The following is a 72,089-nucleotide window of genomic DNA, read 5'->3' on the forward strand; positions in this document are numbered from 1 at the left end:
ACGTGCATTGTGTATCTTAAGTGTACTCGCAAAAGAGAAGCGTTGAATAACAATGCCTCCAAAGGAAACAGCAACGGAATGTTTTCTGATTGCTGTCGAGACAAATCCGCGTTGCAGCGTGGCTCGTCGGATAATCGCAGCTCCATTAATCAGCTTTTGTGAAGTTTCGTATTGTAGTTGTTGGCTCCGTCTTTCTCTCTCGCTGTCTCTCGTTTGTTACCATCGCTGAGCGTTGTGCCAACGACGAAGTCAATATTTGGCAAATAGTCGAGGCAGTACACGTGCCCATTTCCGTTGTTGCTGCATCATTATTTCTGTTTCTGTTTTAACTTCAATTAGTAATAGGATATGAGCATAACCAAAGTTTCAATATATTAAATTGACGAAACAACGTCTTTCAAGATGTTATGTATATTCGATCAGAAAGAAAGAAAGAGGGAGAGATAGAGAAAAACAAACAATCTCATAATTCTCTTTTAAGATCGAACTCCGGACTCTCCATGTTGGCTCGTTTTCCGCAAGTTTTGTTAGTGGTAGAAAACGACGATGTAGTACGTCGACGTGTGTATATATATATATATATATAGGTATATGTATAAAGTACTATCGCTGAGTCACCGAATAAGTACCTTTAATGCAAATTCACGAGTTTGGATTCTTGCCCGTCGTTAACTTCGACCATAGCCAAGCATCGGCGTAGGTTGTAAATTATACTTATAATTATGAATTAACGGGTTGAGTGTTATTGCAAATTTCTTTGAAACATCTATAAAATCATTTTACTGATACTTACGATTATGTAACTGATCATAATATAAGATCTTAAAGTAATTATAAATAACTGATATATTTAAAATATTTTTTTCATACGATCTTGTGTCTTAAATGTTATCATTAAATTTGCATATATGCGTTTATAAGAATTGGTCGTGGTATTTATCTTCAATAATCATTAATACATATTGCATACAATACGATTTAATTTTGTGTCATTTAAAATGGTGAAGCTACTAGACTGATTGAGGTACAATTAATTAGAAAATGCAAACGCAATAACCAATAGACTGATCATGCATTTTTGTTTTCACAATTTGTTATCGATTCAATTTCGTCATATAATTCTCTTTTTCATGTGAATATAACATAGAGCACAAAACTAAAAAATCAGCAACGAAAACCGTTACATTGATATTTTACAGTAACTGGGTAGTGGTTTCATGTATTTCAATTGTTATAAATGTATATTACTTTATATGTATTTATTCTCTCTTTTTTTTTTTTTCAACAAAATCGTTGTTTACGTTTTATTTATTTATATTAACAGAATAATAAAATACGACCGTGCAACGAAAATTCTATTGTAAACATTTTTCTGTACTATGTTTTCTTTTTCCAAAGATAATTTTGTGGAGATCATTATGTGACGTTAAGTCGTTTAAATTGTCCTACATGTACATATAATGTAGCTCGTAGAAATACATAGTGTATAGCACGTTGTAACAGGATCGCGCATCTCTATTTATACACGCACGCCAGGTGAACGGTAATAGCGCCATTATAGACATACCTTTGTTAATTATGGTCCTGCTTATTAAGCTGACCTCGGTGATATTGATGGGCGAGTTTGTCGCATGCTTCGGTGAGACAAGTGCAACATGAGAGAAGGAGAGAGAGAGAGAAAGAGGGAGAAATGTAACTTCCATATCTCTGCGTTATCTCGATGCGAAAGCCATATACATATATATATATATATATATATATTCGTAATACCTCAATGAAAACGCATTTGCTTCTTAATGATCAAGAGAGAGGGAGAGAGAGAGAGAAAAAGAGTAAATATATTTAAAGAAATCTAAATTCGGATTAAAAGAATATCTTTTTATTGCTTTTAATTAATAATTTCTTAAAATTAATAATAAACTTAATTATGTCTCAATCCGTTCACAACTAAGCAATTTTTAAGACTGAATAAAAAAGGAAAGAAAAGAATAGAGGTTGTCTCTCTCTCTCTCTCTCTCTCTCTCTCTCTCTCTCTCTCTCATAAATGAATAGTAAAAGTATATAATTCTTTTAAAATCAAAAAGATCGATGATTCGTGTCCAGCCGTATATTATATGAATAGCATATTAAAAAAATTTGAAATACGATTCCAAAATTATTCCTTTGAAATATCCATTTACCCGAATAGTTAAAGCATTATTATCGGGAAAAGAGAATTTTGCATTTCAAATCGAACTCAAAAGTTTTCAAGTATTATTCAAAGGAAGAATGAAGAAGATAGATAGATAGATAGATAGATAGATAGATAGATAGATAGAGATAAAGATAGAGAAAGAGAAAGAGAAAGAGAAAAAGGAATAGAGTCAGCTTATATACATGACTCAGCGTGTATTCACTGCAATGATCGCTTTTAGATCTATCATTCAGCAGCAGACTCTCTTTGTATTACACACCGTCGCATGTCAATAATAGGGAAGTTGTAGGATATCTTTCATCTGTGTGCTTTCGTTTCCGTGAACAAAGAGAGATCGAACTTTAAAGCACAGGAACCAAAAGCGAGAAGCTCCGGGAAGTTCGACGTGAGAAGAAAGAAAAAGGAAAAAAGAAAAAGAAAGATAAAGAAAGAAAAAAAAAGAAAAAGAAAAGGAAAAAAAGAAAAGGAATAAGATATGATCCAGTATCGTAATAAGGACACCGCCAATTTCTTGACAGACTAATCGTCGAACTTATCACTTACAAAGTATAAAATACATCTGATAAATAATGTCAATCATCAATAGCTTTTATATAATATTATCTTTTCAAAAATTACCATGATATTCTTACATGATAATTTATAATAATAAAATTTAATAATATTTTTAAATATATATAATGGATATTAAATCATTCAAAACAAAAATATTTTCCTTTTTACGAATACGAATTATGCGATTTATTTTTAAACATTCTTTCGTATGATCGGGCTAATATATTTTACAAGAGTAAGTTAAATGGAATAATCTGTGGAAGAAAGAAAGAGAGAGAGAGAGTGAGAGAGAGAGAGAGAGAGAGAGAGAAAGAGGAGAAGAGAGAAATGAAAGGATAGGGATGGTTTATAGAGATAAAAGTGGAAGGGTAGCAAGAAGATCGATACAAATTCCGGTTGATCGAGTATTTTACGTTGCTGTTGCGACAGGCAACACGGATGCATCGATGCTGAGTCCATTGCTACTGGGTCTGGCAGCTACGGCGACCCTTTTGGCCCTGGCCGTAGCTGGTATCCTGGCGGCGCTCTACCGGAAGCATTCGAACGGCCGTGCCGGAAGTCCAAAGCACGCTCCGATCGTGTGCGAGCCACCTAATGCAGGTGCAACCACCCCAGTGCACCCTCAGACCAAGCAGGCGGTCGATGACATCGATCCGGACATCATACCGAACGAATACGGTGAGGGAACGACCTAACTTTTTTTCACCTTTGCCTTTCGATCACTTTCCCTTCGATACTTATTATACAAACTTCAAAAAAAAAAAAAAAAAAAAAAAAAAAAGAGAGAACTAATATTTGAAATTTAACCGATAAAGTATCGCCGAATTACAAGTACAATTATAAAGGCTAATAATACTTATCGAAGATTAACTTACAAACTAAATTATCTCAAGTAGCCAAACTAGAAGTTAACCTCCTTTACACTCTGGTATTATGTTCTTATTTCTAATTTTACATAATTACTTGATTCATAAAAGAATCATAAAAGTTTTCGCACAGTACAGTCAAACGCATTTAAAAAATTTCACGCATGTAGAACTTCGAACGGAATTGATTATTTTTACTTTTATCAAATGTTACTGCGAGCGAATAATTTTCATGATCGCGAAATATAAACATATTTTTATTAAATTTTTATTTAATCTTTCGAAAAATTATTTAATAAAACAATTTCGTTCCTTTCAATCAGTATTTCTTTCAATCAGTATTTCATCATTCGTTGAATATCATCATAACTCTAATAACAAGACATTCGAATATTTCTATAGGAATAGGTACGTATTTTAAAAAAGTTTCAAGGGTCCCTTGAATGGTAAAAAAAATACATGATCCATAGAAGTGGCTGATAGTACACGTGTTAAATATTAAATTGATTTTAAGTACAGTACTGCTTGGCTTAAAGTCGAAGAGCTTTACCTTGGAATACCGTTACTTTATCAGCGAGTAAGACCTTTCAGCTTTACCAAAGAACTGCGTAGGAATTCTTTTAAATCTTTTATCGTAGCACACTTAATTCCTGAACACTCTCGAATATTAAAGCAGTTAAAAGAATAAGAAAAGATATATATACATATATTTTAAACAAAGCGAAGAATCTTCAATTTTACGTTCTTGATAAAGACAATGATTCATAACTCGTTGAAACAAGCCTGTTCATTAATCTCCTATTCTTTATAATCAAGAATTAAAATATAAATTGGTCATTTTCTATCTTACCAAAGAAAGACCATCTAATTTCTTATGGTCTCTCTCTCTCTCTCTCTCTCTCTCTCTCTCTCTCTCTCTTTCTCTCTCTCTCTTTTTCTCTCTTATTTTCATGATTAGCTTACTCTTGTATCTGTTAAAATCCGTGATAATGGAAACGATATATATATATATATATATATATATATATATATATATATATATATATATATATATATATATATATATATATATATATATATATATATATAAAGAAAAAGAAAAGCTAAAAGAGATAAGAAAGAGAAGCTTAATCTTTTCGTCTTGATTTAATCGATCTAATTGACTTAGCATGGCTTAACATGGCTTCCTAAAATCTGTTCGTAGAAAGAAGACCTTTAACGTATACACCCGTCTACAAGACACCACCTCAACGAAGAAAAAAGGATCGAGTCACGGATGAAGCAATTTCGCCTGAGAAAAGACCAATCGTTCAGCACAGTTTGGATCTACCATCGGATCCTGTACTCGCCGATTGCCTTTCAACACCTGCCATTAACTATCCGCAAAATCATGTCACCCATCAGACAATTTATGGCCATCAGCCAACCATGGCGGACTTCAAGCAAATGGCGATGGACGCCTATAATCAACGTAATAACCAAAATGTGAGTGATAATCCTCTTTTTTGATCTTTTTCATATAGCTTTTTTCTTATCTTTTTTGTTTTTCATAATATGACGCCTTGATTAATAACTTTTGCTATTTGATCATGCATGGCTAATATCAACCCGATTACTCATCCGATTTCTTTGATTATAAGAAAAAAATCCTTTTTTCTTTTTTGTAATATATTATATCTAACTTACAATTAGTCTATATATATATATATATATACTTTTAGAAATTTAAATATTAATATAAAGATATGTTTATTAATTATATGGATATACTTATATACTATACGTGCGATTATAGTAAGATTATATGAACTTCCAAAATAAAATAAACGAAGGTATGAGTAAATTTTTCGGCAAGATAATATTGAAACACTTTAAAAGGTTAGAATTTAGGGTTAAAATTTATGGATAGTGTAATTTTCAATCTATTTTCTTCGTTCTTTTAACTGCTCGAGTAGCGTACGATAGTACTTTAAGTGTCCTTGACTAAACGAATGAGCTTCTTTTAAAGATTTGGAGTTTCAGTGGAAGACGATGAAGGTAAAACGAGAAGGAAGGGATAGAGGTAAAAGTCTGGGAATAAGAGTGGTGAGGGGTTGCGAGAGGGTGAGTTCACTCGCTTTAATATGCGGCAGTCTTCCACTTTAACTTTTCCGGTTTAGCGGAGCCTTGGGTTATCTGTGCCTTCGTAAGTTTAATTGCCTTGAAGTTTTCTCGATAATTCGAGGAGGCCAGTCCCGATGCGCGTAACTCTTCTGAAAGCCGACTTTTGTATCTACCCCGAAGGTGATTGCCTTCGGTGATTTCAAATAATTTTAATATCGAAATAGTATCTTCGACCGATTGGAATTATTCCGAAAGATATCTCACTTTAATCGTACGTATTATATCTATAACATATGATTGTGTTTAATATCTGATCGTTTAATTCAATGTTAATTATAATTTTATATATACGCTTTGTTTAGACTATCTCCTTAAAGTCTTTCGCTTTATATATTACTTTTTAATTTGACTTTAGTTCTATCTTCTTTTTTTTTTTTTTCTTCTATCTTTCTTCTTTATTTTAATTCGCTCATTTTGATTTTCATTATCGACAAATTATATATCGATTTTAGTGAAGTTCATTAAAATCTTTCTTTATAAAAAGCTTGTAGATCGATGCATGTATCGTATTCTTCTTAGTCCGCAAGCACGATGTGGTAAAAAAGACGATTCGTTGATTACGAAAGCTCGCTTCTTTCTCGTTCCGCGTCATTTCACGAGGCAAGCCTTTGTTAAGACGAGATAGGAAAGACGACGATGACGATGACGACGACGAAGACGACAACGACGAAGGAAAAATATCATTCGCGTTGCTTTCAGGTGTATTACAGCCTTCAAAGGGCGAGCAAATGTTTATCGTCGATGCCGCAGAGGCCGGTCTCTTCGTCAATTTCTGCTCAGGGGAAATTTCATCAGCCAGAAGTGGTGACGCGCTCAAATCGAATACAAGAGAGCTGTATATAATAAGAGAGTGCCCATTCTCTCTTACATTCTCATTTTTCTTTTTTTTTTTTTTTCTTTTTCCCAGTTTACTTTTTCTCTTCTCATGGTAATGCCACGTGTACGGAGTATCATAGAAATGTTTGGACAATTTTTTTTTTTTTTTTTTTTTTTTTTTTTTTTTTTTTTTTTTTTTTTTAATTAATTAACTCTTTCTAAATCGATTTAATGCATTCTGAATTTTTAATCGTTCATCATGAATTTAATAAAATTAATTTAACATTATCACATTCTGATTGTATGACCATTGAATTTTAATATCTACATTAGTTCTTTATAATTTAGAGAAGATTTAACTTTCGATTTAGAACAAGTGATTCAATTTTAAAAAGTGCCAAATATTTATGTGATCCACCGTATACAATTAATATGTAAGTTAGACGAAGGGTAAAAGAAAGAGAAAGAGATAGACGGATAAACACGTAAAAAGATAAGAAGAAGAGAAAGAGAAAGAGGGGGAGAGAGAGAGAGAGGGAGAGAGAGAGGGAGAGAAAGAGAGAGAAAGAGAAAGAGAAGAAGAAGAAGAAACCAAGGACAAAAAAATCCTCTTGACATTTCGTAATTTACGTTGATCATCATTTTCAACGAGTTCATGGGATTTTCATTAAAACGTTGATTGTACAAAACTTCGTTCGAAGAATAGAATATGATATTATTCAAAATCGTCATGGCGGGAACGCAGACTTCGAGATTCGGATAAAAGTGAAATTTTTTGGCGATTCATTTTCTCTGTGTTCTCAAAGACGTACAATATTCTTCGGCTATAACATTTTCGTTATTTCATGTTTCATCGATAACAATATTGTAGATCGAGTAAAAAAAAAGAAGAAAAACAATAAATACAAGTTTCGATTGAGAAGTATGTATATATAAATATATATATACACACACATACACATACATACACATAAAACGTACATATATATATATATTATATAAGTATATTATATAAATATATATATATATATTATATATACATAAATATATTTTGAGGATATTTCTTACAAGAACACGAACTATGAAAGACTGCTAACGCGACACAAAAGTAAGAAAAGGAGAATAAACAAATATAAATATTCGTTAATAAAATAAATACATTCATCCCATTTATTAATCATTCTAATCAAGCAAGATACACTTTATCGAGGCGCTGAAGGATATAATATAAAAGCACGAGAAAAAAAAAGAAAAAAGAGAGAGAAAATAACGAAAAGAGCATAGTCGTTGGCGACGATCAGAGACTTAACATGTTTTCGTTCCCGTTCATCGACGCTGCCACGTGCGCGCGTTCGTGCTGACGCGTACGTTTTACTGTTTATATGAGATTAGTTTTTGTACAAAGGAATCTATTGTAAATAGGCGCCGAGCCTGGGACACCTGTAGAGAGTAGTCAAAATAATGTCCGAATTTCATTCGATAAACATAATTGAAAAAAAAAAAAAAAAAAAACAGAAAGAAAATAAAGAAAAAGAATTAAATAAATAAATGAATAAACGAATGAATGAGTAAATAAATAATTAATTAATTAATTAATTCAACAAACGAGCCGTGAAACGTCCGATCGTATAACATTATTGAACAAAATTCAATGACGTAAGAAAATAAAGAGAAATACGTTTCATCTGTTTTATAGAAAAAGAGAGGAAAAAAAAAAAGAAAAAAAAAAAAAGAAAAAGAAAAAGAACATAAACGATCTTGTTGTAGTATCCTAAAATTGTTCGATTCCTTTCCCTCCCACGCCCTTTTCCATCACTACATTACCCCCTAACACCCTCAAACGCTGCCTCTCATCTTCCCTCTCCCTTTCTCTCTCTTTCTCTCTCTCTCTCTCTCTCTCTCTCTCTCTCTCTATTAAGGTATAAAGGAACTCAACGAAACGAGTCGGTGAAATTTCTCGTGCGCGTGACTCGAATTTCCTCTTATTGTTAGAACGTGCACTTCCACCGTCCATTTACCTCCTCTTCCAGTAGAGGGTTCCACATCCACCCTCTCTATACCGTCCCCGAAAGAGAGATTTCATTGTTCCCTGTTTGTACTACGTCGCCATCCGTCCTCGTATAGATATTAGTAGTCTGGATATTTCTACGAACGAAACGAAACGCTAGCTTTTCTTTTTTCTTTTTTGTTTTTTGTTCTTTTTTCTGTTTTTTCTTTTTTTTTTTGTTCTTTTCTTTTCTTTTTCTTTCTTCTTAAGATAAATAAAACACGATGACGGATTTTATATCTCAGCATCGAGAGAGCACTTTTTTTTTTCCTCGAGTTAAAAAAGCATTGCGTATTGAAGTAAGAATAATCACTGGATTGCTTTCGAAGAGGATCTCAAAAAAGGTAAGTGAACAATGATATTGTATCTCTTTTATTATTATTATTATTATTATTATTATTATTATTATTATTATTATTATTATTATTATTATTATATATTAATAATGATTGTATTTGAATAAGGCTAAGGATATGTATATGATTTTTATCGAAGAATAATTTCTTTTTGTTGATTAATTAATTCCAAAAGTAATAATAATTAGATCGTTAATTGGTGAAAGAAAGTAAATAGATAGTAATGAAAGTGATTTTTTAAATGAATTTTTAAAAGTAAATTTAATTTATTGTACCTTTTGTATCAGGATTAATTAAATAAAATGTTTTAATATAAATATATTTCGAATTGAATAGATTTATTTCAAAATATTAGTTAATGTAGAAATATTATTAATAATTTTTAAATAGAAGTGAAATGTTTGTCGATTTTAAATATATCTAGTTTTCTTAGAATTCAATATAATTCAAATTTATGAATTATATGAAGAAAGATTATTTTTAAATTATATAATTTTATATATTTATATTCTTGTTATATTATGATGAATTTGAAAACGATTGATCTCTCTCTCTCTCTCTCTCTCTCTCTCTCTCTCAACGTGATTTGTTGTTTGAAATCGTAGGATCGAAATTCTCTTGACAAAGACATTTGTTTCTGAGAATCTGAAACAGATCATTGCATGCCTATTAGAATCCTATGTAATTATAGAACGTACTAGCATAGAGAATGAGATAGACAGAGAATCCTGTTGGATGAAATGCAGTAATTCGAGCATTTCCTGGAAATCCCTGGACGTTAGAGCGTTTTGCATATATGTAGAGAGGGAGAGAGAGAGAGAGAGAGAGAGAGCCTGGTCTCTGGGTAATGGGATAGCACAAGGTAGGACAGATCGGCTCAAGCTATTATTCTAAGCACCATTCGTGCCTCCAAGGCTGTTAAGGCGACCTACTCTCCTCTTATTCTCCTCCTCCTCTTCCTCCTCCTCCTCTTCCTTCCTTTCGATTTCGCCAAAGCAATGTATACCTTTGTGAACTATCAATAGGCTATATTTAATTACGTACAAACAATAATATGGAATGCATAATAATTCTATGAATCTATACCTAACCCTTTTATCTACAGCGTATAATTAATATACACCGTTGTTATATTGATTACAAAAAAATTACAATTTCTGTTTCTTTATTCGTATGATATTTATCAATTAGATACGTAATATTTTTTTTTTTTCAACTTTCCGACGATATTTTTACAAAGGATGTAGGTATTACTTTCGTAATGTTCGTGAAAAATTATTATTACAGTTTATAATTTACAGGTAATATTTTGACACGTAATAAATACTAAACTGTATGATATGTTATAATAAGAATTTCTGTGTTACAATTAAATTACGTTTCATTACGTCAAAATGATGCTTTTTAGGTATTTACGTTTGTCAACATCAAAGCAATTAAAAATAATCGAATTGAATTACTTCCGTCTTTATCGTTATCTTTTCTTTTTTTTGATAAGAAGATATCGTTTGAATGGAAATTAAGCGTATCCATGACGTATACTTAATACGAGCATATCTAATATATATCAGGAGTTCGTAAAAGATACTTGTAATTTTCATATTTATCAAAGAAGATCCTAAAAAGCATAAATATTTCGACTTTCAAAGTTATATGAAGGTGTCATTAAGAAAGGATTTTTCATTAATATGCATCGGTATAGTCAAAGTGAATCGTGAGAGTAACTGAGAGAATTCGCTTTCAAAGGTATTAGATTTTTCTTTTATGCATTCTAACGCATAATTCAACGAATTTCAATTAGCCTCGTACGCTTTGTTCAGAATCTCTAATCGAATGGACTAATAATTTGAACGATCCGTTGGCTTCACTGCGATTGTTCGTCGCGAACGATTATTCCTTGTGAACGAACGCACGAGTAAGACGCATAGCTTTTCCGATAACGACCACTTTAATTCCTACCATAACCATTATTCCCTCTGTAACCGCAAGGACCGATCGAACCACGTTCTCGATCAGACCTTAGCCTCGTGGAAAATCATTTTCCATGGACGAATCCGCAAAAGGTAATTTCGCGAAACGTGTCGTTTTGCAGGTTACTTGACCTCGTTCCTACTTTCGAAAAGTCCATCGTATTGAGGTCGAATAAACAACCAAAATCGTTTAAGCGAATCGGTGTGAACATTACTCGTCGAAACTAAATCGACTTGATAAGAGAAACAGTCTCACCGTCTCGTAGAATACGAGACGATGCTAATTAAAAGTATTCGGGAGGATTCTTTCTTCCTCCAACTAAGCTCGAACGTGACGTTAAGAAAGTAAGACAGGGATTGGTTTTATTTTCTATCGAATCTGATAGATATTCTCTGTCTTTCTTCTATCTTGCGAATATACAAAACTAATCGATTTTCTTTTCGAGAAAAGACATAATATCAAATATATTGTTCTTTCGAAAAAAAAAAAGAAAAGAAATATAAATATTATTTAGTACTTTATTAATAATTTTTGATTCGTAATCTTTCTATATTTCATAAAGGCTATTACAAGATCGCGACGATATATTTGTTCGATTCTACTGTATGGCGCCAAGATCTACGAACTAGATGCGCCTACTAAAATTGCGTAAAAAATGTTTCATGGTATACATCGATAGGTGTAGGTCGTTCTAATAATTGACGAGTTCATACTAGAAACTGAGGAACACGGCGTAAAAGCTGTTCTTAGTTGCTGAACCACTCATTATACGTGGAGAAGTATATATTATTCAGAACCTCGTACTGTGTGTGATCGATACAGTGAGGTAAAACGATTACGAACGTTAAATTATCTAGCCGTTCTTTCGTTCGTTCATCCGTTCGTTCTATATAAACCACGTTCTATAGTTTCATACTGAAAACGCGGTGCATAGAAAATAGCGACTTGTGTGATACCGTAGGAACGTAATTGCAGATCGCGCTTTTATTCCTCCACCTTGAACATAATCGCTTTGCTATTTTCGTAATCGTTCGCAAGCGTATAATATATATTTTATGATTGTAAATTTTTTTAAACAGTACTCCCGACGACTCGATATATTAAATCGTCCTAACGCTTTATGGTTTGTAGCATTTCAACTATAATTTCTTTTTTTCTTTTGCTTTTTTTTTTTTTTTTTTTTTTTTAACATTCGGAGAGAACGAGACCAGTAACAGAAAAGATAGAAAAAAGCATCTTCGATACGAATAAAAAAAGTACGAGTAAAATGCTTGTATATTACGTTACCAATATCGAATGTAATCAAATTCTCTGGTGCCATGATTTTGATCCATCGAACAATTTCCCGAGCTATTTCGAACGTTCTTAAAAGAGAAATAAAATTCTAATACCGAAATATCTTCCTTCTTCTTTTTCTTTTTCTTCTTATTATTATTTTTAATAGTTAAAACAAATTCCTTCTGATGGATTAATAGTAATAGTACCAAAAAAATAAATTTTATTTAAGAGACACAACTTTTGGAAACGAAAAATATATAGATAATCGTGAATCGATTTACAAAAGATGATGATGCACTCGAATAATCTATATAATTGAAATATGAGTGTTTGAAATGCATATTATCTATTAGTGACAAGTATAACGAATAATTAACAATTAATTGAAAATATTACGGTATTCTTACGGTATTCCGTGGCAATTAAGTAAAATCATGACTTAAGAGAGAATACAATTCGTTATTTTAAAGCTTTTTCCTCTAATTCAAAATTTTTTAATTTTTCTTTTAATTTTCTTTTTTTTTAGTTTTGTTTTTTAATTTCTTTTTTTTTTTTTTTGCAAATATCGTCCATCCCTTAGCAACTTTTATATCGTCGTTTGATGAAACGCCATTTCTTCAAGTATCTTTCTTGAAAGAGGCGGAGAAAATCGATTTTAGAAGGAAAGCTTGGAAAAGAGGAGAAGAAAATTTCGTTTCAATATACATGGCTTTATCACAATCGCATAGAAATTGTGATTTAAATTGGAAAGGTCCGACATACAAAAATTATTTCTCTTTAGTTTTTCAAAATAGATTATTAAGTTATTATTTTATTAAATAATATTATATATATATATATATATATATATATATACTTCTATTATATGCTAATTGTATATGTACATATATTATAAATTAAATAACACAGAGTTTCAGATTATTCGACATTAGAATTTTAAATGTTTTAAACAAATTGGACATGTCTACTAATATTTATTAATAAATAAGAACGAAATATATGCATAGACAGACAGACAGACAGACACACACACACACACACACACACACACACACACACACACTAGTAGATAAAATCGTTTGGAAAAGAGAGGAAGTCTCACGCGATTGGTCGGTGCTACGCACGCAAGATTTTCTTTTTTACGATCGTCGAAGATCATTTTTTACGACCCTATCGTTGAAGCTGTGTCCAAGAAACTCATCCAGGATGTAGTACCGGATACTTTCATCGAAGTCGACCATCTTACTTCGTTCGTTGCCTTGTGGTATCCCACTTTCGTATCTTTTCTCGCGGAACTTCGAAAAGTATGAGAGTGAGATGGACGATAGTAGAGAAAGAGATAGAGAATCGTGATGGAAAATGTGGTCAAAAATGTAGAATTTTTCAGAAGGATTTAGAGAGTTGATAAAAAAGAATAGAAAAATAAGAAGAAAATCATAGTAGAAAAATGTTAATAAAAATAGAGAGGAAAAGAGAGAAAGAGAGAGAGAGAGAGAGAGAGAGAGAGAGAGAGAGAATGATAGACTGAGGATACAAAAGGTAAGCTTGAAGAAATAAGGTCATCCCTGTGTATATACCTCGATGTTAAGAAAAGTTTTGATTGAAGTTCTCTCTCGAACGAAAAGTTAAGCACTGTCACTCACATCGTGGCAATCTATGGTAACAACGGCAAAGTGAACGTGGTTTTTTTCGTATGCATGTGTACGTAAAATAGAGAGAGAGAGAGAGAGAGAGAGAGAGAGAGAGAGAGAGAGAGAGAGAGAGAGAGAGAGAGAGAACGATCATCTCTTTCTTGTTTTAGTGAATTTACATTTTCCTGTGTTCTCAAAGCTTCGTATTAAGCGACGACCTGCTAAATACATAGTCGCAGTAACGAAGAGAATTGCGCGATAGAGAGACAGAGATAGATGGATAAATAACTTTTATCTATGCCGTATTGTTCTGACAAAGCCTTTTCTCTATCGAAAACAGCTTTTTCGCCCTAGTACTTTATACTTTTCGTTCTTCGAACACGAAAACATTAAATGATCTCGACACATTGTTAAAAACGTGCCAATGAGATTTAATATTTAATGGACGTAATTTAATAAAATTAAAATCATTTATTAGTGTAAATAATATATTTAAATCTAAATTTATTAATAAATTTATGAAAAAAAGAAAATCATACTCTTTTTTATTCATACGTACATATAATATAAAAAAAAAATTTTTAATATTCATTACGTGTAGATAGAATTAAATTTTTATTAATTTATATTAAACTTGCGACACACTTAGCATATGTATCTACACTTATCGTGACCATGTAACAATGAATTTTTATTTGAACGGTTATTGTTATGGTAACTTTAGTTTGTCTTCGAGGTTAACTATAGACATAGAAGGAAGGTATGTATACCTATGAGAGCGACGATAAACGCGCGATTAAATTTGTAAGATACGAGCCAACTACTAGGTGGTATTCACGTTTATTGATTTAAAGTAGCCAGTAATCGTACTACGTACTAATCGGCCAAGTTTATACTTCCCTTTTTTATCGTCGCTTAAATCGTTTCGATGTTTAATGAATAAAAAAAAAAAAAAAAAAAAAAAATAATGCGGAACTAAATAGAATCGATTCTTTATTGAAAATTTATAGGAAAATTTTATGAAATATGGAAATGTTATGTATCATCGAACTCTTTTGTTTTTTTTTCTTTTTTTTAATAATAATTCATAAAAAAAACATAATGAAAAGCATGGGATATAAATATTATTGAAACTTAGCTACGTTCATTCTCTCGAATTTCTCGTTGTTACTTCTTCATTACTCCAATGTAACATAAGGTGGTTATTATTAAATTAGTCTTCGTCATATTTTGTTGATAAAAGCATCGAGCCAATCTTCGCAAAGGTAGTGTGGTTATGTACCTTCGTTCAAGAAGTCAAGAAACTAGCTCGACGGAAAGCGTTGTGGCACTTGTGAAACTTTATCTCGCAAACAAAGCTTGTCGAGTAAATACATCTGAAGTTTTCAAGGTAAGCAGTAGAAATGTAGAAAGAAGTTTGGAAACATGAAACATACCAAGAATTGCACACGATAAACCACAATCTTTTATTTATTTTTCATTCTTTCGTTTTTACAATATTAAAAAAAAAAAACCTTATAGATCAAATTAGATTAATAACAAATATAACACGAGTTAGAATTAATGTAGTGTATGTGGATACTGTATATAAATATTCATATATATATATCCACATTATACATATATGAACACGTTCAGTCTGAATCCTTTTATCGATCGCATTCATATACATACATGCCAACGTAATCAACGCATACAATCTGGGTTATCGTGGTTCTTTTTCTTTGAAAAGGAAGAATTTTAAATAGGCATTTTAAATTCGTCTAGCTGTTCGATATTATCTCTCTCTTTCTCCACTTCATCCTCTTCAGCGTGGAAACGAAGAGAACCTCGAAATCTCAACGAATCGATTTCTCGAGAATCAGAGAGAAAACGACGAAGAAGTTTTCCGGACGCGTAAAATATCTCGAGTGACGTTGCATATTTATAACCGAAACGATTTAAATGCGAAGGAAAGGCGCGGCTAGAGACACAACTCGTCTTTTTCTTTTAACTGAAGAACCGTGACCACGATCCAGTTTAAGGGTTTCGTATTTCTTTAACGAGAATTATTTCAGAAACAGAAAAAAAAAGGAGTAAGATGGAAATGAAGTAGGTTAAACAAACAAAATGGGATTTTATTTTTTCGTTGAAAGAAAACATATTTTATGTTTCCGTCTGTTATACTTCACTTCACCATCCAAGCTGTTATTATTATTATTAATATTATTATTATTATTATTATTATTATTATTATTATTATTATTATTATGTATTATCATTATATAAATAATATCATTATCATCATCATCATTGTCATTATTATTGTAATTGTAAGAAGACTGCACCCTGTATAATACTATACAAAATGTATACTAACCGACCATAACTTGCTTCTAAGCCCTAAGTACTATTACTCCCATTTCCGCAACATAAACCAACAATTAATCAGAATCCTTCCCCCACTTCTCCGCTTTTCATTTTCCTGAACATTCGAGTTATCAAGAAAGATCTCTATATACACACACACACACACACACACACACACACACATATACACACAGTGAAATAAACAGAAGTTATTTTTTAACTATAGAATATTCTTTATAATTTTCTAGACAGAAATCTTCTTTCCCTTGGCGGAATATTTATTACGAGCAAAAAATTTTTAACGCGCGCTCGTTAAATATTTAAATATATCTCTAAATCCAAACGTTTCGATTCGAAATTAGTATATCCTCGTAAAATGGTACGCATGTGAAAGATGAAAGGAGATGTAAAATAAGTAAATCGTTTTTGGTTTCTAACGTTAATCATGTACGCAATTTATATTTCACAATTGTTTGTTCAAAGATAAAATGAAAGGGAAGAAAAGTTCGCGGAAGAGAAGATGAGAAGAACTGACAGTTTAAAGAACATAGAAACGGCAACAGCTGTAAAATTAGAGCGAGCCAACGGCCAAAAGCATTGGGCGATGGCACCCTTTCGTCCTTTTAAAGAACAATTTCCAGAAGCTCACGGTGTGTTACGTCGGTACGCGGAGATAGTAAATAGCATTAGCAAGTCAACTAGCGCTTTGCTCTTCGGCCACTTACTTTCTTGAGATTCGAGTTAATTTATACAAGTGGTACGCTGTAATGTAGTTACACAGTTACGGGAGGGTTACAGTTAGTTTTAGTTTCGAGCTTGACTGTCGTCTTTAGTCTCTCTCTCTCTCTCTCTCTCTCTCTCTCTCTCTCTCTCTCTGTCTATCTTTCTGTCTCTCTTTCTCTCTCTTCATCTTTGTCATCCTCCATTTGTCTCTTTCCGCCTCTTATTCTCTTCGCCTGTGGCTGCTACGAGGCGTCGAAATAAGGGGTTGAATAAGAAACAGGAAAGAGAAACGAGGGTGGGACGTTTATTGAGAGTCAAAGAGTCTTGGTAGAAAGTCAAGCCTAAGTCAATGTCCTAATACATCGTGAAAAAGCAAAAGAAAAGAGAGATGTTCTATTGTTATCGATTAAACGTGATAATATCACTTGGAAAAGCTTGGAGAGCCACGAGAGACATCGTCATTTCTCTGTCGTCTTGTCTCGTGTCTTTTCAAAGGAAAAAAAAAAAAAAAAAAAAGAAAAGAAAAGAGAAAGAGAAGAAAAAGTTGTTTAAAACAATAACAATCGGCGATAAGAGATTTACAAGAGTAATAATATTTCTCCTTTTCTTTTTCTCTTTGTATCTTTTGACGTTGTACGAGAGAAACGAGATTTAAAAGTAAAATTCGTAAAAATAGTCGAACGAACGACGGAATGCCGGTATTGTGTGAAAATGGAAGCTGCTGTATGAGATGGAAAGAATCAAAGAACATTTGTAACCTTTCGCAGGATGTCTGTAAATTCCCCGTTCGCTTCTACAAATTGCCTGTACCCCCGTGAGAGAGGTACATCCGTTATTGCCGCTATTTTCTGAGATTTTACGAGATGACAACGTAGAATCCCCGAACTCCTTTAGAAATTGTACTACGCGTTCTATGAAAAGCGAATTCATTGTCGCTGATATCTTTCCAATGCGTTATCCCCGCCTAAACATGAAGCGATAGCAAAAGTATATCATAATGTATATCCATTAATCCTATAGATTAATGTACGAATTTTATTTGTTATATGCAAAAATGATACAAGGAAATAGTTCTTTTTTTTTTTTTTTTTTTTTTTTTTTTTTTTTCTTTTAGGATACAACATTTAGATCATGCTATCGCATATTTTTTTAATTTTTCAGCTGGTTGGTCTAAATTCTTTTTTTCTCATTTTTTCTTTTCCTTTTTTTTCTTTTTTTTTTTTTTTTTTTTTTTTTGTTCTTTTTCCTGTATTACGTGAGGCAGATAAATATCGAAACAAGCCAACGATGGAGTTACAACACGATCAGACTAGCTGTTTCCTCGTTTTTCATCGTTGCCTTGCCAATATTATAACTAATGGCTGTTAGCAGAATAACGGAAAAAAATATATTCTTATCCGAAGTAGAAGTATCCTCTAGATACGCAATATGCTCGGCTAGCTGTCCTCGTTCGTCTTCATTCGGCCATTATCGCTCGTATTAACACTAAAAGTTGACATTTTATTTGCATCGTGTTTCAACGTTAGCGTTATGGACTTTATACAGTATAGTAAATCGTAGAACGAGCCGTGAGTAACATTTTTACTAACGTTAAAGCCCGTACCATCATCATCAACGCGTGTATGTTTCAAGCACGAAAACACATTCCACATTTATCATTTATTATCTTTTCTTTCTCAATAATTTTTCAAACTTCTTTTTTAATCTTGCATCTCGTTCATTTGAAATTTAAGTTTTTTTTTTTTTTTTATCCTTTTTCCATATTATTAAACAATTTTATACAAATCAATTTTTTATAATATCAATAATCAATGATAGAGAAGTGTATTATACATTTTTGCGACACATTTTAATTCGTTAAAAATTTGTGATCGGTGTCATCGCTTCAACTTGTCAACGACACCTGTGTAGAGAATGAAAGAGAGAAAGAGATAGACAGAAAGAGAGAGAGTGAAAGAGAGAGATAGAAAGAGAGAGGTAGAGAGAGAGAGAGAGAGAAAGAGAGAGAGAGAGAGAGAGCTTTACGTTTAAAAGCTTAATACTAGGCAGCCAAATATCGATCGTTCGTGTTAGTTCAACTAGCAAATTATGATTGATCACCGCTTTAATTGATACACGCACTTAAAGTTCCTGTCTTATCACCATCTTTCCCTCATGCTTTTCCTGAAGGTTTACTTTGAAAGGTAACTTGTGAAGGTACTTTATATGTACGTGCTTTTCGTAGGATTGTCGAATAATAAAAGAGCCGACAAAGTGAACATTTCATAGTTTCTGTTTCCTTCCTTCTCGAATAACAAAGACCTTAACGAAAAAGAAAAACGTAAGTGGTGTCGCAAACGTTCGTGTAAAAAAAAAACAGAGAGACGTATCGTTATTATCGTTGACAATCGAATCGTCGTAAGTTATGCCCATCTAAGGTACAAATGAGAAAAAGAGAAAAAAAAAAAAAAGAAAAAAAAAGAAAAAAGAATAAATTTTTTTTCGACCGTACGATATCTCGACACGCAACGAATTTATGAAGTAAAACGCAATTCCGCAATGAGCCAATCTCGATAACGACGATCGCCTACATTTATAAACGCCATTCTTTTACCCTGTGTTCCTGGACGATATTACTTTTAATCAATCCTCTATCGTATGAAGTATATACATTTTTTATAAATCAATTTTCTAGTTTAAAGATACTTTTAAATCTATAATATAAAGAATGACATATTTACATGTAATTGATTAAATGATCGATATAAAAATTATGACAAATAAAATCGATTTATGTAATAAATTTCAATGTCGATGTTTGTGTCTTTTAAAAAAAATTCTCTATCATAACATTGTTAGAGTGAACATATTTGTTCATCATTATCCATAAAATCACAAAATATATCATTCTCTTCATATACACATACGTATATATCAAATTGAGATGTAAATAATGTCTGAAAATATGTTTCAAATTTTGTCAAAATCTTTTTTATAACATTGAAAACCTCGTCGATCGTTATCATCCTTGGTAAGTTACATTAACTTCGGTCGGTAGTATGTTCTTAGGATGACTCACATAAGAACCTACATGTTCCAAGTGCCCCTGGCAATACTTCCAGCAATGTTCCGTCGTACAATAAGAGCGGCTTTCATTTCCTGAGTGAGAAAGATGGTGCTAAATGAGAGAGAAGGAAAAGGGAAGAGAGAGAGAGAAAGAGAGAGAGAGAGAGAGAGAGAGAGAGAAAGAGAGATGGTTGAAAAGCAACGCGGAAAATGGAAAAGAGAAGGAAGGAGGCAAAGTGAGAAAAGGGTGGAATGTAAAGAGGAAAGATGGTCGGTGAAGGAGACTGGAAGAGAAGAAAAAGGAAAAAATTGAGAAGAAGGAGGAGGAGGAGGAGGGAAGGAGGAGGAGGAGGAGGAGGAAGCGAGAACTGCTAGCCGGCAGTTACCGTGAAAAGTAATTGGAACCTCCTGATGAAGTTTACGCTTGTAACTATAAAGTTGAGTGGCTTCCTCGCTTATTATTAGCGATTGGATTAGCTCCGCGAAAGGGTCCAGTCTTCGTCTCTCGAGGCACCGAGAGACAGGAAAAGAAAATTAATTTCTTATTCGCGGCACGACGCGGCATCCTCCTCGCCATTCGGCGCTTTAATAACGACTCGGCCAGCCAACCAACCATCGTAAGAAGCTCGAAGAAGAAGAAGAAGAAGAAGAAGAAGAAAGAAAGCTCGCCAAGCGAACGAATTTTCTATGAGCCTGAGCTTAAATACTTCCATAGAAAGTATTCTTTTTGTTTTTTTCTATTTTATGCTTTCCCTTTTGTCGTCTTATTTTATTTTAATTCTCACTTTTAATATACGAACGAAGAAACGACCGAAAGCTGGAGAATGATTACTGCCTACAAAGTGAATATAATTATTCTTCTTGATTACTTCCTGACATTTTATAGAGAACTTAGGAACGGGCTTTCTAAGGGAATAAAATTCTTACCCGGCTATTTTTTTTCCTTTTTTCTTCCTTTTTTCTTTCTCTTTTTTTTTCTTTTTTTTTTTTTTTTTTTTTTTTTTTTTTTTTTTTTTTTTTTTTTTACCAGATACAAAACGTTACTTTGTTTTTCTTTTTAATTAATTTATTAATTCTTACAATGTTTTTTTTTTTTGTTATAATTAATTGTTATACTATCAAATTGAAATAGTTCTTTAATATTTAGAATAGTATCACGAGAAGATAATTTTTATTTTCTATTCATAACCGAGATTCTTAGATTAATGTTATCACAATGTAAATGATTTCATTGAATTAAAAAAGTTGTACGAGGAGAATATCGTTGAATTTTCTTAGACGTTGTCAGAAAGAATGAATTCTTAAGAAACAACTTACAATCCTTTTCATGATATTTTTGTTCGAAGATCTTAAAAAAGAAAAAAAAGAAAAAAAAAATAAAATAAAGTAGGAATAATCTCGATTATCAGAAGGATACCCGTTTCGCCTAAACATAGCCAGCAAGAAGGATCGAACTTTCATTTACGTAGTACTATTTATATATATAAAAAGGGGTCAGAAACGTGCACAAATACGAATACGAATATACACAAATGCACACGTCGAGCTTTTCCGAGCCTCAAGCTGTAGGTTGCCGTTGGATTCTAAGCCCCAAGGAAAGCAAAAGGATAAGACCAGGCGCAAACAGAGTGCACATTGTTTCTCGTTTCTATTGTGCACCATGGAACACCAGGCCTGTGGAACGATAGTAGTGGTATATGGTTCGGTAGTAGTAGCTTGCTATTTATTAATGTCTCCCACCTTCAACCTAAATACCTACGCGTTTGACCGAACTTTCGAGCAACGATCCTAAGTCGTGGCTTTTGTTTGAATCAAATACGAATGTACGTACATATATATATATATATATATATATATATATATATATATATATATACATACATACATACATACATATGTTGAATCCCTCTCGAGTATTGTGGAAGTAGATTGGCTTTTCCGTGAAAACATGATGATGAAGTATACAGGGTGTTAAAAATATTCACAACTCTATTATCGTCTTACCAGAGCCACGTATAATTAAAGAACATTTCATTTCATTTTACTGCTTTAGAATTAGTAAATATAAATATTTTAGTAAATAACACTTTAAATAACCTTCGAGACAACCCTGAGTAACAATATACAGGATAAATCTAAATTCAACCTATAAAGTACAAGGGGTTGCAGATGATAGCAAATTAAATTTAGAATAGAAAACTAATGGTCAGAAATTAATTATTCACGCAAGATAAAAAAATAAGTTAATCGTTTTTCTTTGAAAACTATTTATATTCTATCGTTTTATTTTAATTTAACTTGTTACACGATCATGATTATTTGATCAAAAAAAAAAAAAAATTGAGTTAATACTACAGTATTTCAAACAGTTTGAGTAAGTAACTATAAGTAGAATGCCTTAGCTTCTAACTGATTGTGAGTTGAGGTACTGTGCAAGTGCTTCGTTCTGTTAATAACAAGATACTGCATCCCAAGCCATTGCACTGTTTGGATAGGTCATTTGTAAACAGTGTTCCTTACGTTGTAAACTAAGTTAAGGTATATTGAGAGAACATGTGTTCTACGGAAAGTAATTTTATTATTAGATTCTTCTCTGGGCACTTTTGCAAGACTGTTGCTAAAAAACAATAAATTCTGGCATATAGTTTACTATTTCAAAATACTTTAAATGATAACTTAATATAATTTGTCGATTTATATTTAGATTCACCCTATATAACAGTTTCGAATTTAATCTATTAAATGTATTAATTCATTGATAGATTCGATCAATCCATTGATTAAACGATACGATTCGTCTCTTGTCGAATTCGCAATACGTTTTCTCTCTCTTTCTCTCTCTTTTTCCCTCTCTCTTTCTCCCTCTCTCTTTTTCTCTCTCTCTCTCTTTTTCTCTCTCTCTCTATCTTTCTTTTGTTCAATAGTAACAATTTCCTCGTTTGTTTATCATGCATGCATGAACGCGTTTATTCGAGAGTATATTACAATAAGTAAATTTTTCAACAGAAAAGAAATACACGTGCAAAGAAGAAAAATTCAGTTCATAGATGCACAAGTTTTATCGATCAAATCTTTTGGACCGAACGTACGGCCTTTATATGTTTCTCTCTTTTTTTCTTTTTTCTTGCCGTTAAGGGTCGTTACATGGCGGAACAGACCACCGTTATACTTGTTAAAAAGTTTCTCTAAAAGAAAAAAAGAAAAATCCGGTAACGTCAATTTTTCACTGAACAGGGGTGGTCCGACGATTGATAATAGAAAATCCGAGAAGTTAAATTTAAATTTAGCAAAGTTTTACTTATGTTACGCAGAGCAAGATACCAGGGTCTTAAAAAAAGAAAGAAAATGAAGATTGAAAGCTTGTTAACGATGTTTCATTACGTTTCAAATCTTTTTAACGATTTCTTCGATGAAACCATGAAATATAAATTATTCGAAAATAACATGTAGCCAGAAGGATCCTTCAGAAAATGAATTTTATCCGTACGATTTTAACGAAGCTCGAAAAGTAATTACATCAGGATCAATACTTGTTCAATTTTATGTCAATCTAATACATGTAATATAATATAATCTCATACATGTAATATAAAATATATAATGACAATTTCTATTAAAATTAATTATCAATTAAGTTAAAGATCAACATTCATGTATTTTCAAGCATTTTATCATCCATTATTCTTCAGAGAGTTATGTTTATGTATAACGTGAGATCGTTAAACCGGAGCGAAATGAGCAGTGGGATTCCAGTAAGTAGAATGAATATTTCGAGGATAGTGGAAAAGAGAAAGGAAGATTGCAGTGGTCATCGTGGAATGCAACTATTCTCTCTCTCTCTCTCTCTCTCTCTTTCTCTCTCTCTCTCTCTGAAAACTTGAGAACTATTCATTATTTTGCATCCTGGCAAACGTGCTAGTGGAGAGCTGTGGGGGTAAGCGGATAGGAAGAGAAAGAGAGAGAGAGAGAGAGAGAAAGAGAGAGAATTGGGAGATACGCAAAGAGATGAGAAAGAGGCAACGGAGGTTTGGTGAATTAGGGAAAACGAGTCCGATTACCATCCTCCAATTTACTCTTTCCACTAGATCCAGGTTTGTCCTAGGGGCCGCGTTTCTATATATGGAAATGGTCACCTTCGTGAGAGTTCCCTAGCGCGATATACGTTCGCATTCTACGCGGTAATTGGAAGCTTAGTGAGATCCAATGTGTGTCGCTTTACTAGAAGAGCAAGTCTCCGCGAGCGTAATAATTTAAGCCGAAGTACCGTAGGACAAATAGGAAAATGGCGAGGTGACGTGAGAGGAACAGTCCGGTTTATCCGCTTACGTCAAATCCGACTTCTCATCGATTTTACAGTGGACTCGGTTCAACAAAAACTTTTAGCATTTGTTCAGAAAGAAAAATAAATAATGTATTTTATCATAATTATAATACCTGTAAATACAAAAACGAAAATAGGATGAAGAATCAGAGAAAGAGAGAGAAAGAGAGAGAGAGAAGGAGGTAGAGAAAATCATTTTTATCGTAGTTAAAGATTAAAAATACAAAAAAGAACTTTAAAAGATACAAAAAAGAATTTTAAAGATTAAAGATACAAAAAAAGAGAGAAAAAAATAATCCATTAAGTGGACAAATTATCAATCACAAATTGTTCAATTAATACGTCTTTTTTAAGATAAAATTACTTGCCATATAATAATTTGAATAAGGAAAATTGATACTGTCTCACTGACAAACCAAAAACTAACTTTTATAATAATGTGTGACGATAATAAGCTCGTAATTATAGCTACACGGATTTCTCGTTAATTTTTAATATTATTTACGAGGGAGAAACAAATATCCGTATAGAAGAAATATTACGAGTTAATCAAACATTACGATATTAGATCGTGAAGCTTGTAATTAAAAATAACAAAGTTTGAAACATTAATAGTTATCTATATGATATATCGATTGAAAAGTATGAACGGGCATGTAACTTTATCCTGAAATACGTCGACGTTAAACCACCTACATCGTTGTCGATATTGTGTCCTAACGCACGAAACGGTCTTATCGTTAGGAACATTCACGATTCACTATTATCAAACCTTTGACCGGATTAAAGTAGCATGTGTGATATATATATATCGATCCTATTTCTAGTGGGTCAACCTTTGAAAAGGGCCAAGAGATCGTTTCGTGTGCCTTTTTTATCTTTTTGACCGTTCCTCTCTGTTTCTCTTTCTTTCTTTCCCTCTCTCTCTCTCTCTCTTTTTATTCCTTACATCTCCATTTTTATCCCTCTCAAATCCCTTCTTCTTTTCCTTCTTTTTTCGACGTAACAAGAAAAGAATCCAACATTTTTTTCGTCCCAATAAAATCGCTCCACTTTCTTTTCCCTTCTATTTCTTTTTCCTTCAAGTTCTATACATAGTTCAGTAGTCTCTATATAGTACCTACCTGCACTTTGTCTTTCGTCCTCCGAAAAGGCCCCGATCGTCATTTTGACCAACAAGGGAGCTCTACTCGATTCTCTTAATCTTGAATGTATTTCGAATGTTTTATTTAAGGGCAAAGGAAAAAAAGCTTTGGTCTTTCGAGAATACAAAAGGCAGGTATATATATATATATATATATATATATATATATATATATATATATAGAAAGAGAAACAAAAAAGTGAGTGAAATAAAGACGAAGAGGGAGATATAAAATGAAAGAATGAGAGCACGATTTTCGAGGGTGTGCGATAGGAAGAATAAACACCGGTGTTAGATCAATCCGTAGATGTTTTATTTAAGGAACGTAGAAAACGGAGGTCGATTCATTCGCCATGTTATATTCGATAGTTACTCCATATTTCGGCGTTTTTTTATAGAATGTGATAGGCATAAACTCGAATAAACGTTTCTTCTTTATAATATTACTTTTAGAAATAAGAATTATTTATAATTAAAATTAAATAATGGCAATATAATGAAATTAAAGAAAAGTGATTGAGTTAAAAGAAATAATCTATATAACTTTATTAGAATAAAATATAAATTTTCTTTTTCTACTTGACATTTAAGGGTTAAACAGCTTATAAGGTCTGCCTTTTACAGTATTATTACTTAAGGAGTCATCAATCTCTTGGAATCTCTAATAGCAGTGTTCTTAAAATAGATGTAGGATAGAGAAAGAGAGAGAGAGAGAGAGAGAGAGAGAGAGAGAGATGGAGAGAAAAAGAGAAGGAGAGGTTGTGAAGGAGCATGGCATATAAGCACTCGTGACATCAATTAATGCATTAATACTTCCCAGAGGAGAAGCACGAGAGAAAGTTGGATAGATAGATAGACAGATAGATCGTTTTAATTTAAAGAGCTAAGAGAGAGAGAGAGAGAGAGAGAGAAAGAGACATATATAAAAGCTCGATTCGCACGAAGCACCGTTGACCTCCCGAAGTGAAGAGGACAACGTCGATCTCTCTCACGATTAGTCAAAGTCCTCTCCTTCTAACAACCGGCAACTTCTCCTACGTCATTAACCCCTTGGCCCGAGTAGTCGTCAGGCCGCGCGCGACGCGTCAAGCGAGTTTCCAAGCGACCCTCGCGTTCGCACTCTCCAACCAATGATATCAGATCTCTCGGGAAATTTCTATTAAACTCGGTTCTCCGCATCGAGTCGATCGTTAGAACGTGCGACCACTGCTTATCTCGTACCACGGATCACGAGGTTCAGAAGATATCGCGCTTGGATTCACTCGGACTTTCAATGAATTCTAGTTTGGGCATCGTACTCCAACTAAATAATAGAATTTCTAGTTGAAAGCTCTTAACGTTAAGTAGATATTACTAAATGAACAATGAATATTTACTAAACATGTCTCGAGAACAAAAGTTTTATATTGCGCGCTCTCACTTAGATAAGTAGAACATGCATAGAAGATATCCATGCATTTAATTGCAGTGTTATTCATCATTTATATTTTTTGAAATTTCTCGATTTGTAAATATTATAGATGAGAAATAAACATTTGACGTTCTTAAAAATAAAAAAAGAAAAAAAAAGACACAAATTCAAAAGGACAAAAATTGAGTACATTTTTTCTTAAATGAAAATCGTACATATATTCGCTTCAATTTGGGCTGAACGTGTCAAGCTTCTATTTTATTGCGTCAAATTAAAGGTCGAGGTAGGATGTGCGTGCGACGATAGAAATTTATCCAGCTTATCCTCGACGGGATGGATAAAACATGGCTCGCATCGTGAGGCTACCGAGCTGGACTCATAAAGCGAAGATAAGATCTTATTATGAACGTTTCGTCGTGCCGTTTTCGGTTTTTATCCGTCGATTATTTTCATTTAAGAACACCAACTCTCCTTGCTGTCGCTTTTACCGTCTCCTGTCGTGAGTACCTACCCATCAATTAGAAAGCTATGCGAGAAGCTTGTAATTAAATCAACCTTTCTTTCTGACTAACGTATTATTAAATAATTAAAATGTAACATCAAATTCTTATTATCGAACATAATATATGCTATCGATTAAATATATCTTATACATGAGAGAGAGAGAGAGAGAGAGAGAGAGAGAGAGAGAGAGAGAGAGAGAGAGAGAGAGAGAATAATTAATCTTCTAAAAGAAATTTTATTTCCTTTGGAAATAATACGATTTAATTCGTTAATACGTTGCAACAAGCAATATTTTTCTTTTTTTTTTTTTTTTCTTTTATTTTTTACAGATTAATAATATACGTTCGTTATTTACGTACTCCGCGAACGTGACTTTTTTTTTATTTTGCCATACAATATTAAATACTTTTCCTTCGATAGTCCGAAAAACAAATCAATACGACTGGGAGATTCGTACAAATGGTGTACGGTGGTTGGAAGGTTCTCGATCGATGTCACGAAGCGAAATACCGGAAATAGATCTTATTTCTCTTCCACGAGAAACCGTAAGAGAGGGCGAGGGAGCTTCGTTTTAACCGGAAATGTCGAGAATTTTGTGAAAATATCCGGTGGTTTCAAAGGAGAAGTCAAGCGAGTAAGACGACTGGTCTGCAGGAAGTTTGACCGGCGTGCGATCGCACGAGAAATAGAACGTAGAATTACGGATAACGCGAAGTCGCTCGTAAAAGCGATGCTAGCTGGACGTAACTTCGACAGTAAAAGCAGAAAGCATGAAATCAGATTCGAATGAACGGGAGCTTAAGAATTCGTGAGTTTGAATAATAAAATAAAATCGACGTAAAATAAAAGATTGGATTAGCATTAATCGGACTGAGAACGTGTATTCATTTTTCACGATTTCATTCATTTTATATTATTATAAAAATGTATATTCAAACGATAGGACAAAAATCAATTCGAACGATAAATAATATTACAGTTTTATTAGATCGCAAGTATTAATCAAGTAAGTTCATTTTTGTTCTTTTTTTCTTTTTTTTTATTTGTTTTTGTTTTCTTCCTTCTTTTATACACACTTAAACAATCAATTTTTGTATAATCGATTTGTAAATTGCATTGAAATAGCATCCACGTATACATGATACGTATAGTATCTTTAACGAATTATTTGCAATAAGCCTTCGTGTATCGCTCTAAATATAAATTTAAATATGCGTATAAGTGAAATTATATAACTGATTTAATAATCTTTTCTCTCATTTCTTCCGTAAATCTGTAATATGCGATAACACCTCTTTACGTCCCATACTGCCACTCTCTACATTTCGATCGAAATAAATTTTTATTACAAAATTAAAGTGAAATTAAAACGTATCGATGCTGAAACCAAAATTTATATCCGATATATTTAAATTGGATTACTGGAAAACTGGTCGCATGAAAATTTCTAGTCTATTTTATTCGTTCGAATGGATGGATTTAAACGTATACATCCATTCGAAATATATATATATATATATATATATATATATATATGTGATAGGTTTATTTGTATTTTTTTACGATTTACTCTTAACAACGAATTCTCTCATTTTCCAAAGACATTAGAAAAGTGTCTCGAACCCGTTTATCATTTCACATAGAATCCACGAGGACTATTCGCTCGATGCTAATTCTACGGGTCTCCTGGAAAGTGACAATTACTTTTAACGGACATGGACGAGTTAGAGCTAGCTAGCTCGTTTCTCTTATGAGAAAAAAAGAAAGAGAGAAAGAGAGAGAGAGAGAGAGAGAAAGAGAGAGAAGATAGATTATCGTCGTCTACGAGATATTTTACGAGAGCTTGTGAACGCGAAGAAGTTAAGGAGAAAAGGAAGCGAGAGAATCTGTTGGTAAAAGGGGAAGAGTTGGTTAACAAAAGGTCTTCGTAGAAAGTATTCTTAGCATTACAGGTCCTCTGACAAAGGTTACGATAAGATGATGAAGAGAGAAGTCTTGGAAATGTCAGTAGTAGTTAAGAAAAGTTCCACTTTAAAGCATGGCGGGTGGTAAACATCGAATCGACTGGCAAAACACGTTGGTGTTGTTCCTTGTATTTCGTGGTGAGTGAACTTCGATAAAAGGGAGAAAAGAAAAATCAAGGTGGCTGGTAATGTTATTCCCAACAGACGAAAAGAATCGTAGGGGAGAAAAAGAGATAAAGAAAACTAAATTTATTTATCCGGGCTAACAAAAGTCTAAAGCTTTTAAAGGAGAAAATGAAAAATTTTAATGCTAAATCTCATTTTAAATGACGTATATTACTTTTTTTTATCAATTTTAAATCGATATAAAAAGTTTATTTTCTTACTTTAAATGAAATGTTAAAATTTTATACGATCAATATATCAAGTTAAAATGACAATAGATAGAAAAATTAATAAACTAGGGTAAAGATAAAAGAGAAAAAAAACTTGTTGTAGTACGAGAAGGGACACGTTTAAGGACTGAGAAGGAGTAGTTAGAGTAGAGTCAAGCACGTCGAGGTTAAAAAAGAAAAAAGAAAGAGAAGGAAGAGAGTACGGGCGATCGCAAAAGTTTTCGTTCGATGCCAATGACATTTTCTTCTCACTTGGATAACTTCGTTCGAACGTTCTTCGATAACTCCTTCCTCTTGGCTTTCCCATCTTCCTAAGCGAGATCTGTTTTAAGAAAATGCACCTGCAACGTAATTTTGTATCTTCCAAACGGGGTAGAGGTGTTAACTATATCGAATAGAAGCTCGAGTCCCTAATCCGTATCAATGGATATCAGGAAAACACGATATCCTTGAAAAGCAATCCAATTTCGTCGATTTTTCTTCTATTCCTTTTTTTTTTTTTTCTTTCTTCATATCATCGTAATATCATTGAAAGTTTTTAAAATTTACCAGGATTATCATACTGATAAGACAACGTAACATTCGACGAAGATAAGAAACGAGCAGGTATCTACTATAAAAAGATAAAACCTTATCATTTTTCATTCCATCGAATAACTCTTATTCTCTTCACCATAAGAATACGATCCTAAGAGATCAGACGACGGTTGATGGGACACTTTGAAACTTGGAGCGTCAAGGTCCCGATCCATCGATCACTTTAATACGACAAAAATGGTGAGTTTTATTCTACGTGTCATGCGAATACGCGACAAGGGTAGAATAGTTCTGATAATTAATGAGGCGTGTCAAGATGACGTCTATATTTCTATGTAACGAGTATACGTATACGTATGCTTATGTAGATATGTGTAGACGTGTAGACGTAACTATATATAACACGCGTCCAGTTAATATCATACGGGTAATATCATAAATTTCGCTCGAGGGTAATATCATAAATTTCTATCAAATGCTCTTGTTTCGTTTCACGTTTGATCTACACATTATTTGCATGTGTATTATTTGTCCTACAATCAAAATATATGACAGGCAGAGCGACCAATCTCGATTTTCTTTCCCCGATTAAATTTAAACAGATGATAATATCGATCGTCCAAAAACGCGAATGTATTTTCAGGCCTGATTTAATTGCATCTATTACAAATTCTATTTAACGAAGGGAATGCATGCTGGTACCAATCTCCCTTCTTCTTTCTCTCTCTCTCTCCCTCTCTCTCTCTCTCTCTCTCTCTGTCTCTCTTTTCCTCTGTCTCTGTCTCTTCGTCTCTATTTCTCTTTCGAGCGGAGGACGATTTATTTAGAACGATTTTCGTGTCCGGCCAGACCTCCGGTATCATTATTCTTACGTACTGAATCGTGCCTTTGGGATTTCGTCTGGATAATTCATACGGTCGTCGTCGGTCGTCTCTAAGTAAATGAGAAATGTGAATGGCTCACCGAGAGACAGAAAGAGAAAGAGAACGAAAGTCCTGCATGCTCTTCAATGTTAGATGCTCCACCGACTGCTGTAAATCATAATGTGCGTAGATTAAGAAAGACTTCGTGTACGGTGTACGACGTTCGTTTGGGGAACATAACTAAAAGTTCCAAAGTCGGTAGAATAAAAAGAGAGAGAAAAAAAAAAATATATATATATATATATATATATATATATATATAGAGAGAGAGAGAGAGAGAGAGGAAAATAAACGAAAGAGAATTTTCGCTTGAATTTTCTCATATCTTTTAAATAAAATATTTCTATACCCTTAGCGAGATTAATGACTTCCTACTCGAGCACGAACGAAATATGCAATATCGTGAGTATTAATTGGAAAAATCTATTAATATACATATATCCTGATTGAAGATTGGTGATACGTTAATGCTATATCGAAATGAATCATGGGGATTAATTATTAAATAAAATTTTAATAAGGGAAATTTAGAAATTGTAACGGCAAAAGAAACATTAACGTTTTAATATGTCAATTTAAATAAATTTGAACTACTTTCTATTTCACGACAAGTTTAAACAGTTAAATAAAAGTTTTCAAGCTTTTTGATTTATGATAATTTTTGTGAATTACAATTATTAAATTAAATGAAATTCACGTTATACTATTCACGGGAGTCGCACATCAAAAGGAATAACATCGGGACGGGAGATAATTAGGTACAAACGCGTTTAAACGTTTGTACGAATTAATACAGCTAGAGAGAAAAAGAGAGAGACAGAGAGAGGAAGAGACAGAGAGAGGAAGAGACAGAGAGAGAGAGAGAAAGAGAGAGAGAGAGAGAGAGAGAGAGAGAGATGAAGGAAAAGCTGGATCCAGTTTAAACGTGAATCCTACTCGCGTTCGATTATTCAAACAACAATTAAGCGTGTAATATTGGCCTGTTGTAATTTTCGACGTATCGATCGACGCATCGAACGACTCCTCGCTTTATCCTCAAAACTTTATCCACGTTAATATCATTTGATAGAAATCAGAATGATTCTGAAATCTGTTTAATCATTTTCGGAAATATCTTGACATATATAAGAATTATAAAGAATCGGAAAAAAAATCGAATAAACGTAAGACAAAATCCATTCTTTTAAAGTATTAACATTCTATTCTAATTCCTTTCTACAAAGGAATATGTGGTAATTGTAAAATTAACCGTTCAGTTGCATCGTAATAGATTTGCCATTCAAGCGTGAAGTCTCCAAGTTCCGGATTAATTACATCCTCCATTACAGTTCAAACGTACCTAAGTGGTGGAAATGCAGTAGCAAATTGATGCTCTTTAAGCAAACAAATACGATCTTGTGTACTGCTTTTGATCGCCATAAGATACAATTGTCTTTGTTCTGTCGACCACGTGAACTCTCTCAATAACGATTGTCATCAACATTTAAGAATTTAATATAACGTAAACGTAAGTAAAACAATATAATATTACTAATTGCAATCTCTAATTATACTATTATTATTTATTAACGTATAATACAACTATTTTGAAATAATATAAAATGTTCGAATTAATTTTATTCTCACGGTATATATCATCGCAGTATAATTAAAAAGTACACACATACAGTGTTACTTGTATCAACTAGTTTAAAAAAACATTTTGATTGTGATTAGCTGAAAAAGTTTAAATAGTATTATCTTCGTAATTTCACTCGAATCAACACGTCTTTCGCTTGGTCGACGACGAAAACTGTCAGAAGAATCGTCGAGTTTTTTCTCGGGTTCGTTTGACAGGTGTAACGAACCTTCAAGCTAGGCTACATCAATCTTTTTTATACGAGCTAAAATGAGTAAACGCAAGGCCGCGTTCTTTCATTCTGAGACTTTTCATCTCTCTCTCTCTCTCTCTCTCTCTCTCTCTCTCTCTCTCTCTCTCTCTCTCTTTTCCTCTGTCTCATTCACTCACTCTATCTTCCAGTAAGTCTCTAACGAAGTTATTTCTTTTTTTCTTCCTTCTTCTAGATTAATCAAAAGACCCGTTGGGCGTCGTGTTTTACATAACGGCTGGCTCTAAAAGTCGGAAGTGGAACGCGCACTAGCACGAAAAGCACTGAGAGGAAGAGTGGACCTGGCGTTAAGCAATGAAAGGGTTTGAGAGGGACGGTCGGTCGTTTAGAGATACTGATGCCCTCGGACAGGCCGCTAAAAGCAGAGCTCGCACCATCTCGTTGACTGCACTCGGTCTACGTCTAAAACAGAAAAATACACCGGATGGAGAAAAAACAAGGCGGGCAATACTATTCTTTTTCTCTTTATACGAAAACGAGAACGGTAGGGTAAAGTAACAGAGAGAAAGAAAGAGACAGATATAGTAAAGAAGAAAGGAGATATAGATAAAGAGAGAAAAAGAGAGAAAAAGGAAAAGACATAGAGATAAGAGAAAAAGAGAAAAACTAAAGAAAGATAGATAGATAGATAGATAGAAAGAGAGAGAGAGAGAGAGAGAGAGAGAGAGAGAGAGAGAAAGAAGTGAAGAGAAAGACGAAGAAGGAGAAAACTCAGAACGTGGAATACAAATGGACAATAAACCGTCCTCGCCCAGCGTCTACCGACGGTGTATCACCGGTGACACCGGTAGTTTTAGTTTATGCCGCATGTATAAGCGGCATTTCCCGTCAGGAGTCCAGGGTCTAACTCGATTCTCGTTTCAAGGATTCTCTCGGCTACCTCTACTCACTCTCTTTCTGTCCCTTTTCATACTCTTCACCGAGTTTCCATAGGAGGAACATTCTTCCTTACTCTTTTCCTTCCCCTTCTGCCTCATCTTTCCTCTTATTTGCTCTCTTTTCCATTATATTACTCTTCTTTCTTTTTGTTTTTCATCTTTGCAAGCTTGCCTCCTATCCATTCTTTCTCTTTTTTCGTTTGCTGAAAACTCTTTTATGATTTTTCCTCGAACGAGCATGGTCGATGATTTTTTTAAACAGCTACATAAGTTGGGAAATATACGATCGGTTTGAATGATTTTTATTGATTACAAAAATACTTTCGAATTTTCGACGGGAATTTTTTGTTTCTTTTTTTGTTTTTTTTTTTTTTTTTTTTTTTAATTAACTATAATGCGAACGCGACAATGAACGCACGCGAATATATTTTCTTTCTAAACTGATGTAGATCTCATCGGAATGATTTAATGTTTCTTCTTAATTGAAGCAGTTGAAGCAATTTTTACTCCGGTTTCGCCTGTTTGCTTACCACCAGCGAGATACTTCGAGCTGATTTAAAGAGTCGTGCTTGGAAGCGGCAAATATTTCGCGGTAACCGTGCTCTTCCTGATAAACATCTTAATTGGTGAGAAACATTATTGTTAGTAAAATAAGTGGAGTGTCATAAAGAAGGAAGAGTAAGGAAATAGAAAGAGAGAGAGAGAGAGAGAGAGAGAGAAACAAAAGAAAAAGAAGAAATCAAAAAAGAACGAAAAAGATGCATAATAGAAGGATGAACGAAAATCTTAGAAGTGTTGTTTTATTGTTCATGTTATAAGAAATTGATAAAGATTTAATACCCTTTTGACATTTTAAATTGAGAAATATTTCTGAATGAACACGTGTACGCACATGACAATTACGAAACAAAAGATCTAATTCAAAAATCTTTCGCCATACGACGATGTTATTTAAATTGAAATAATTTAATTTAAACGACACGGACATGCAATTTTTATCAACTAAATGATTCAATTCAAGTTCATGTTCAAATTCGTACAGTTAAATATTGTATGAATTGATAAGAATAAGTGATTGGAAAGGAAAAAAAAGAGAAAGAGAGATAGAGATGAGAAGACAGAGAAAAAGATAGAGGGGACATCATAGGGGAAAGATAGAATGGAGGTAGGGGTGAAAATGATGAAGTATAACGACCGTCCGTAATTCAGTCGTGCACGCGAGTAGGAATGCATTGTTTAGGGTCCATGTACACGCATACTGAAAATACATATACAACGTTGATACGTAGTCTATATGTCCATGCTTAGTAGTGAGCAATGGAGCGCGATTTTGTGGTTAATCTCACAAGATCCTTGGATCCAGGCGTGAGGGAGGTAACATAAGCTACAAGCTCACCTAACAGCTCTACATCCAACCATCCAACTCTCAAAAGATATAAACTTTTATCCATATGAAATTAACGCATATTCGATATTCTCTATCTTTATTTTATTTTTAACAATATAGTTATTTGTTAAGAACGATATATCAACAAGTTTTTAATAAAATGTAACATATATAGATAAATTTGGAGTAGTTTAATTAGTATTAGTTTCGAAGGTATAACAGTTTATACCATTTAATTTAGTACATATGTATTTTATATTATACGTCCGCACATAACTTAAGAGAAAAAGTATAATGCGAGAGAGGATACGAGGAACGACTATGCGTCTTTTCTTGTGTCGCTGTAAACGTGTGAGAAATATATATATATATACATATATATATGTATACATACATGTATATATATAAAGATACACATGTATACGTATATAGCTATACATATGTAGGTTCTTCTGTATGCAAATATTTAATTAAAGCAGTCGGAGACGGCGGCACATGCTGCTTCTCTCTCTCTCTCTCTCTCTCTCTCTCTCTCTCTCTCTCTCTCTCTCTCTCTCTCTCTCTCTCTATCACTCTCCCCTTTTCTCTTATGCGTTCGTGCGTGTATGCTCGTTGATACGTGAGAGCAGAAGAAGAGAGTGAGTATAGCATTGCTAGTGGAAGAGCTAGCGAATGGGAAGGAAAGGGTCTTCGGCATGGCACTGTAAATATATGATTATGCATGAGCCTCGGTACTGTTGAGTGCACTTTCATAGAGACTATACTAGGACTGTCTCTATGCACCGTCTATCCTCCTTTATCTTCTCCTTTTACTATATCGAACGATGAATTATAACATTTTATCAAGACGCGTATTGCGATACTCCCGAGATGTTTGCATCTGCGCACACTACTCTCATATGAAATGAGAACGTGCTATTACTTAGAAACATTGAAATGTTACTTACTTGCTTTTGTTAGCGATGAAAGTAATCGCGTTTGAACCTGGCTTTTCGGAAAATTTGCATTCCCGAGGCTATTCGATATGGCTCTTTGCGAATGAGAAAGAGGATATCCTATAAAAGACATGAGAGAGAGAGAGAGAGAGAGAGAGAGAGAAAGAAGGAGATAAGTTCGGTTCAATTTGGGGAACGAGTCGAGGCTGCTCGACGGTCGCTGTTGGGTCATTTTATATGCATTTTAATTAATTCTACGCTCGAAAGCAGTGAGTAACAACATTGCGGCGGGCCGACCCGCTTTACGACCCCCTGCGTATCGTCCTGCCTTTATTTCTTCTCCCTCTCTTCGTTATGTAGTTGTATATCCTACTCCGCCTCTGCTGTCTTTCTCTCTCTCTCTCTCTCTCTCTCTCTTTCTCTCTGTTTGCTTTGTCTCTTTCTGTCTCTGTCTCTCTTTCTCTCTCTCTCTCTCTCTCTTTCTCTCTTTCTCTCTCTCTCTTTCTCTCTCTCTCTCTCTCTCTCTCTCTAGCTCTCTCTGTCTCTCTGTCTCTCTCTTCCTCTCTTTCCCCCTTTCCACAACTTCTTCTACCTTACGTGTAACTATACGGTCGGTTATTTGCAGGATACATCTGTTTCTCCATCCTCGTCTACTCCGCTAGTCTGATTTATGGCTCTTGCTTTTAACTACGATTCGCAGGATGGTGCTTGAATCGTTCTATCATTCGTCGTGCGAGAGAATGATAGAACGAAGAGAATTAACCCTTATTCGAAGGAACAATATCGATCCTAATAGATACTGATAAATAAAATGAGTAATCAGGAGTTAAATGTTCTCGAGTTGATAATCGGTTATTATAATTATACGATGGTAATGTGTCTTAATATGTCTTCAGTATCAAGCTTCCAACGCGTAAATAGTAATCTGTCACTGCAATGTTGCTAATTAATTGTATGATCACATGTACCATCTCTCTCTCTCTCTCTCTCTCTCTCTCTCTCTCTCTCTCTTTCTTTCACTGGTTGAAATGCCAAGATGTAACACCTTTAACTACGTCAGTTTGATGAATAGTCCGAAGAGTGACTCGTCGCCATTCTAACTCGCATCGTCAGGCTTCGCTAGCAAGAAGGAGCTAATAGCACGTTTCGTTGAATATTCAAATCGTCGACGCGGCGCGTACCTACCACTTCATAATTGTCTCATCGTTGCTGTGTATCTCGACGAACCAATGCTCGATGAAGATATGAAGATAATATAGATGTACGCACATACATACGTACAAACTTATGCATGCTAAATGCAAACAACGCTTCGCTCTTTACTATTTTCGTCGGGGCGAACGTTTTTGTAATGAAAAAAAAAAAAAAAAAAAAAAAATTCTATTTTATCGTACAGCGAATTTTATCGATCGTTCTTCTCTCTTGTTAAAGTAGGATGTTATTATTGTGGAACGTTGAAAAAAAGAAAAAAAAGAGAAAAAGAAAAAAAAAGGAAAATGGAAAAAGGAAAAAATAGTACTGAATAAGTGAACGGAGAATAACGAAGGGCGATATCAAAGGTTGACAATAATCGAAAGCTGGAAGAAACGGAAAATCTTTACCTTACGAGCTATATCTGCATCGTTTGTCTCCCTAGAAACTTTCACATTGCGGAAATTGCTCTGTGCTTACCTATTTTTCTCATCCTTTCCTTTTGAAACTTTCTCTCTCCTTCCATCTCTCATTCCCTTCTCATTATTGTCCCTTTATCCATGTTCCACCCCTTTCCTATTTTTCTCTCTTAGATACCTCATATCCTTTTTCAAAATTGCAACGTTTTGTCCAGATAGATAATTTCACGTCAATAAAATTTCTTTTAAGAATTATTAAAAATATTATTATTATATGCTTCTTTTTTTTTTTTTTTTTTTTTTTCATTTACTTACAAAGTAATAAAAAGAAACTATTTAATATTCATCTGTTTAAAATTTTCAAGGAATCTTTCTCTTTAATGCTTTTAACTATAAGTTTCTATTCCCAATACGACTCTTCGATTATCGGTAGATTCATGTGAGTTCGATAATACCGACAAATTGTTCGACGCATAAATTCATGTAATACGAGTGTACCGGTTACATTGTCGGTGTTTCAAGAAACTCCAATACGGATTACGTAGTTCGTACGACTTATCGTAGTTCTCCATGTTGTTCCAGTGGTTAGTAGTATGAGACTGGTTTGGAAGGGCGAAGGGCGAGAGGGCAAGGGGTTATCGGCAACGTTATTCGGAAGGGACGAGCCATGCGATTAAATATAAAGTTGCTCCGCGAATTGTTCATCGCGGCATATTTATAGACGGTGATGTTGCGAATTCGTGACGTTTTAGAACTTGAGATACCACCAGGCAATGTTTCCGTTTAATGCTCCATAAGATATGAATGATTTTTCTTTTTTTCATTTTTTTTTCTTTTTTTTTTTTCTTTTATTTATGACTAAGATCTATTAATCTTATCTGTATTTATATACTATTATATATATATATATATATATATATATATATATATATATATTTTTTTTTTTTTTTAATACTAGATGAATTTTCATGAATTATCTATTTATCTACTCTATTTATATGTCGAATTATTACGAAATTTTTAATTCGATGTTATTGATTGCGGTCAAGATAGCAAAGAATTTCAAGGAAAGAATTTTCGAAATTGAAATCAATGAAAAAACTGTAAATCTGGGGCTGTTGAACGTTCTACGTAAAAGAAAGAAGAAGAATAAATTATAGAAAAGTCGAGATCTCTGTGGTTTGGAACTGAGAAAACGGAGAAAGAGTTCAAGTGGAAACCTGTCAATTGCCTCTCTTCGTCTCTCTTTATATCTTTCTCGACTTGCGTATATTGCGAATTTGATTCTTGGTTTCATATAACTCGCTATAGAAAATTTCTCCTTCTCTCTATCTCTCTCTCGCTCTCTCTCTCTCTCTCTCTCTCTCTCTTTCTCTCTCTCTCTATCTCTCTCTCTCTCTCTCTCTGTCTCTCTCTCTCTCACTCTCTATCTCTCTTTTTCTTGTTCATTGATATCGACAGATTTCTTCCAGCATGCTTGAATCTTTTTCGAAGCAAGAGAGAGCTTTTCAGAGTGGAACGAGTAATGTAAGTTTACAAGACTACTTCTATAACTACTTGCTAAGTAAGGAGGCTGAATAATTAGCAAAAGTTTAAAAAGTTTCTTTCTGATATAGTTTAAAGCATTTTATAAAGAAAGAAAGAAAGAAAGAAAGAAAGAAAGAAAGAGAGAAAAAGAAAGAGGCGTTGGAAAGATAAGAGTTACAATTTTTATATAATTAATCAGACACTTCAATTTTGACGAATAGTTTAGGAAGCCTTCATTAATTATTCACGATCTAGATATAAAAATTATATACATATATATATATTTGTGCAGTATATTTCTAGATTATTTTCGACCCATGCTTTTTATTGTAATGACAAAACTATTTTGTCTACAGATACATTTAGATATTTTTAAGACGATGAAAAAAAAAAAAAAAGAAAAAAACAGAAAAAAAAAGTACAACGAAAGAGTAATGTACGTTGGAATAAAAAAAAGAGAAAAGTATACCGCATCGTAAATCTCGGTGATGAAATGGTTAGACGTGGAAGCTGCGCCTTTTCTTTTTTTACTCCTCGTTCCGCTCCCAATGTCCGGTAATTCTGCGAACGTGTCTCCGCACGATATCAAGTTCTTTAGACTTTTTAAATGTCATACTGGAAAAAAGAAGTATCGCATTTAGCGTCGGCGTTCATGTTAGGTAACTTCGAGCGCGAAGCTTTTCTCCGTGAATATTCACCATATGACGATAACTTTGCTGTTGCCCCCCCCTCCCTCCCTCCCTCCCTCCCTCCCTCCCCTTCTCCCACCACCCAAGCAATGCGAGCTTTTCTTGCAAGGATTATCGAAAGCTCTAACTCATCCGAAGTCGAAAGTTCTTCTTTCATCTTTCAAAGACTCCGATCTATAAATTGTGCCGTACGTTAAAAAGATTGTACAAATAAAAACTATCCTTTAAACGATTCAACGAGATGCTCGTTTAACTATAAAATACGTATGGATATTTAATAAGAAAAACATATCGATGTTATAAAGTAACATTAAAATTTACAAAATTTTGCCATTAATAAAAATCGAATGTTCTTTATTCGTAAAAGTTATAAAGAACAGGATGAGATTAGGAAAAGGGATAGTAAGAGATAGAAGTGATAGAATCGTTTATGGAGATATATGCGCTTCGTGACACTTTCAGATGCTTTGGTATCTTCGCCATGTTAATTTCATTCTTACCGTGGAAGGGATAGCAGTCACGAGCTCTGGTTGGCCCTCCGGTTATTAATAAAAATTTCCTTGGTTTTATTCCTTCCCGACCAACCCTCGTAAACGGGGATAACGCCAGCAAACTTAGACAATACCCCCACTCTCTCTCTCTCTCTCTCTCTCTCTCTCTCTCTCTCTCTTTTCTTCTTTCTCCCTGACTCTTTAGGGAGGGCGCAGTTTTACTCTTCCATTCCTGACTACGGCACGACTTCTTCTTCTTCTTCCTTCATTCAGGCGCACTCGGACGTTCGTGAAGCGTAAGTGCTGCAAAAATCTTCGTCGCGAGTATCGCAAAAGCCGCGCCATTAATTTTAAATCCAAGTAAGTCACCTCTGCGGAAGACAGTGACTAATGACTCATATAACTGGCATACCATCCGGCAGACGGTTCGCGACCCTTCTGTTTAAGCTCCGAGAAAAGAGAGAGTGCTGATCTACTTGAGAGAGAAAGAGAGAGAAGGGAGAGAAAAAGAAGGAGAGAGAAAGAGAGAATGGCACAGAGAGAGAGAGAGAGAGAGAGAGAGAGAGAGAGAGAAAACTCTTATCTAGTATTTTTATTTTCGGGTATAACTATTTTTGCTCCTAAGTTTTATTTTTGTTTTCTTATTACATTGTCCAATGTTAGTTCTAATATACTCACTTTAATATTAATATTTTAACATTATAATGTCTCTGTTGTTTACCAAAATATTCAGACAATTTTCGACTTAATTGAATTTAATGGTATCTCAAAACAACGATCCTGAAAGTTTTCCATCTCGTTAATTGTTGCAACGATCTGTTTAAAACAGCTTCAATGTTTTTCGCGTGGCAAAACGAGAGACGGTGACTTAATAAGTGTTTTAATGAATGACATCAAATGTGAGATCAAATATTCATTTTATCGCACAAAACGAGGTTTACCAAAAATCGATGTTCGATTGTTATTACAAATTTTCTTTGACATAAATAAAGCCTAAAATTTCTAAATTTCTATTGATGATATATCTAATACTATATATAATATAATATTATATTATAATATTCTTTACTTTTTCTTACACTCGTGATATTAACTTAAATGTATGAATAATAGTAATCACAATCTGTCGTATTTAATGAAAACGAATTTCATGCGAATAAACGCCGACAATAATTATCCCGTAAGTTTCTATCTTATTAAGTAAAATAGTTTCCTTAGAAGAAAGAGAAACATTCCTCTCTTAATAGTCAATTTATTATGTATTTTGTAGCTATTTAACGTTATTAATGTATCTGCAATTATCAAATATACTTAAATCTTTCTTTCGTTAGTCATTCGAATTCGCATCCACGAAGTTAAATTCTTTAATGCAATTATCTTACAGAAAAAGCTGAGAGATCTTTTTTTACAATGACAGAACCGAGAAGAATATAGAAGTTTTTCGTATTATAAATTCGAAATCCCTTTGAAATCTCTTCGTTAGAATTTTCCTATTTTCCTCGATCATGTTCTAGAAATCGCGTTGGATCAAATTCCACAGATTTTTCATTGCGCGCAAAGCTCGATCCAAAAATTTTATCGAGAAGTACGTACGTGACATTTTAATCAAATTTTTCGAACGATTCTTTCTCTCTCGTCAAAAACCAAATAGAATGGAAGTGAATTTATTTAAACACTGCATTCGATCATCCAGATCTTGCATTTTAATTTTTATTTAACGTTCTTATTTATATTTGATTTTTTTCTCGACACTATGGGAAAACGATAAAAAATAAACGACGAAAACCTCGATTGTGCTTTCGACATGATAACAAGCAGGATGATATATTTATTTATTTGTATACGAATACGCACACACACACATATACGATGCAAACCATTTGTATAAAATGTTATAAGAGATATCGACTTACAAATACAATTATAGTTAATTGTTTGTGAGATCGCGAAGAATTTCAGAGATAAGAAGGAAAATTATTAATCGTATATGGAATATAAGAATTTTATTATTTTTGCATATGAATCACATAGTACTATACTTTACTACTACTTTATATTCAGCGTAAACTTGTTCCTGTAATATCGTTTCACAAAAAAAATTGTTAAAAATTGTATGAATTATATAAACACTATATATTCACAGGTTGTCCTGTTTAACATGAATAATTGAGATATAACGTGAAGGATTGAATGTATAAAAATTTTTTTTTACAGATCTGTTTGTCATGAAGCGACACATTATACGGTACCAATCTTTTTGCAGGTCAAATGGTGAATGTGATTTTAAAGTTAAATTCATCTCTTTTTAATGGAAGTACATATTTGTCTTTTCATAGTATAATGACATTTGTTGGGACAAATTCAACGAGATATCATAAGAGATCATTTCTTATTGTAAAATTATATTGTAAATTTGCAAGATCCTAAAAAATATAATAATATATCGCTGATTGTCGGCTGATAGACTTCAATTGCAAATTCATCTAAATTTCATACGACATTCATTTAATTCACTTAGATCAATAATTTAAAAAGAATAAAAAGAAAAAATAAATTTGTCCTTTGTATAAAATACTATTATATTGTACTACAATGTATTATATTGTATTATATTATAGAACACTTTATATTATAAATATTTGTATAACTATTAAATACTATTTATTTCGTATAAATTATTAATGAAAATAAAAATAAATGTTTAATGTAAAAAGAAATTCTATGTGTTCTCTAATATATCCTATCATTATACATCCTAACCAAACGATTGGCTCCTTTAATTCAAATTCTGAACAAAGTGAAAAATTTCCCCGCAAATCTGGATTTGTATCAAGATCACATGATGCAGGAAGAGATGGCACACGATATCGTGCCACCTCCTGGTAAGTAATAATCTCCTGTTCAAAATTTCAAATCCTTTACAAAGTGAAAAATATTCCCGTAAATCTGGATTTGTATCAGGATCACATGATGCAGGAAGAGATGGCACGTGAAATATTGCTACCTCCTCATAAATAATATTTTTCTGTTCATAATTTCACATTCTGAAGTATACGAATATTTTTCGCATAAATCGAAATTTGTATCAGGAACATATGATGCAGGAAGAAGTGGCACGTAATTTCGTCTCTTATTTTGGAATTTAAAATTTGTTATATGAAGACTAATTTTTTATATGAAAAATGATTGGTCTAATTACAATTGGATTTAAGAAAAAACGCATATGTTGTTAATAAACATTTACTTTTATTTTAATTATTTGTGAATATACAATTGTATATGTTTATTTTATGGTTATCAACTTAGTCGTATAAATTATCATACAATGTAATATAATATCTTGTAATTTAAGATCATATGTAATATATATATATATGTGTGTGTGTGTGTGTGTGTGTAGTCAACAAATCAATAAAGTACAACAGATATTATCATTTAGCTTCTATAATTTTTGTTGTTTATTAGGAATATGCGTCATTGTGGATTTAACTTCAGATTACATGATTTCCCTATCTTCTACGTTGTATATCCTTGTATTTACTAGTTTATTCAAAAAGCTTTAGGTTATCCTTTTCTATCTTTCCTTTCTTTTATATAGCTTTCATGTCTTGTAATTTTTACATTATTATGACTAGTTGCCTAATCTTGCAGACATCTGGAATTTATTCGATTACATTGACATGCATTTGGTTAATTGAAAAAGAAAATAATTATATTATTTTTTTCTTGTATTTGTTGAATTCATTTTAATTGTATTTATAAAAACATATCAGAGACTTATTCTTTTTCTTTAATTCTTTAATGAAAAAGTTCATAAATATTCTTTTGCAGTTCGTCTTGGGTAATAATAATTGATTGAAGTTTATTACTAGATCGTTTAAATTTTTGCGAATAATAAGATGTCATTGTCTTGCGGACAACCTATATTTTGCATATGTTCCAAAATAGGTTTCTTTGGAGAGAATGCTCTGCTGAGCGAGTGGCATGGGAGGAGATTTCTACAGATTAATATAACTCAACAATAGAAAGGACAATGCCTAGCCGATTTTCGAGAAGTGTATAAGAGAAAGATTATGTTTGGGTGGACGGAAAAGCAGAAACACGCATATATACAGGGTTTCTCATATAAACACGCATATAAACAACAATATATATATATATAGGGACACAAAACCGAATTTCTTACGAAATTAACTTCGTTTACTTAGGTCGGTAATTTGAGAAGCACAAAGGGAGATAAGAAAGTTCGGCCTTTGTTTACATAATGCAGCCTAACAGCCAGCAAACAGCAATAGTGGAGCTCATAAATTTATAATATGATTTATAACATTTTACAATAAGAAATGATCTTATGTGTTACCTCGTTGAATTTGTCCCAATAAATTTCACTTTAATTTCACTATGAAAAGACAAATATATAGTACAATTTAAAAAAAAATAAATTTGACTTTAAAATTTAACCTACCACTTGATCTTCAAAATATTGACGCTGTATGATGTGTTCGTTCATGCCAAACAAATCTGACAACAAAAATTTTTTTTAATAGATACAATCCCTCTCTTAAAAATATTTCAATTTTGCGAAATCAATTAGAAACATCCTGTTTATATCTAAGTATAATTAATCTTGATTTGTGAGAATATATTAATTATAACAATTTCATAATTTCATCGATGGATATTCCAATATGAACGAACTCATTTTGGAGACTAATATTCATATTTATGGAAAAAAGCTTTTCAAGGCAAAGATATAATATCGAAGACGAAGGATTAAAGGATTTAGAGTTAAGTAACGCTTCGACGCGTCTTGACAGACCAGAATTCTCATGTATTTAGAACCAATGCTACTCCTTCAAACTGAGGTTTAATAAACACGTAAGACTCTAAAGGAGATCGACGTTAGATACTCATCGTAGAGGTAAGAGGGAAGAAGAGAGAGAGAGACAGAGAGGGATGGAAGAGAGAGAGAGAGAGAGAGAGAGAGAGAGAAAGATAGATAGATAGAGGAAATAAGGCTTAGGAACTGAGAGAAGCGAATCGAAGCGTGGCTAATCCCGAACAGTTCCATTCATCCTTGTGAAATGGTTTATACATCGACTCATGTGTCAATACGAGCTCTGCTACGTGAATTCGAGGTTGACCCGGCTGTTAATCGACGATCGATGAAGAAGAATTTGTTATTCGCTTCTCGATTGCTTCAAGATCGGTGCCAATATCGCGTGGCTTAGCGAAAGGCTTAAGGTGCTTACTCATCTATCCAACATTCAAAAGAATCTCCATTCGCGGATTAAAGTTTCGTGATGGTATCGTTGAATAACGTTCGAATTCAATGAAGAAATCTTTAGCACCGATCGATAATCGTTTGGATTATTAAATGCTGTTTTAAAAGTGATTTATCCAAAATTCATTGTCTATTAAATTTCATCGTTAATTAGCATTTATCGAAATGAAATCTATATCATGCATTTACGAGAAATATTTAAAATGTTATTGTTTGTTAAAATCCTATCGTTTCTTATTAAATAAAGTTATATGTAATTTATGAAAAACTAAAGGACTTCATTATAAAATTTGCCTTCTTCCTTACTCGTATACTAGACATTCCATTTGAAAATTGAGCAAGCAATGTCCTCTTTGCAAAAGCATAGACATGGACGTGGAAAGTCATAGAAGGTTAGATGGGCTGTTCAGAAAATGAGAAAGTAAAAAGATAAGAAAGAAAGAGCCTTGCCTTGCCATGCTCTTCCTATGTTTGCCGTAGTAGAATACGATTGAAAATAAGAAGACGGTAAGGCTACGTTACAACTTTAAGGTATTACAATGTTAATAAACTCTATTTTCGTTCGTTCATAAAGAATTTCTATTTAGTCGCTCTTATATTTTTATAGAGAAAATTTTGTTAACATTCGAACGAATTCGTAGTTGTATCAGTATGAAATAAACCGGAATATAAAAGGTTACTGAAAGCACTCGAATTGTCAACGATAGTTATACAGTAGAAAAAAAAAAAAAAGATAAAAAAGAAAAAAAAAACGATACGCAGGAAAAAGAATTTCTTTTTTCAAACGAAAATTAAAATCAATCAATAAAAAGTAATAGTTTATATAAACTATAATTAGATTTCAATATCTAAACTAAAAAGATTTACGATCTAAATGGGATCTATACGGAACCTACAATCTGCCGAAACTTAGACAACGGAACTTGCAATTAGAATATAGCGAATCGTATAGGATCGATAACAAGAACTAAGTCATAGCAAATGGTTTGATTTCTCTAAATCAGTAATACTAATAGTTTGGAAATGTTAATAAGTCTCTCATAGAATTAACATACATTGATCTATTCAGTTTTAATAATGATTCTTAAATAACTTAGAATGAATAGATATCGATCCGAAAAAGCTGACGCTAGAAATACGAAGGAATAAACATATTGATTTTCATTGAAAAGGAAAAGGCAAAAAAAAAGAAAATTAATGTCACTGCGAAACAAAATTATGTCGTTAATGGCACGTGAACGTGAAGATGAGCTCGATGATCCGGTAAAGTAATTAACTCGTGTGATAACGGTTCGTTAATTGAACATCGATGTTAATCTAGGAACGACACAAGCAAAAGTATCTTCAGCCGATTGTGATATCCCCACATCGGCATCAACGATCAACACTGGATTATGGAAGTTAATAACTCATCGAGTGACGATCCTTCCCCTGCTTAGAACCCTCAATGGTCTCATAATCGGCTCATGAATACTATATTATCAAGGGAAACGACACTAAAATTCGTTTAGGATCACATGCCATTGTCGTCATCAACCTACATGATACTTCGTTGATACTTACAGACTAACTTAATTGAAATTAACGTGAAGTTAAATAGAGAAAAAGAAATTTAATTATTTTTCACTTAACAAATTGTTTTATTTCGATATCGATTAATTTCTGATGATTTTTATGCAAATTTTTTTAATGCAAATTCTTCTTATTTAAAAAGTTCGAAAATTTTGAAGTAAAGTGACGTTCAAAAAGGAAAAGAGATATTTCGTAAGAGGCGCTTTGTTCCGAGGATTCTTTAAAAGGAAAAAATCATTAAAAGGTTGACTACGGTAACTATCTGTTTAACCACATCTTTTGTAAATTTCTTTGTCTATTATTCTTTTTTTCTTATTAAATCTTCGTCCTAAATGTAATTAAACGTTAGTTCTTTCAACAAGTCGAAGGAAAAATCTCGAATTAAATATATAAAGCGAAGAAACGTAATGCGTTGCCTCAGGCTCGTGGAACGTCACTGGACTACGGTTAGAGACAATTAGGGTGGCTTCGTCGAGGCAGGAAGTGACGTCAGGTTGCCGTGTACTCTCTGAGCCATTGTTCGCGACACGTACAACCCGTTTCTCGACCCTCCTCTAGATTCAGAGGCATCGCTACCACTGCCACCGCCACCACCAACGGTTTTACCCTCTCCTTCTCCGACTCCACCCTCCATCGGCCCTTCTGTGAAACTGTCAAGCAGCCCACAGTGAAACCTGTGCTGACCTACAAAACGCACCAGCTTGTCCAGACTGCTTGGCAACGGTTCACGACAGTTACATTGCACTGGGAACCATCCTAACTGCTTACAACTCGAGTATCCTACTACTAACTAACAAATAAGTACATGTCCTCGTCGTTGCTCGGTCTAAAAAGAAATTACTCTGGAATAACATAATACATCTTCCAAATCAAGCAGGACTTTTTTAATCTTTTTTTTTTTTTTTTTTTTTTTTTTCCCCCATCAAACTACGAAAATAATACTCTCGTTAGAGATATTAAAGAGCTCGTTAAAAGTTTAAACATTTTAAATCATAACAATGAATTTAAATGAAATTTCTTTACAATCGAAATTTGTTATATTTATCGATACGAAAAAGATAGATATAGATAGGTAATATAATCAATATTATTGCAATATTTACTTGAACTTCGCTACTATCGTATTCCGTTAATTTTTAAGAATAATCATCATTCCTAAGAGGAAAATGAAACTAATCTTAGACTTCTTTAACAATGAGTACGTTTCTATTTAGTTTCCGTCTTAACGATGTTTCGAATCATTTATCGACGGAAAGGAAATCTTCTCTGATTTCCTGAAACCTGAAACATGTTTTTTTAATAAAGCGGTTAGTTTATATTTCTCTCTTTCTCTTTCTCTCTCTCTCTCTCTCTCTCTCTCTCTCTCTCTCTCTCTCATCCTTTCTTCTTATCCTATTTCTCCTTTCATTTCCACATTCAATTTCTCTTATCCGCTTTTTCGACTTTATATGTTACTTTAACTTATTGTTCCATTCGACATTCGACATTATCAATAATTAAGTTGAAACGTTCCTTTTACTCAATGATAAAACTTCATTCGATTTTATCTTGACAAAGTCTTTATTCGTAGAAAAAGAGCTCACGATCAAGGAGCTTTCTCAAAGGAAGAATGCTGAATTTTCGATCGCTACGCGTGTTTCGGAAGACTGGGATTCAAACAAGAAGGTTTACTAAAGGGCGAAACGTTTCTGCTCGGTAAGACTTAGTAAGAACTCGGCAAAGCATCTAGATCTCCGATCCGGATAAAGACCACTGTCTTAGACGATCTTTTTGAAGCATACTGAAATTGCATTATTCTATATCTTTCTAGTCCTCGAAGGTCCACTTCTCGTTTCTTTTTGGCACTTTGGCTAGAAGGGACGCAGGCTCTTTCAAAATTTGAATAATCCTGGCATATCCCAAAGAAGACGGAACGAGTATCCACGGAACGGGAAAAGTATCTTCGTGGTCATTGAAATTTATTCGACGCAATTCGAACCTTTCCTTCTTCGAAGAAGTTTCTAAACGATTTCTTTGAGATTCCATAGCCAGACGTTCAACAAAAATACTCTGCTCTGGCTATTCACATTTAAAAGATCTTCTTCAAGAATGTGGATTATACGACGGTGAAGATACTTTTTTTTTGGATTCAATAAAAGCATATTTCAAAGTTTCGAAAATTCTACGAGAGTCTAACATCTTTCCTTCTCTTTTAAACGTTGTCGGCAAGCGAAGTTAATTACTTTCTCACTACGTGAACTTCGACCCCCGTTCTCATCTGTTTGAATATATATAATACTAGGCCGAGATATACACATTGTGCACGTCTCTACGACTACTCGGCCTCTCCTTATCTCAACTGCGTTTACCTTCTTACTCTACAAGCTTCTCGCCTTTATTAGTCTTCAACTCGAGCAGCTCCTCGAGAAGTACCCAAAATTCGCGCGTCGAACTTCAGCCGACACTCAGTTTCTAAGTACAAACACTGAACTCGAGTGCCAAGTTCGAATCCCACCCTCGAATCTACGACGAAGATCCTTTACCTGCGATGCACTTTTCTATCACGACGAATACATTGTGACGCCAGTAAATTATGTCTTTGTGAAAAAGAAGAATTCGTTTTCTACTTTGAAAATTTCAACTGGGCGTTCATATCTCTCGATTTTATTTGGTATTTGAAGAACGAAACTCGTGCTTGGATCGTCAAACATGTGAACTTTTATACATTCTATTTTTTTAAATTTCCGAAAAATTTCCAATCCCTGAGTATTCCTTTTTTTTTTTGTTCTTTTTTTTTGTTTTTTTTTTTTTTTTTTGAAAATACAGTTGACTATAAATAATTTCACCTTTTGTTCCAATAAACTAAGAAAAAATCGAACGAAAGTACAAACTTCAATAGAACTTCCCATAGAAGGATTCGTAATTGAGTAAAGTTCACTCATGGCAATAGATCGATCGATAAACGGAAGAAATAAATCGACGATCCACTGGCGTTCGTTTATTGATAAAATCCAATCAAGTAAAAGCTTTCGCTCATAGTTTCTACGATGCGCTGCTTATTTTTACCGCTCGTTCATCGTTCTTTGTGTTAGACACCGCCGTTATAGCTTTCATAAACTCTTGCATTTTTCTCATTTTCATCATCATCAACGTGCTTTTTCTATTACATTGGTAATAGTTCGATCAAGTGATGAGGACATCCAACAAGGTCCGAAATAAAAACGAAATATTATTCTATATCACTTATTAATCGTCCTTCATATATCCATATATCCATTTTCTTTCGTTGAACAAGAAAAGAAGGAGAAATGACGCTCGGAAAAATAATCGAAGATGGATAGCGTGATTGGCGCATAAATCGGTAAATTAAGCGAGGATATTCTTTGGTCGAAAAGAAAAAGAAAAACGTGACATAGAATGAAAGAGTGAGAAGAGGGCTTGCGAATACGCTTTCTACCGGTAGAAACGATTCGAGTAAAGGAGAGAGGGGTAAGGAAGGTTGGTCTGTGGGTCGCGAAGGGAATATTTTCTCTGCGTTTTCTTTCCTTTTCTTTTTCTTTTTTTTATCCTTTACCTTTTTTTTTTTTCATCTCCTACCCTCTCCAAAAGCCTCTTCACCACCCTCTCTCGGTTGCTGCTATCCTTTCATCGGCCGTTCTCGTATTACCGAGCCCTCTTCTTCCCTCTTTCATCCCTACCTTCAATCGGGAAGCTCGCTGCACGCCAAATGAAAATCTATCGATCGGCCAGTGCCCCGTAGGCGGATTTAATTTAATTTGCCACACTGTTGTCGTCGGAGAGTAGTAGCAACGTGGGACGTCGAGACGACGACGGTCCTGTGGCCGTTGTAGCTCGTTAACCGACTCGACGAGCTCTACAGTACTTTTAAACTCTCTCTTTCTCTTTCAAAGAGCCAATATACGCAAAATGCGTTACATAGGTTTCAGCCGTATTCGATCGGTAAAACGTACGATGAAAGCTGAAAGCCGTAAAAGCTCTGATGTCACGGTACGGTCGTTTCTTTATCAGGCAGGAAACTCACCGACTCGTTTTACTCGAATAAATCAACTTTCCACAGTATTTTAAGAAAAATAAGAGGAAAGAATAAGAATAAGGAACTGTATTATTACTTTCAGGTAATTAAAGATAACACTTTTTATTGTAGGATAATATTTTACTGTGTTCACTTTTTTGCAATTAAAAAGAAATAATGAAATACGACTATAAATGTTTTAAGGAAAGAAACGAAGATAGAGATAGAGATAGAGATAGATAGATAGATAGAGAGAGAGAAAGAGAGAGAGAGAGAGAGAGAGAGAGAGAGAGAGAACATAAAAAGATAAAAGAAGAAATAGAGTTTCCTGGCTGATTCAGCCGATGTTCGGATACCGATCGACCAAAAAATTTCCACCACCTTTTCTCTTCAATATTTTCCAAGATTTCGTACAGACAGATTTGATATTCTTGTCGTTCTATAGATCTTGATAGTAACAACGAATGACCGGTTCAAAACGGACAGAAAGTTGAATTTGTTGTTGAATTTTTTTTTTTCTTTTTTTGATTCCACCACGAAAAAGATGAGAAACTATTCAAGTGAAATAAATGCAAATAAAATTTCAACTCTCCCCGAACGTGTTCTTTCTCTCTTTTTCTCTTTTCCTCGTATATTCTTTTCTTTAGTGTTTTGAAGACTTTCGAACGTTTACGATCGTGTAAAACCGCTACACAGATCGGTACCAGCTTTCGAACACGAATGCACATCGGAGATACGATAGCGAGGAAACGTCCGAAAGAGCTTCCATGATACAGCTAACTGAAAGTCCCGTCGGTATTGAAATTCAAATACAAGAAACACAGAAGTCAGAAGGTGAGTAGAAAGGGAACGTACCAAAGGAGTGATGCAACCCACTCGCCTAAACTTCTTGCAGCTGTGCATCTTGGAAAGTTCCTAGCGTGTAGATCCTTGTACTATCGAAGAAGAAAACTGGTTGTATTCTTATTCCTTTTCTTTTCGTTAGTCTACTAAAAAACACCGATCGAGATGAAAAAGAACGGTAAAGCTTTTCCAGTTAACGTTCACACGATAAAAGATCAAGTATCGAGGATCGTAAAGGTTTACGATTATGATTTAGAAATTTTAAGAAGAAATGACAATAAGAAATTAAAAAAAATAATAGAAACAATTCATATACAATCGTTTTTCATTGAACGAACTGTTCAGATTTGTACCGTGACGTATTCGTCTAAACGTCACGCATGCTTCAAGTTAAACGAGTTTACCGTCGAAGCGGCAGGCAAGCCCATTGTTTATAACAATACGCGGTTAACGACGTAGGAGATCCTGCGGACAGGAGCGAATGAGCTTTCCGGTAACTCAAACTCGCAGAGCTTCCTCTTCTATGACGTGAGAGAAAGCTTGAATGATGCTTTGGCGTTGGTGGTTAGAGGTTTTGAGTAACCATCATCGACTAAAATGAGCTAAACATCGGTATCGTGTTTCGCTTTAAGATCACCAAAGAAAAATTACTTTCTGTATGATTATTTTTAGATGCTGTGTATTTAGTTATTATCTACATACTATTATAATTTTCATTAAATTAAATTTTTACTCGTTATTAAGAAAAACTTGATTGAAATGAATTTAACAATGATACCTACAATGAAAGTAGAAGACTGATCGAATCAAATGTTTTCGCATTTATTTATTTAATTTTATATATTTTCAATTAGTGCTTTTTTTTTGTATTAAATCGAAATAAAAAAAAATTATTAATTGAGAACTTCGAAATATTTTCCATTCGTATTATCAGTTTCCAAAAATATCCGTCGTAGTATTACACATTTACGAGGATGACGCTTGCGCCATGCGACAAGATTAACTGTTGGCATAATGGCGTCGATTAAATTCGAGGAAACTGCTCGAGGATGTGTGCACAGTGTAGATTCGATACCGCAAATATCAAAGGTGTATATCAGTGTTAAAGCGAAACAGAGATATTTGAAGAATTATTCGGAGAAATATTTCTTTTTTTAAAAGTATCTCATTTATATAGTTTCTTTTACTCGCATTTTCTTCCGTAAGAAAAATAAATGAAATCTTAACTATCCTGTTTCTTACAACATTTTAATTATTCGGGGTAAATTCATTTCATGTAAAATGAAACTGCAAAATTTATTCTATTCATAATTTTTATTAATGACTCTCTCTCTCTCTCTCTCTTTCTCTCATTATTGATATTGCTAGTTGTTGCATATTGACTTTCCAACGTTCCAATTATAAAACTTTTTTTTTTCGATCGAAAGCAATTTATAAGTAGGTTTAAAAATACACACACACACACACACACACACATATATATATATATATATATATATATGGTTAAACGTAGTTTCACACCACTTTGTGCATTTAGTAAAAAATTGCGCTTTTAGTAAAAAAAACTATCTTATTCCGCGTTTCATTCGTGCAAATGCAAATACACGAGTAGTTTCATAAAAGGTAACAGAATAGGCGGGGCATGGTTCAAATGGAAAGTGAGATATGAAAACAGCCGTGTGTGTTTACACAAGTACCACCGCGTAGAGAGGCGGTGCACGTTTTCACCTAACTTCCGCCGACATCGTTTCGAATTCCTTCTCTAACTGCTCGCTTTGGAAAATAAATTCGACAAATCCTTTTACGACATCGAAGTTGAATTTCGATGGAACATGAATTTTCGATCTATCGTTTCAAATTAAATTCAATTCGAAGCTGACATTTCAATTATTTCTCCTTCGGATAAAATATCTAATTAATCGAAAATATAAACACGTTTCTATTAACTTTTTTCTACGAGAGGAAAGAATGTTCGTCAATCAGATTGATCTGAAAGAAGAGAAAAAAAAAAGTTCTTGCCCGCACCGAAATTAAAGTAAAAGGAAAAAAAAAAAACAAAAAAAAAAAAAAACAAAAAAACAAAAAGAAAAAGAAAAAGAAGGAAACAAAACATGAATGAACGAAATCTCTCTCTAAACGGAATAGAAACTAGAGGGGAACAAAAATCAAGGGGAAAATTTGTATTGTACGTCGAAGAAGAAAGGGAGATGTTCGAAAAACGAAACGTCACGCGAAATCGCACGTAAATTCTAGAATTCTATTGCATTCGATGGAACTCTTCGTATAAATCCGTTTCTACGTACGCACTCACAACGCATGCACCCATACTAAGACATTCTCGGCTTTATCTAAAGGAAAACAAAAAATGGTTCGAATTTCCCATGTTGGTTTTCGTTAAATGCTCGCCTAACGAATCCATCGGTACATTCGGCATTTGACACGCGTGTTGTTCATTCTGTGAACGAACAATTAACCAAGTCCTCTTTGTGAAAACTGGAAAAAGAAAAGGAAAAAAAGTTGATGGAAGAGGAGTGTGAGAATGGACATAAATGGAAAAAAAAAAATGATAATAATAAATCGTACGATCACAGACTCTCTACGTTTAGAACGCGAAATTCAACAATGCTCGGAAAATAAAGAACATCTGATAGTTCATCGCGGCATTCTTCTTGTCGTTTATTCATTTTCGAGAGAGAACACACACAAGGAGCGTGATATAACGAAGAAAAAAACAAATTTCGTAATGTCTTTCGTATCTCTAATATTATACGAGAAAAATAGAAAATGACTGTTATATAGAATTATCTTGAATTACATAAAAATTTTTCAAGTTCAAATTAAAAATAGCATTTAAAAAATGTATTAATGTACAAAATTGATTAAATGTATAAAATTGATTAAATTCCTTATATCACCTTGTATGTTTCAATTTTTACGATATTAGTTACGTTAGTTATTACATGCATTTCTATAAAATCTGACACATCTAACATAAAATCCCTTACAAAAAATTATTAGAATGAAGCATTGAAAGGAAACATTTTTCTGTATTATCTTCAAAGATTTTCAATGAGAAGATAAAGGGAAAATATCGCGTATGTATCTCGAAGATTCAGCCATTCCTTATAACGAGTCACAGAGATATTGCAACGTCCTATAAAGCTTTCATGAAATCGGAGAGGCCTTAAATTGACAAAAAAAATTTATTGCCTCTAGCGGAAAACGATAAAAGGAACGATATTAGCCATTGTATCAAAGTGCCTTCTGCAAAGATGAACGTGCCTTTGGAAACGGCAAATTATCCAACTGAGATAAAGTTAACGTACTACCATGAACGTGATATCGCGAAGGGTAAAAGCAATGTAGAGAAGAGAGAGAGAGAGAGAGAGAGAGAGAGAGCGAGTGGGAAAGAGCCCAAAGAAAATGGTCGAAGGTGTATAATCCTATTATTAGAGAGTTAGGGATAGAGAACTAGTAATCAAGGTGCTTTACGAAGCTTAGCCGAGTAAGCTCCACGTATACTCTCTTCCGTGACCATCTACCACCTCTCTCGAGAAATCGGTGGTGAGCTTCGTAAAAGAAAATCTCTCCTTGTCACACTTTTGAAAGACCTACCTTCTAACGGGATCATCGAAGAAAGATACTCGTACCTTCATTCTCGGAAACTCTATCAGACTTACAAAGTTCGTCTATGTAGGATTGAGATTCTTTCATAACATAACTACTAGATTATGTAACTACTATTCGCGAGAAGGCTTGGCTGAAAGGCCTGGCTGGCTTAGTTTGAAAGATAAGTCGCTCGAAGGACCACATTTTTTTCTGATCCAACTATTTATATACACGATGAATCTAAATTTAACCGATAAACTGTATTTACTGATAAGAGACAACATTTTAAATATTTTGAGATAGTAAATCACACGATGGAAATATTTTGTTTTTTGACGAAAGGGTGTGAAAGTGTTCAGAAAAAAATCCGAGATAATAAAATTATATACTTTCTTTAGAAATGCATTCGTATCTTATCTCAATTCAGTCCACAACGTAAGGAACTCTATTTACAAGTTTCTTACCTAAGCAATGACTTAGAATAATGTAGATTAATGTGTGAACTGAAATTAAAGACGACTATTTAATCGGATTACTTACTTTCTTTCTACTCGACTCGTATAGATACTCGATTTAATCGATAAATCACGTTACGAACAAAATTTGCAATAATTTGTTAATTTTTTTGCTTTTATATACAATTCTAATATATTAATTTGTTAAATAATTATGATTGTGTTACAAGTAAAATTAAAAGACGAAGTATAAACACTTTTCAAATAAACATAATTAACATCTTATATTTTGCGAACAATTGATTTCTTATTTCAAATCGTTTAATTGACTTTTTTCTATATTTCTGTAGATTAATCAATTTAATTTACATCGACCCTGTATAAAGCAATGATTATGGTACAAATTGCAAAACCTACTTATGATATGTATTTCAAACTTCAACACTAATTCAGAACTTACGATATTAATAGTGAATAACTGAACAGGGTTATATTAAAATGGATCATAAAGTGGAAGAGAGAGAGAGAGAGAGAGAGAGAGAGAATACGGCCGATTGATTTCGATTAGGGAATAACGTAGAAACACAGAGGGTGCTCATCGTAGAACAATTTAAAGCGGTATTGTCTAGCTAGGTAAGCTATATATGTACTATACGCGCTGTCGTTCACCCACTTCACGGGCATACGTGCGTAACTAGACACGTCGAGAGTTTACAGGGAATATTACAACGACCATCAACACCGACGCATACGCCGAGCTGGCCGGTAAATGTGTTGAGACCGGGCTATTTGTCTTCATTCGGTCCCACGTGGCAGAGCCGGGGTGGTGACCCCTCATTATCACCTAGCCATATCTATCCTGATTATACCTAAACATCCGACAAACTCTGTGGCCACACCCTGCTTACCTCTCCGTTGGATGCATTCTGCCGAAACGGGAACGGCAAATTTCACAGCGTTCTCAAATTTAAACCTTCATTTAATTAACTCCGCTTACTTCGACGCACTTGAATATACATTACTTGATCGCTTGACAAATTAAATTTTATTGTACTGTACTTTCGTCCGCTCGAAGTATTTTCAATATGCCACATTAATTATGACTGATAATTAGATATTTCTATCTGTTCACATCCTATGGATTAATAATAAGTTATATAAAATATTCTTTTTTTTTTTTAACTTTTGATAATTGCAAATTTATTTCCTATTTATACCATTTAATTAATTCATTATTGCAAAAATTTAATTGACGAATCGGAGATAATGTTTTATCTTCGCGATACAGTTTAATGAGATATTTTACATTGATCACGCCTACTTCGTTAAATTATGCGAAATCGATTTTTTGCCGAAAGCTTTTCATTTTGAGAACAAACGGATACTGAAAACATCCAAGAGTTTGTTCAAACAACTTCTTCCTTCCGCAACATACTGTTGGAAACTGAATCGATCATTATGCCTTTGTAGTCTCGAATACTGTATAATTTATTCGTTATTAAGTAACGAAACACCTAAGCCGAGAAAAGTCGTGTTAAAACAAACGTCGTCAGTATCTTAGGTTTTAAGGTTTTAACACGTACACGTTCCCTTTTACGAAGCTTTAAAATTACATTAATGTAAATAAACAATGATAGCGAATATAACCAATTCAGAAAGAAAAGTTTGTTCGAAAGTTCAAAAGTAAAAAAGGAAATTGACGTAGCACTTGATGAATAATATCAAATTCGAATATCAATGTTAAAAATTCGATCGATTTTTCTTTTCCATGCGGTCAACTAATTTTTTTCGAAGTAAATCTCCTTGTTCTACTTGCAAAACGATAAGTAGAAACATAAGGTAAGACTTAGTCGTACAAGATTAAACATTAGATACGACTTCTTCGATTTTTTTTTTTTTTTTTAATCTTTATTTTCATCCATAAACTATTGTCAAAAAAATATTATTTTTTGACAGGATTTTTTTTCAAAGAAAATAAAACCTTTTCAAAAATTCGAGAAAGTCATATCCACGCTTGAAACTTCATCTTTAAAATAAGATTTTGTTACTCAAAATCGTCCAATAATTACACTCTTAATCATTATTGACGTGAACCATTATAAAACAAGAGATGATAAACAGCCTTAATCGAAACGTCGAAACTCATTTATGACTTCGAACTAATTCCGTGAAACATTAAAAATCACCTTCGTTAAATTAATTGTTCCATTGGAAAATTGATTAGATAATCAGCGTATTTTTTTATCGTTTACATTTTATAACATACTTCGATTCATTTTCTATATATCTATATATTTAATTTCCTATGAAAATTTTATATACAATATTTATCAAAGAAACATTTTGAGACGTTCTACAGAGAAGATTTGTTATAATCTTGACAAGCAGAAAGTAATATTTTATTAAATACATACAGATATAGAAGTAGATATATGCATGCATTTATGTATGTATGTATGTATGTGGCATGTAGAAACATAAGCCATAACACGACGTAGAACGCAAGAAAGTTTCAACAATATCGATGTTCGTAGCGGTTGGGAAACTACGAATCTAGAGGGAGGCTCTGGTCGAGGTAAGAGTTTCGTGGGTTAGGAAACTCCTGAATTCGAATACGCGAGAGTACGCTTGAAATCTCAAAATTTCAACGAAAATACCTTCCCGAACAAGTTGCAATAAATTTTACAGCGAACGACGAAAGAAGCATATTCTTGCTAAGAAATTCTGCACTCCTGGTAAATGTGTTTCCCTACAATGTGAAGGGGTTTTCTTAAAGGTTTATCAAGGCTTTTCCAAGGAGATTGTGAAAAGTTTCCAACTTGTTCTAACATGAGAAAATAAAGCAAGAATAAAAACAATTTTATAAGATATTGAATAAATTATTTTCATGATTTCTTAAAAATCAGAAAATTCTTTTACGAATATTTCTCTTTCTATTTTATGTTTATCGAAAAAAAAAAAAAGAAAAAAGAAAAAGGAAAAAAAAAGAAAAGAAAAACTTCATCCAAATATAACGAGATCATTTTGGATTCTTTTCGAAGTGAATCGTTCGAGTTACATTTCAATTAAGCTCTAAATTTATATAATCTCTGTATAAGCTTAGGATTACCGGAGTAACGATAAACTCCTTGTTATACAATTCAAACGCGTATAGTGATCGGTTAATTCGCCTATGAACTTCTCGCAAACAAGAGAAACACGTGGCAGTAGATATTATAGGAACAAGTTCGAAGTAATAACGGGATTATATCATATATATATATATATATATATATATATATATATAGAGAGAGAGAGAGAGAGAGAGAGGACTCACCCTCGTTACGAATTAAATCGCTTGACCATACGCGGACTTGAATTCATTTATAGGAAAGTAGAGTAGATAATGGTTAATTAAAGAGTAAAATAGTATTTGGAATTGATTGAGAAAATGTTTTTATCGAGATTCCCAGAGGAATCTGCTATTAAAGGAAATTTGTGAAATCGATTTTCTAAAATTCGTTTTCCACTTTGCTGAGTTGTAGGATGTATGCTACCGTGGACGGGCACACCCTAAAAATGGAAGATGATCATGGAAGAGAAGAGAAAGAGAGGAAAAGGGAGAGGGAAAAGGGAGAGGAAGAGGGAGAGATAGCCGCCTCGTAAATGTCAAAATCAACGAGCGGCGTGCAAGAGCTGAAATGAGTTTCTGGCGGGAAGTGAAAAACGGCTAATGACGTCAGGCAGTCCGACGAAATGACGTTAGCCAGGCGTCAAAAAAATCCATCACCTGGACTTTCCGTATTTAATAAAGGCGTACACATCATCCTCACGGTTTAGATGTGATGAATGTTTTTCCAACAGCAACATTTATTCGTACAAGATGAAAGATCGCAACATCGTCCAAATTTTTCGCCCGTGACATCATCATTTCTAAAGTTTTAACGATAAAACCCAATTGTCCCAACTTTGTCTTATAATATTTCATGATAGATTTCACCTTGATAATCGAAAAAAAAAAGTTAATGTTTTATAATTTCTATTTTTAATAATAATTTTCGATTAAAAAGATAAAGTAGTTATTAAAATTTGTTAAAAGCATTATAATTCTTATATGTTATACATCACTAGGATCATTCTTGTTGTATCGTAAACGTACAATTTTACAACGTATACGTAATTACATGTAGTTAGATACGTAGTAAGTCTTTTCGGCGAGAGAAACGTGATGGTTGGTACTCGAAAAATTCGTTAACTCATCGTTGAATTGAATTATTCGCAAGCGTTGACTCGTTCGTCCGTGATACATGCTGCAACATACTCAACTGCCTGCTAACGTGTTTTGGAAACGTACACGAGGGAGAACGAGATAGACAGAGAAAGAGAAAGTGAGAGAGAGAGAGAGAGAGAGAGAGAGAGAGACAGAGAGAGAGAGAGAGAGGGAGAGAGAGAAAGAGAGGGAGAGAGACCGACAGTCCGAGGACTGGAACGCACACCTACAAATACCACATGAGAGGCCAGTAAACCTCGTTGCGGGGTCGCTAGTTAATATACCCGTGAACAGAGGACGCCGAGAGATGGCTGTTAATAAAGCAGGTGATCATTACTGATGTAATTCCCACCATATCGTTCTCTCAGATTTCAGAATAATCTACAAAATACAATTCAGTGACATATTTCACAATTTCTCGTAGCAGCATATGTTTTATCAAACACAATCGATCAAAAAACAAAAAAAAAAAGTATGCAAGATCTATCGAATAATAGTAAGAAAATATTACTGAAATTTTCCTTTATTTTGATGACACTTACAATTTTATTATCTTTATTTTAAGATTCAATGAAAAATAAATAAATACAATTTTGTGAATTAGAACATACGCATCTTTCGATGTTGCTGACCGTTCGATTAATTCGACATACTTCATTCTTCTATTTCTTTCATTCTTAACAACAGGATATAAAATATTTGACTCGATTCAATACAAATTCAATTACTGGAACAAATAGAACTTTGGAAGTTTCAATAGTATAAATTTTAAATCAATTAACGATCGATTCACGAAAAAAAAAAAAAAAACAGAAAACTATTTCAATATAATGATAACGATTTATACCAAACGTGTACAAATTCTACGGCCATTAGAGAGCTACACAGTCCTTACCATCAATCAATCCGTATACCTATTATCTAAGTTCCCTAGCCATCCCTTCAACCGATTATCCATAAATAGACAGAAACAAAAGCTATGAAGCTCATGAGTCATGGCGGTATCAAATAATGGGGGATTATCTTCTCTTACTTTAACAGAACAGCCAAGTCTGGGCGCGGTCCGCGAGATCTCAGTTGCCCAACGTTTGATTTATGGAATTTTTTTTACATTAAAGCGAGTTACGAAATCCAAACGTCGAGGAAGTATTCGAACCCGAAAGCTGTTCAGAAAGAAATGTCGTGCTAACGAGAAACAAGAAAGACGGGAAAATAGTGTTCGAAACGAGTGAAACGAGCCCGTAACTTGATCGTAAATGAGACAGGCTGGGAATATCGAAGGAACTATCGTTGAAAGTCTGGTCGAAGAGAGCAGCCCCAAAGGAAAAAGAGAATCTTTCTCTCTCTCTCTCTCTCTCTCTCTTACTCTCTGTCTAACTCTCCTTTTCTCTTCTGTCTAGCTGATATCGCTGCGGCTACCCTGGGAAGCTGGTCCCGTGAGACGACTTGCGTTTCCTCTGAGCTTCGTACATGCCATACGAAGCTTCGCTCGTCGTACTCGGCTGACTTTACAATTTCGACCTCGTTTTCGTCGTTTCCCTTCTTCAAAATGAGATTCATCCTGCTGAGACGTAACCGCAAAAAAGGTGAATCGCTACAACGTTAGACTAGGTTCGGGATTTGCTGGTCGCCAAAACTGGAATAGTCGAATAAGAAATTTGATGGTGTTTCATCAGAGTAAAGTTAATAGATATAATTAATAAACATCGAGTAAATATTAAAGTTCAATAGTAATCTCTATCATGTAACTACGTTATACGTCTTAAATTTGTTATATATATATATATTATTCATGATCTTGGCTTGATTTTATTCATTATTTATCTAGAACATCTAGTAATTGAAGAAAATGTAATATCAAAATTACCAATTTGGTTCTAATACGAACTAGTTTGCAATAATCAACGATATCTGAAATACAAACTTTATTTTATAAATGTAATAGAGAACTTATTTATCTTAATAATAAACTTGGTTTTCTAACGTGACTATCTCGGTTATAATAAGCATATATCTCTTGCTTATAACCAATAGAATGTACCTTCCAACACGCGAACTATTCTACCACTTAACAAGCAATCATTGTTAAAAATTAATGAGAAAAGTATGCAAGATTCTTATCCTATCGTACAATACGATTACTCCTCTTCGTCATTTCGTGATACTTCAAGTAATAACTTGCTCATTTTTCTAACTCTAAAGAAAATAGAAAGAAAGTTGAAGTTTCGTGTTGAAAAAGATATTCACATTTATAAAATATAACTGGATACTTTAAGGAGTCCTCGGATCTTCAGAATTCATTGTTCTGATGCTGACCGAATTACCAAAACGTTGTCGATCGTAAACACGTAGCAAAGCTTTTTTCTGTGGTGTCGTAAATCTCGTTTTATATTTTTCAAGGGTCTGCTTTTTTCAGATGTTTTATATCACTCAGTTTATTGCAGAAATGAAATGTACGCTATTATATTTCGAACTACTGGTATGTTGATCGAATAAGATATGTGTAATCAATAACATGGAATATGTAGTATAACGTATTTGAGTACAATATACAAGATTGTAATCCGATTTATTGTTAAATTATAATTATATCAAATAAACACAATACTTTGAACGTGATATAAGCTCGATTTATGCGAGAGATTATCGATGGTGAAAGCCGGATTATACCGAAACGATTTCTCTTTTTAAATTCTCGTCTTAACGATCCGTACGAAACGATTAGCGAGGTCCATCGCAGCCTGAAAAGAGTCTCATAGAGACAACGCGGAAAAACCTCTTATCCTCGACAAATCCGCGAAGAACTGGCAACGACGTCTCACAAAATCCGCTCAGATCAAGGAGTAATTTTTCCAGCAGAGCAAAGCTTCTCGCATCTAGCCGGCTGAACGTTATAGTTGTCATTATTCCGGAGGGTATAGCTTCCAATCCGCGATCCATTTTTATCCCTCTTTCTCTCTCTCTCTCTCTCTCTCCCTCTCCCTCTCCCTCTCTCTCTCTCTCTCTCTCTCTCTCTCTTTCACTCTCCCTTTACGCCTAAAACTTTAGTCTAGAAAAGAAATACAGCGTTTATCCGATTCCTGTCTACAATTTCTCTCGCTGTTTCATTTCAATAGATAGAACGTAATTGAGTTAGGGTATCTTTTCAGAAGAGATTCCTCGAGAGAAATTTTTCATAAAAGTGAATAACGAAGAAATGGGAATACCGTCGGTACGTCGATGAACAAACGAATTTCTTGAATCGATCGACTACGAATGAAAAGAAAAGATCTTTCTTTGAAGTTAAAGGATACACAGAAACGTTAATGGTATGGGGTTTCGAAGGGCAAACGGAGTTGCTATTTGATGGAGTATAAGGTGATAGGACGATGAAACAACATAAATGGAATACGAAAGAACATACATATGTATATATGTATATAGATATGTATCTGCATAATATCGACTCTACCAACTTTCTTTGAAATCGGCAATCATTCTGCTTTTCCATTTCTCCACTTCAATCTACCCATGTCGATGATTGTCTTTTTGATTGGAAAGTATCGTAATACGGTTTTCCACGCCAGTCACACGCAAATCTTTTCCTCCTAAACAAAGTCCAATGAACTTTTTCGTTTCTTTATATATTTAAATGCGAGAGACATCTTTGTGTCTCAAAAATTCTTCTTCTTCAAAAAAAAAAAAAAAAAAAAATATATATATATATATATCTGATTTATAAAAAATTATACTTAGATTTACCAGTGTATAAATATAACATGATTTAATGAAAACGTCGAGAATTCGGGGTTTTAGTATAGTTATACGCAAACGCAAGGGGATTTTCACGTAAACCCTACTTATCCGCTAAAGTTATTCAGAGAATGAAGATACTCCTATCGGCGAACGTCACACCCACCATGTGACAGGATCAGTTCGGAATAACGAATGAGCCTGTATGCTGGGCGATAACGTTTGCGTTATAACTTTACAATGATCGTCAGCGTGTAAGTACTATACTCCATTATCGTGTACCTATATAAATTCAGTTCATTCTCCGACTCACGTATGTACTTACTCTAAAACACAGAGAGAATTATTGACATTAAATTTGCAATGCAATGACGAATGTCTGGCGAATCAAGCGTTTTCGAGAATTTCAAAATTATCGCTCAGAGGCAAATTTCTCGATGAATTTGAAAAACATCACTACGCATTTTATGGTATCCAATTCTCGTTTTCAGCTAATATTTGCGAAGGTAAATGAGAGCGATTAATAAAAATATTCCAATAACCCTTATCGTTGATTTTACTTTGCTATGAAGCTCGATATAAACCGACCAAAACGATGTGATACGACGTTGACCTATTCATTTCGATAAAATAGAATATAAACGAAAATATCTGAAATATTTAGAATACATCATGAATGATAATATAGAAATTTACAATACTGTAAAATCGATTTTTATTAAATATACAATATAAATTGTATTTAAGCAATTTATCACTAAAAATAATTTCATTAAAAACTACGGCATGAAACAACATAAAAATCAAATCTTTGAACTTTCATATTAATTAACTTTGATAACGTACGATATTACTTTTTCAATAATTATACATATAAGATAATTTTTCTCTGAATATAATTAAAAGAAAAATACATCTTCCGTTTACAGATGAGCTTTCATATTATAAAGTTGGCCGATAGTTCGCAACGATAAAATAAAAAAGAACGACAAAAACAAGATATAAAGATAGAAAAAAGAAAGAGAGAGAGAGAGAGAGAGAGAGAGAGAGAGAGAGAGAGAGAGAGAGAGAAAAAGAGAGAGAGAGAGAGAGAGAGAGAAATGTAGGGAGTGTGGGATGGGCGAGAATAAAACGGTGCAAGCCGTATTTTACTTTTTCATGAATCCCCACGTTGTGGTGCAATAATTGCGAATATCGGGATATCGATCGTAATCTGGAGAACTCCGTTTTGAGCATAAATCTGGCTTATCTGTGAACCAGCAACAACGCAAACTACCTTCCTCATAGTCCGGAAGCATCGCCAAACTTGTTATTGTTATTAGCCACTCGAAAGCCATCATGATCTCATGCCGATATAATTTTCAAAATCCACAGAGAAGATACCGACTATTTTGGGCATCTGCCTTGATATCATACGATCTAATCGTAACGTTAACGTCTCAAATGAATCCTATTTTCTGTATTGAATGTGAATCGAGAAATTTAATTAATAATTAGCGATACGATGCGAATTTTAATTAGGTATTTAACTGCTTCGCGTAAACGAAACGAACATTAAAATGCATCCGATTCAATTTATTTTTGATTATCTATTATTTTGCTTATTCAAGTTGATGTATTTAACGAGAGATATTTTTATTATACTTTGTTACAATAATTATATTTGAATTCATATAATGACAATGAGAATAATAAATGAAAAAGAAAATATCGAAAAATTGCTCTTTAAATAACCGTCGAATAAAGTGCACTTACAGACGGACTACTATATTTGAAATTCTCGAGTGAAGAGAAATGGTGTGCGGTAAAGAATAATAACCATTTCAACAGCACTGTACTAATCGTTCGCACCGCCTTCGTTTGCGTGCACTGAAGGGACAAAGGAAGCTATATCGGGCTTCTCTTGTTACGTAGTAAGAAGAGTGCCCGGCAATAAAATAAAGTGGCCGATGTAACAAGTAGAAAAGAGGAAATGGAAATAGGGGTGAAAGAGAAAAAGAGAGAGAAAGAGGTAGAGAAGAGTAGAAAGACCTCTAACGCGTCCAGCCTAACCGCGTCCACTTACTGGTGCAAATTTTAGCGAAATTGTCGTGCATCCGTGCGAGTCGTTTCTTCGAGATGAGGGTCGAAGCCATTCAAAGTCCACTCGAAAAACATTCGTACGTACATTGTACGTCCTCCTTGCGGTCCATTTGAGATGATTCACAATCCTTTTCCTTTCTAACAAATTTTCTAACAACGTTTATCACATTACTAGCGTGATTCAAGTGTAACATTACAACGAAATAGAAAGACACGAAATATAATAATAACAAGTAGAATAATTTTTAAACTTCAAAGAAATGTTACAAATTTTAGCAATAAATTCATTTTACTCTATTTTTTTTTTAAATGCCAATATTTTTACAAACAAACGAATTGAAAGATTATTTTATTAGTGGATTAAATAAACTCGATCTCTGTTGTGGATTATTTTGTATTTTATATATATATATATATATATATATATATATATATATATATTTATATATCCCACAAATACGTTTTATGTTTGATATATATTTGATGTACATACGATATACATACATCGTGCTTATATAGATACATACCTACATATTAAAAACGGAATGCTGTACTCTACCAAAAGCTAACCATTAAAAAGAATTCTACTACTTCAAAAAGAGGATAGTTTTGAATATTGACTGAAGTGAGCGATATGTTCATTCAATGTACCGAGTTATATGTAACTTTTTTTCAGAGACTTTCTAACTAACAGATTTTTCGTCGTATAGTCGAATAAAATAGTAGGCACTCAAATATCGGCTAACATCAATTAATCTCGATAAAAACTCGATATCACTGGTCGCATCGGTAAAAAGTACGATGAAGAAAATAAAAATATATAAATTATATTTTGACATAAATCGTTCCGTTCCTTTCTCGATACTTCCAACATGAATCCAATCATCGTCTATCCATCGTGATTTATTAATTTCTGTTAGCCAAGAATATGCCCTTTCCTCTGCTTCAATAGGTAAATATATTGAAGAACAAAATCCCTTTTTCTGTCTCTTTTCCTCTGACTTTTTCCTCTTTTAATAAAATTTCTTGATAATCATACCGATTCGGATATACTCCATTACGTTCAACATACTTCTATATTCTATAAAGTCCAGTAAAAGCGAAAAATTGAACTTGTCTCTCCTGATTTTGTGAACTTTTCATCCTGGTATACGTCATGAATATTCCAAATGGATTCTGTAAAATCGAGTATTGTTCACGGGTGACAGTTAGTGTAAAATCCATGCATTGAATCATACATTTTCTCTTATATTACATAGACAAAAATGAAGTGAAAGTTAACTATCATGGTACGCTCGTGTCGAATTTGTGTGTCGTTCGATCTCCAAAATGCTACTGACAACGTTTGATGCATCCAAACTGGATTTACATGTCACGGCTTTTGGATTTTAGCCAAATTGGCTGCACCTGATTTCGATCGACGTGCCCGGGGCATTACGCTATTTTATACAGCACTGAAGTTGATCCCAAAACGTTGCTGGTGCTTACAGTTTAGACCCCATGGTCGACACCAAGTTCGACCGTTCGACTTTACGATCCCAAGTTTCAATGGCGCCCACAAATGACGGACCTGCGACGAAGCATCCGCGCTACGATCACCTCCCCTTCGGACATGACGTCAAGAACAATCCTTCGTTATCCCGAAGGAATTCCTCTAGCATTTTCGAAGATTTATGTAATTTGTATTTGCATAGAATGTTTCATCGGAATAAAATTAAATTTCTCTTATAGAAAATTCAAATCGGTATAACTTACAAAGCGAATTGAAATTTTGAAAAATATTTAAAATAAAACTTGCTTCATTCAATAAGGATATTTAAAAAAATCGACGTGATCTTTATTTTACACGGTGTAAAATCGTAATAACGTTGATATCGTTTTTATTAATATGATACAAACGTCGTTTATGAATTATGAAAGTTATCACCATATCGATACTAGAGCCGTACTTATTAAGTAGCCATGTTAAACTTAGTGATTTATACAAATCCTAGTCGTACATATAGTTTCAGTAGTTAAATACACGCGCTAATTTCTATCAACGATCGAGAGATTTCAATTACAATCTCATTACAATATTCCTGCATTTCGTGTATTTCTCTTGGAACATGAAATTTCCATTGAGTTTATGACATATTGATGAGCAAGAAGGAAAACATAATTTTCTAGTCAAGCGATTCACACGGTTTAAATAATTCGTATCCAATAACGTCAGCAATTCCTCTTCGTTTTCCATTTAAATATTTGAATATCTTGTAAGGTGTTTCCTTATTTAAAATCAACTGGCAGTTAAACGAAATTTGATTCTTACAATTTAAAAAAATTTTTTCTCAACAATTTCTTTTAAATCTTTTAATCGCAAATAGAACCGACTATAATTCGTGTGCTTCGTTAAAACGTTTCTCTTCTCTTATCTTTGATGAGTTTTAAAAGAAAAGTAGAAATGAGTAAAAGAAAAAAGTTTGTAGAAAACATCTAAGATAAAGAAACGTGTAAAAGTAAAGTAAGTGAGAAGGGAAGGAGAAAAAGATTTAGCGTCACGTAAGACGAATCGTCGAGTCCGCGTGTGACGCGAATAAGAGGACAGAGGCAAGCAAGAGGACGCGAAAGGACTCGAGAAAAGTCGGGAGGGTTCGAGCCATTGCCGCATTGCACCCTCGCTCACGCGATTTCGCCTCTATCGATTCGCGATGCTTTCCCTCTTTGATCCCGCATTATTATATTTACTACTATCCCTTTCAATCCTGTCGTTTTTAAAAAATTGCTTATCTATTCTTTACTTCTTTTTATCCGACTTTATTTCATTCATTCATTTAGCAAGCACCAATAATAATAACGTCTGATAATAATATTTGCCATCGCTTATTGCATTTTAATCCTTCAATCCCTATTGTTACGATCAAACCGTTAAAAAGTCATGAAATTATAAAAAAAAAAAGAAAGAGATAAAAAGGAAATAAGATTTAATTGAAGAAAGAATTTCAAATTAGAGGAAGGCACTAACGATAACTGTCTCATGTCTTTAATAATTCGAAATATTACTCGAAAAGCTTTCCCTTTAAAGAAGCAAATATGGGTGAAAATTATTTTAAAAGTAAAAGAAATTACTTTACTTATTAGAGTGAAAATCTACTGCCCCTTAAATTAATCATTCTTAAATAAAATTATTATGTAATTATATTATATTAGAATGTTTCCTCTCACTCTCTCTCTCTCTCTCTCTCTCTCTCTCTCTCTCTCTCTCTTTCTCTCTTTTCACCACAACTAACTTGTTACGGTAAACGCGAAATATATGGGAAACGACATATCTTTTCCGGATATACGTTACTTGCATGCATATCTGCAATATTCATTCTTATATTTGTAACATTTTTCTCATAATCTCGAGATTTTCGCACGTATTTATCGGCCACTTTGAAAAATTCAAAACGAGCTACCGGTACAGCCGCACATTCTTCTTCGCTGCTTCGTCAGAGGGAATTTTGCGGCTTTCGACCCGTGGGATTTGGAAAATGCGGTACTTTGCAGCTGTGCAATATGCTCTCGCCCCTCGCGCGAAGCCAGAACTTGCGCCATGGAACTTTCGGTGTACAGTCACTGTTACGAATTATGTTAAATGGTCTTCGTCCTTCGTGAGAAAGATTTTGTAAATTACAAGAAAAATCACTTTTTAAACCTTTCCTGTTTACTGAATTATTGTCTTTGTCGTTAATGTAATAATATTATTACATTTAACGAATAATATTGTAAATTCAATAAAATATTATTTTAATTAATTGAACGATCATCAGGGAATTTTTTTGTTTGAACAAATAATAAGTAAAATAATTGAATATCTATTGTTTATCTATTATTTTTATTATTATAATTCTAAACTTTCGATATGGTAAGAAAAGAAATTTTTTGAACGACTGTACGTCACATCACCTATTGCGCGAAGATATCTGTTCTTTTGTAAGAACGTCTTCGCAATCCTTGTCTGCAAATTTTCCAAGAAAGATATAGTACGTATCTCTCTTTACAATACGAAGATACGCTTAATACCATTTAATTAATTCAAAACCGAATCACTGGAATGAATCGTAGGAATACTGGAAAATGCTTTAAATATTTGGACTTCATTAAGTTCTTCGAAATATAGAAGAAAAATTATGCAAAATTTTGTATAAAAATCATGTAAAAATATATCTCTTTGAGAGCATTTCTACAAAGTAGAAAAAAGTTTTACCCATTAACTTAAACTTTTTAAATTCATAGAAAATACGGAGAGCACGTTTCATGTTCTTCAAGAATCGCATTCCCGTAATCTCTCTCTCTCTCTCCCTCTCTCTCTCTCCATCTCTCTCTCTCTCTCTCTCTCTCTCTCACGCGCGCGCACGAGCTCGGTGGTAGAAAGTTTCGTAGCCGGGAGCATGCACTCGAGTAAAATTCACCGTCATCTTTCGTGGTTGTGTTGCCTCGCGAGATTCTTGCCTTAAAATCATATGACTTGCAGCAGACAGTTTTGCCGCGTGCTGCCTAGTGAGCTTACAGGAATAAACGTAGGTATATTGTAGGAAAAGAGGAAGAGAGAAAGGCAGAGAGAGAGAGAGAGAAAGAGAGAGAGAGAGAAAGAGAGAGAGAGAGAGAGATAAATATATATACACACACAAACAGAGAGGGAGAGAGGGAGAGGAGAAGTCGGAGAGAAACGAACGCGCTTTTCACGCACGAGCGAGCGCACACGAGCCGGGAAAATTCGTTGAAGGCGTCGAGCCTGAGACACGTTAAAGGTCTTCATCCGGCTGTGCACGGCTGGACGAGTGCGCGGCCGTCTGTAGTACGAGTGAAGGATGTTACCATCCAACTCTGAAGCTGCTGTTGCTGCCTCGGAGAAGCTCTTCTCGCAGACATTCTCACACGCTCGACGACAACAACGACAACGACTCCGACAACGACGACTACGACGTAGGTAGTGGCGGACGTTTCGCGAGTTTGCTTATGACGCCATAAGCAGTTGCCTCGCTCAACTCGCTAGAACGATGGCAGATGGAGAACGCCAGAGGTGGAACGAAAGGGGTGGATATACACGACGAGTAGATGGAACCATCCACCCATCCAAAGTCCACCTTTCATCTCTCTCTCTCTCTCTCTCGCTCTCTCTCTCTCTCTCTCTTTTACACGTCTCTGTGATCTCATTCTTGTCTTTCCTATTCTCTTATATTCTCTCAGGTCTCTCTCTCTCTCTCTCTCCATTTTTTCTTCATTTTTTTCTTAAACTTTCTATTTTTCTCGTCGTCCATTTCTTGTACCAAAGAACAAATACAATGTTAGGAGGTTCTCCATTTGAACTTTCCACGAACTTGTTCGTCTTTCAGTGCATGACGCATCATGCGAAATTATTTGAACCTGCCGTGAAACAACACGTCAAGATGAAAAGATATAAGGATAATAATGATGATTATGACGACGACGACGACAACGACGACGACGACAAGGAAAAGGACAAGGATGTCTGGATTTAGGTATGCTAGAAGACATTTCGACAAACTCGTACAAGTTCTTATTGCTTAAGAAGAAACAGAAAGGAAAGTACTGAGTGAGAAAACACTTCTGTCTTTTTACACTTTGCCTTTTCACCCGAGAAGTAGATTCATTTATTTCCTAAGAAAT

The 72,089-nt window shown here is 33.7% G+C and overlaps 1 protein-coding gene and 1 long non-coding RNA gene across 3 annotated transcripts in view; both read left to right on the plus strand.

Annotated features, from left to right (window-relative positions):
- Window positions 1-6,742, plus strand: part of LOC124949049 (hemicentin-1) — a 96,795-nt gene extending 90,053 nt beyond the window's left edge. For both annotated transcript variants that reach the window (XM_047493553.1, XM_047493554.1), the window contains exons 10-12: window positions 3,179-3,427; window positions 4,820-5,100; window positions 6,478-6,742. In XM_047493553.1, coding sequence (XP_047349509.1) covers window positions 3,179-3,427; window positions 4,820-5,100; window positions 6,478-6,621 — 674 coding nt within the window. In that variant the 3' untranslated portion in view covers window positions 6,622-6,742. The remainder of the gene's footprint in view (window positions 1-3,178; window positions 3,428-4,819; window positions 5,101-6,477) is intronic.
- Window positions 6,743-30,419: 23,677 nt separating this feature from the next.
- Window positions 30,420-34,130, plus strand: LOC124949135. Its single transcript, XR_007100975.1, has 3 exons — window positions 30,420-30,510; window positions 32,522-32,700; window positions 33,258-34,130. It is a non-coding gene; the product is annotated as an uncharacterized LOC124949135 (long non-coding RNA).
- The last annotated feature ends 37,959 nt before the right edge of the window (window positions 34,131-72,089 follow it).

This window comes from Vespa velutina, chromosome 5 (genome assembly GCF_912470025.1).
Source record: "Vespa velutina chromosome 5, iVesVel2.1, whole genome shotgun sequence".
In the NCBI taxonomy this organism is placed as follows: Eukaryota; Metazoa; Arthropoda; class Insecta; order Hymenoptera; family Vespidae; genus Vespa; species Vespa velutina.